Consider the following 72089-nt stretch of genomic DNA (forward strand, 5'->3'; position numbering starts at 1 on the left):
GTGGAGAAATAGGAACACTTTTACACTGTTGGTGGGACTGTAAACTAGTTCAACCCTTGTGGAGGTCACTGTGGCGATTCCTCAGGGATCTAGAACTAGAAATTCCATTTGACCCAGCCATCCCATTACTGGGTATATACCCAAAGGACTATAAATCATGCTGCTATAAAGACACATGCACACGTATGTTTATTGCGGCATTATACACAATAGCAAAGACTTGGAACCAACCCAAATGTCCAACAATGATAGACTGGATTAAGAAAATGTGGCACATATACACCATGGAATACTAGGCAGCCATAAAAACTGATGAGTTCATATCCTTTGTAGGGACATGGATGAAATTGGAAATCATCGTTCTCAGTAAACTATCGCAAGAACAAAAAACCAAACACCACATATTCTCACTCATAGGTGGGAATTGAACAATGAGAACACATGGACACAGGAAGGGGAACATCACACTTCGGGGACTGTTGTGGGGTGGGGGGAGGGGGGAGGGACAGCATTGGGAGATATACCTAATGCTAGATGACGAGTTGGTGGGTGCAGCGCACCAGCATGGCACATGTATACATATGTAGCTTACCTGCACGTTGCGCACATGTACCATAGAGCCTGAAGTAAAATAATAATAATAATAGTAATAATAATAATAATAATGATAAAAAGAATAAAAATTAAAAAAAAAACAGAAAGGAATAAATTCCTCGACACATACACTCTCCCATGACTAAACCAGGAAGAAGTTGAATCTCCGAATAGACTAATAACAGGAGCTGAAATTGCGGCCATAATCAATAGCTTACCAACCAAAAAGAGTCCAGGATCAGATGGGTTCACAGCCGAATTCTACCAGAGGTACAAGGAGGAACTGGAACCATTACTTCAGAAACTATTCCAATCAATAGAAAAAGAGGGAATCCTTCCTAACTCATTTTATGAGGCCAGCATCATGCTGATAGCAAATCTGGGCAGAGACACAACCAATAAAGACAATTTTAGAGCAATATCCTTGATGAATATTGATGCAAAAATCCTCAATAAATTACTGGCAAACCGAATCCAGCAGCACATCAAACAGCTTATCCACCATGATCAAGTGGGCTTCATCCCTGGGATGCAAGGCTGGTTCAATATACGCAAAGCAATAAATGTAATCCAGCATATAAACAGAACCAAAGTCAAAAACCACATGATTATCTCAATACATGAAGAAAAGGCCTTTGACAAAATTCAACAACCCTTCATGCTAAAAACTCTCAATAAATTAGGTATTGATGGGTCGTATCTCAAAATAATAAGAGCTATTTATGACAAACCCACAGCCAATATCATACTGAATGGGCAAAAACTGGAAGCATTCACTTTGAAAACTGGCACAAGACAGGGATGCCCAATCTCACCACTTCTATTCAACATAGTGTTGGAAGTTCTGGCCAGGGCAATTAGGCAAGAGAAGGGAATCAAGGGTATTCAATTAGGAAAAAAGGAAGTCAAATTGTCCCTGTTTGCAGATGACGTGATAGTATATCTAGAAAACCCCATTGTCTCAGCCCAAAATCTCCTTAAGCTGATAAGCAACTTCAGCAAAGTCTCAGGATACAAAATCAATGTACAAAAATCACAAGCATTCTTATACATCCATAACAGACAAACAGAGAGCCAAATCATGAGTGAACTCCCATTCACAATTGCTTCAAAGAGAATAAAATACCTAGGAATCCAACTTACAAGGGATGTGAAGGACCTCTTCAAGGAGAAAACTACAAACCACTGCTCAAGGAAATAAAAGAGGATACAAACAAATGGAAGAACATTCCATGCTCATGGGTAGGAAGAATCAATATCATGAAAATGGCCATCCTTCCCAAGGTAATTTACAGATTCAATGCCATCCCCATCAAGTTACCAATGACTTTCTTCACAGAATTGGAAAAAACTACTTTAAAGTTCATATGGAACCAAAAAAGAGCCCGCATCAACAAGTCAATCCTAAGCCAAAAGAACAAAGCTGGAGGCATCACGCTACCTGACTTCAAACTATACTACAAGGCTACAGTAACCAAAACAGCATGGTACTGGTACCAAAACAGAGATATAGATCAATGGAACAGAACAGAGCCGTCAGAAATAATGCCGCATATCTACAACTATCTGATCTTTGACAAACCTGACCAAAACAAGAAATGGAGAAAGGATTCCCTATTTAATAAATGGTGCTGGGAAAACTGGCTAGCCACATGTAGAAAGCTGTAACTGGATCCCTTCCTTACACCTCATACAAAAATCAACTCGAGATGGATTAAAGACTTAAACGTTAGACCTAAAACCATAAAAACCCTAGAAGAAAACCTAGGCAATACCATTCAGGACATAGGCATGGGCAAGGGCTTCATGTCTAAAACACCAAAAGCAATGGCAACAAAAGCCAAAATTGACAAATGGGATCTAATTAAACTAAAGAGCTTCTGCACAGCTAAGGAAACTACCATCAGAGTGAACAGGCAACCTACAAAATGGGAGAAAATTTTCGCAACCTACTCAGCTGACAAAGGGCTAATATACAGAATCTACAATGAACCCCAACAAATTTACAAGAAAACACCAAACAACCCCATCAAAAAGTGGGCGAAGGACATGAACAGACACTCCTCAAAAGAAGACATTTATGCAGCCAAAAAACACGTGAAAAAATGCTCACCATCACTGGCCATCAGAGAAATGCAAATCAAAACCACAATGAGATACCATCTCACACCAGTTAGAATGGCAATCATTAAAAAGTCAGGAAACAACAGGTGCTGGAGAGGATGTGGAGAAATAGGAACAGTTTTACACTGTTGGTGGGACTGTAAACTAGTTCAACCCTTGTGGAGGTCACTGTGGCGATTCCTCAGGGATCTAGAACTAGAAATTCCATTTGACCCAGCCATCCCATTACTGGGTATATACCCAAAGGACTATAAATCATGCTGCTATAAAGACACATGCACACGTATGTTTATTGCGGCATTATACACAATAGCAAAGACTTGGAACCAACCCAAATGTCCAACAATGATAGACTGGATTAAGAAAATGTGGCACATATACACCATGGAATACTAGGCAGCCATAAAAACTGATGAGTTCATATCCTTTGTAGGGACATGGATGAAATGGGAAATCATCGTTCTCAGTAAACTATCGCAAGAACAAAAAACCAAACACCACATATTCTCACTCATAGGTGGGAATTGAACAATGAGAACACATGGACACAGGAAGGGGAACATCACACTTCGGGGACTGTTGTGGGGTGGGGGGAGGGGGGAGGGACAGCATTGGGAGATATACCTAATGCTAGATGACGAGTTGGTGGGTGCAGCGCACCAGCATGGCACATGTATACATATGTAGCTTACCTGCACGTTGCGCCCATGTACCATAGAGCCTGAAGTAAAATAATAATAATAATAGTAATAATAATAATAATAATGATAAAAAGAATAAAAATTAAAAAAAAAACAGAAAGGAATAAATTCCTCGACACATACACTCTCCCATGACTAAACCAGGAAGAAGTTGAATCTCCGAATAGACTAATAACAGGAGCTGAAATTGCGGCCATAATCAATAGCTTACCAACCAAAAAGAGTCCAGGATCAGATGGGTTCACAGCCGAATTCTACCAGAGGTACAAGGAGGAACTGGAACCATTACTTCAGAAACTATTCCAATCAATAGAAAAAGAGGGAATCCTTCCTAACTCATTTTATGAGGCCAGCATCATGCTGATAGCAAATCTGGGCAGAGACACAACCAATAAAGAGAATTTTAGAGCAATATCCTTGATGAATATTGATGCAAAAATCCTCAATAAATTACTGGCAAACCGAATCCAGCAGCACATCAAACAGCTTATCCACCATGATCAAGTGGGCTTCATCCCTGGGATGCAAGGCTGGTTCAATATACGCAAAGCAATAAATGTAATCCAGCATATAAACAGAACCAAAGTCAAAAACCACATGATTATCTCAATACATGAAGAAAAGGCCTTTGACAAAATTCAACAACCCTTCATGCTAAAAACTCTCAATAAATTAGGTATTGATGGGTCGTATCTCAAAATAATAAGAGCTATTTATGACAAACCCACAGCCAATATCATACTGAATGGGCAAAAACTGGAAGCATTCACTTTGAAAACTGGCACAAGACAGGGATGCCCAATCTCACCACTTCTATTCAACATAGTGTTGGAAGTTCTGGCCAGGGCAATTAGGCAAGAGAAGGGAATCAAGGGTATTCAATTAGGAAAAAAGGAAGTCAAATTGTCCCTGTTTGCAGATGACGTGATAGTATATCTAGAAAACCCCACTGTCTCAGCCCAAAATCTCCTTAAGCTGATAAGCAACTTCAGCAAAGTCTCAGGATACAAAATCAATGTACAAAAATCACAAGCATTCTTATACATCCATAACAGACAAACAGAGAGCCAAATCATGAGTGAACTCCCATTCACAATTGCTTCAAAGAGAATAAAATACCTAGGAATCCAACTTACAAGGGATGTGAAGGACCTCTTCAAGGAGAAAACTACAAACCACTGCTCAAGGAAATAAAAGAGGATACAAACAAATGGAAGAACATTCCATGCTCATGGGTAGGAAGAATCAATATCATGAAAATGGCCATCCTTCCCAAGGTAATTTACAGATTCAATGCCATCCCCATCAAGTTACCAATGACTTTCTTCACAGAATTGGAAAAAACTACTTTAAAGTTCATATGGAACCAAAAAAGAGCCCGCATCACCAAGTCAATCCTAAGCCAAAAGAACAAAGCTGGAGGCATCACGCTACCTGACTTCAAACTATACTACAAGGCTACAGTAACCAAAACAGCATGGTACTGGTACCAAAACAGAGATATAGATCAATGGAACAGAACAGAGCCGTCAGAAATAATGCCGCATATCTACAACTATCTGATCTTTGACAAACCTGACCAAAACAAGAAATGGAGAAAGGATTCCCTATTTAATAAATGGTGCTGGGAAAACTGGCTAGCCACATGTAGAAAGCTGTAACTGGATCCCTTCCTTACACCTCATACAAAAATCAACTCGAGATGGATTAAAGACTTAAACGTTAGACCTAAAACCATAAAAACCCTAGAAGAAAACCTAGGCAATACCATTCAGGACATAGGCATGGGCAAGGGCTTCATGTCTAAAACACCAAAAGCAATGGCAACAAAAGCCAAAATTGACAAATGGGATCTAATTAAACTAAAGAGCTTCTGCACAGCAAAGGAAACTACCATCAGAGTGAACAGGCAACCTACAAAATGGGAGAAAATTTTCGCAACCTACTCAGCTGACAAAGGGCTAATATACAGAATCTACAATGAACCCCAACAAATTTACAAGAAAACACCAAACAACCCCATCAAAAAGTGGGCGAAGGACATGAACAGACACTCCTCAAAAGAAGACATTTATGCAGCCAAAAAACACGTGAAAAAATGCTCACCATCACTGGCCATCAGAGAAATGCAAATCAAAACCACAATGAGATACCATCTCACACCAGTTAGAATGGCAATCATTAAAAAGTCAGGAAACAACAGGTGCTGGAGAGGATGTGGAGAAATAGGAACACTTTTACACTGTTGGTGGGACTGTAAACTAGTTCAACCCTTGTGGAGGTCACTGTGGCGATTCCTCAGGGATCTAGAACTAGAAATTCCATTTGACCCAGCCATCCCATTACTGGGTATATACCCAAAGGACTATAAATCATGCTGCTATAAAGACACATGCACACGTATGTTTATTGCGGCATTATACACAATAGCAAAGACTTGGAACCAACCCAAATGTCCAACAATGATAGACTGGATTAAGAAAATGTGGCACATATACACCATGGAATACTAGGCAGCCATAAAAACTGATGAGTTCATATCCTTTGTAGGGACATGGATGAAATGGGAAATCATCGTTCTCAGTAAACTATCGCAAGAACAAAAAACCAAACACCACATATTCTCACTCATAGGTGGGAATTGAACAATGAGAACACATGGACACAGGAAGGGGAACATCACACTTCGGGGACTGTTGTGGGGTGGGGGGAGGGGGGAGGGACAGCATTGGGAGATATACCTAATGCTAGATGACGAGTTGGTGGGTGCAGCGCACCAGCATGGCACATGTATACATATGTAGCTTACCTGCACGTTGCGCCCATGTACCATAGAGCCTGAAGTAAAATAATAATAATAATAGTAATAATAATAATAATAATGATAAAAAGAATAAAAATTAAAAAAAAAACAGAAAGGAATAAATTCCTCGACACATACACTCTCCCATGACTAAACCAGGAAGAAGTTGAATCTCCGAATAGACTAATAACAGGAGCTGAAATTGCGGCCATAATCAATAGCTTACCAACCAAAAAGAGTCCAGGATCAGATGGGTTCACAGCCGAATTCTACCAGAGGTACAAGGAGGAACTGGAACCATTACTTCAGAAACTATTCCAATCAATAGAAAAAGAGGGAATCCTTCCTAACTCATTTTATGAGGCCAGCATCATGCTGATAGCAAATCTGGGCAGAGACACAACCAATAAAGAGAATTTTAGAGCAATATCCTTGATGAATATTGATGCAAAAATCCTCAATAAATTACTGGCAAACCGAATCCAGCAGCACATCAAACAGCTTATCCACCATGATCAAGTGGGCTTCATCCCTGGGATGCAAGGCTGGTTCAATATACGCAAAGCAATAAATGTAATCCAGCATATAAACAGAACCAAAGTCAAAAACCACATGATTATCTCAATACATGAAGAAAAGGCCTTTGACAAAATTCAACAACCCTTCATGCTAAAAACTCTCAATAAATTAGGTATTGATGGGTCGTATCTCAAAATAATAAGAGCTATTTATGACAAACCCACAGCCAATATCATACTGAATGGGCAAAAACTGGAAGCATTCACTTTGAAAACTGGCACAAGACAGGGATGCCCAATCTCACCACTTCTATTCAACATAGTGTTGGAAGTTCTGGCCAGGGCAATTAGGCAAGAGAAGGGAATCAAGGGTATTCAATTAGGAAAAAAGGAAGTCAAATTGTGCCTGTTTGCAGATGACGTGATAGTATATCTAGAAAACCCCATTGTCTCAGCCCAAAATCTCCTTAAGCTGATAAGCAACTTCAGCAAAGTCTCAGGATACAAAATCAATGTACAAAAATCACAAGCATTCTTATACATCCATAACAGACAAACAGAGAGCCAAATCATGAGTGAACTCCCATTCACAATTGCTTCAAAGAGAATAAAATACCTAGGAATCCAACTTACAAGGGATGTGAAGGACCTCTTCAAGGAGAAAACTACAAACCACTGCTCAAGGAAATAAAAGAGGATACAAACAAATGGAAGAACATTCCATGCTCATGGGTAGGAAGAATCAATATCATGAAAATGGCCATCCTTCCCAAGGTAATTTACAGATTCAATGCCATCCCCATCAAGTTACCAATGACTTTCTTCACAGAATTGGAAAAAACTACTTTAAAGTTCATATGGAACCAAAAAAGAGCCCGCATCAACAAGTCAATCCTAAGCCAAAAGAACAAAGCTGGAGGCATCACGCTACCTGACTTCAAACTATACTACAAGGCTACAGTAACCAAAACAGCATGGTACTGGTACCAAAACAGAGATATAGATCAATGGAACAGAACAGAGCCGTCAGAAATAATGCCGCATATCTACAACTATCTGATCTTTGACAAACCTGACCAAAACAAGAAATGGAGAAAGGATTCCCTATTTAATAAATGGTGCTGGGAAAACTGGCTAGCCACATGTAGAAAGCTGTAACTGGATCCCTTCCTTACACCTCATACAAAAATCAACTCGAGATGGATTAAAGACTTAAACGTTAGACCTAAAACCATAAAAACCCTAGAAGAAAACCTAGGCAATACCATTCAGGACATAGGCATGGGCAAGGGCTTCATGTCTAAAACACCAAAAGCAATGGCAACAAAAGCCAAAATTGACAAATGGGATCTAATTAAACTAAAGAGCTTCTGCACAGCTAAGGAAACTACCATCAGAGTGAACAGGCAACCTACAAAATGGGAGAAAATTTTCGCAACCTACTCAGCTGACAAAGGGCTAATATACAGAATCTACAATGAACCCCAACAAATTTACAAGAAAACACCAAACAACCCCATCAAAAAGTGGGCGAAGGACATGAACAGACACTCCTCAAAAGAAGACATTTATGCAGCCAAAAAACACGTGAAAAAATGCTCACCATCACTGGCCATCAGAGAAATGCAAATCAAAACCACAATGAGATACCATCTCACACCAGTTAGAATGGCAATCATTAAAAAGTCAGGAAACAACAGGTGCTGGAGAGGATGTGGAGAAATAGGAACAGTTTTACACTGTTGGTGGGACTGTAAACTAGTTCAACCCTTGTGGAGGTCACTGTGGCGATTCCTCAGGGATCTAGAACTAGAAATTCCATTTGACCCAGCCATCCCATTACTGGGTATATACCCAAAGGACTATAAATCATGCTGCTATAAAGACACATGCACACGTATGTTTATTGCGGCATTATACACAATAGCAAAGACTTGGAACCAACCCAAATGTCCAACAATGATAGACTGGATTAAGAAAATGTGGCACATATACACCATGGAATACTAGGCAGCCATAAAAACTGATGAGTTCATATCCTTTGTAGGGACATGGATGAAATGGGAAATCATCGTTCTCAGTAAACTATCGCAAGAACAAAAAACCAAACACCACATATTCTCACTCATAGGTGGGAATTGAACAATGAGAACACATGGACACAGGAAGGGGAACATCACACTTCGGGGACTGTTGTGGGGTGGGGGGAGGGGGGAGGGACAGCATTGGGAGATATACCTAATGCTAGATGACGAGTTGGTGGGTGCAGCGCACCAGCATGGCACATGTATACATATGTAGCTTACCTGCACGTTGCGCCCATGTACCATAGAGCCTGAAGTAAAATAATAATAATAATAGTAATAATAATAATAATAATGATAAAAAGAATAAAAATTAAAAAAAAAACAGAAAGGAATAAATTCCTCGACACATACACTCTCCCATGACTAAACCAGGAAGAAGTTGAATCTCCGAATAGACTAATAACAGGAGCTGAAATTGCGGCCATAATCAATAGCTTACCAACCAAAAAGAGTCCAGGATCAGATGGGTTCACAGCCGAATTCTACCAGAGGTACAAGGAGGAACTGGAACCATTACTTCAGAAACTATTCCAATCAATAGAAAAAGAGGGAATCCTTCCTAACTCATTTTATGAGGCCAGCATCATGCTGATAGCAAATCTGGGCAGAGACACAACCAATAAAGAGAATTTTAGAGCAATATCCTTGATGAATATTGATGCAAAAATCCTCAATAAATTACTGGCAAACCGAATCCAGCAGCACATCAAACAGCTTATCCACCATGATCAAGTGGGCTTCATCCCTGGGATGCAAGGCTGGTTCAATATACGCAAAGCAATAAATGTAATCCAGCATATAAACAGAACCAAAGTCAAAAACCACATGATTATCTCAATACATGAAGAAAAGGCCTTTGACAAAATTCAACAACCCTTCATGCTAAAAACTCTCAATAAATTAGGTATTGATGGGTCGTATCTCAAAATAATAAGAGCTATTTATGACAAACCCACAGCCAATATCATACTGAATGGGCAAAAACTGGAAGCATTCACTTTGAAAACTGGCACAAGACAGGGATGCCCAATCTCACCACTTCTATTCAACATAGTGTTGGAAGTTCTGGCCAGGGCAATTAGGCAAGAGAAGGGAATCAAGGGTATTCAATTAGGAAAAAAGGAAGTCAAATTGTCCCTGTTTGCAGATGACGTGATAGTATATCTAGAAAACCCCACTGTCTCAGCCCAAAATCTCCTTAAGCTGATAAGCAACTTCAGCAAAGTCTCAGGATACAAAATCAATGTACAAAAATCACAAGCATTCTTATACATCCATAACAGACAAACAGAGAGCCAAATCATGAGTGAACTCCCATTCACAATTGCTTCAAAGAGAATAAAATACCTAGGAATCCAACTTACAAGGGATGTGAAGGACCTCTTCAAGGAGAAAACTACAAACCACTGCTCAAGGAAATAAAAGAGGATACAAACAAATGGAAGAACATTCCATGCTCATGGGTAGGAAGAATCAATATCATGAAAATGGCCATCCTTCCCAAGGTAATTTACAGATTCAATGCCATCCCCATCAAGTTACCAATGACTTTCTTCACAGAATTGGAAAAAACTACTTTAAAGTTCATATGGAACCAAAAAAGAGCCCGCATCACCAAGTCAATCCTAAGCCAAAAGAACAAAGCTGGAGGCATCACGCTACCTGACTTCAAACTATACTACAAGGCTACAGTAACCAAAACAGCATGGTACTGGTACCAAAACAGAGATATAGATCAATGGAACAGAACAGAGCCGTCAGAAATAATGCCGCATATCTACAACTATCTGATCTTTGACAAACCTGACCAAAACAAGAAATGGAGAAAGGATTCCCTATTTAATAAATGGTGCTGGGAAAACTGGCTAGCCACATGTAGAAAGCTGTAACTGGATCCCTTCCTTACACCTCATACAAAAATCAACTCGAGATGGATTAAAGACTTAAACGTTAGACCTAAAACCATAAAAACCCTAGAAGAAAACCTAGGCAATACCATTCAGGACATAGGCATGGGCAAGGGCTTCATGTCTAAAACACCAAAAGCAATGGCAACAAAAGCCAAAATTGACAAATGGGATCTAATTAAACTAAAGAGCTTCTGCACAGCAAAGGAAACTACCATCAGAGTGAACAGGCAACCTACAAAATGGGAGAAAATTTTCGCAACCTACTCAGCTGACAAAGGGCTAATATACAGAATCTACAATGAACCCCAACAAATTTACAAGAAAACACCAAACAACCCCATCAAAAAGTGGGCGAAGGACATGAACAGACACTCCTCAAAAGAAGACATTTATGCAGCCAAAAAACACGTGAAAAAATGCTCACCATCACTGGCCATCAGAGAAATGCAAATCAAAACCACAATGAGATACCATCTCACACCAGTTAGAATGGCAATCATTAAAAAGTCAGGAAACAACAGGTGCTGGAGAGGATGTGGAGAAATAGGAACACTTTTACACTGTTGGTGGGACTGTAAACTAGTTCAACCCTTGTGGAGGTCACTGTGGCGATTCCTCAGGGATCTAGAACTAGAAATTCCATTTGACCCAGCCATCCCATTACTGGGTATATACCCAAAGGACTATAAATCATGCTGCTATAAAGACACATGCACACGTATGTTTATTGCGGCATTATACACAATAGCAAAGACTTGGAACCAACCCAAATGTCCAACAATGATAGACTGGATTAAGAAAATGTGGCACATATACACCATGGAATACTAGGCAGCCATAAAAACTGATGAGTTCATATCCTTTGTAGGGACATGGATGAAATGGGAAATCATCGTTCTCAGTAAACTATCGCAAGAACAAAAAACCAAACACCACATATTCTCACTCATAGGTGGGAATTGAACAATGAGAACACATGGACACAGGAAGGGGAACATCACACTTCGGGGACTGTTGTGGGGTGGGGGGAGGGGGGAGGGACAGCATTGGGAGATATACCTAATGCTAGATGACGAGTTGGTGGGTGCAGCGCACCAGCATGGCACATGTATACATATGTAGCTTACCTGCACGTTGCGCCCATGTACCATAGAGCCTGAAGTAAAATAATAATAATAATAGTAATAATAATAATAATAATGATAAAAAGAATAAAAATTAAAAAAAAAACAGAAAGGAATAAATTCCTCGACACATACACTCTCCCATGACTAAACCAGGAAGAAGTTGAATCTCCGAATAGACTAATAACAGGAGCTGAAATTGCGGCCATAATCAATAGCTTACCAACCAAAAAGAGTCCAGGATCAGATGGGTTCACAGCCGAATTCTACCAGAGGTACAAGGAGGAACTGGAACCATTACTTCAGAAACTATTCCAATCAATAGAAAAAGAGGGAATCCTTCCTAACTCATTTTATGAGGCCAGCATCATGCTGATAGCAAATCTGGGCAGAGACACAACCAATAAAGAGAATTTTAGAGCAATATCCTTGATGAATATTGATGCAAAAATCCTCAATAAATTACTGGCAAACCGAATCCAGCAGCACATCAAACAGCTTATCCACCATGATCAAGTGGGCTTCATCCCTGGGATGCAAGGCTGGTTCAATATACGCAAAGCAATAAATGTAATCCAGCATATAAACAGAACCAAAGTCAAAAACCACATGATTATCTCAATACATGAAGAAAAGGCCTTTGACAAAATTCAACAACCCTTCATGCTAAAAACTCTCAATAAATTAGGTATTGATGGGTCGTATCTCAAAATAATAAGAGCTATTTATGACAAACCCACAGCCAATATCATACTGAATGGGCAAAAACTGGAAGCATTCACTTTGAAAACTGGCACAAGACAGGGATGCCCAATCTCACCACTTCTATTCAACATAGTGTTGGAAGTTCTGGCCAGGGCAATTAGGCAAGAGAAGGGAATCAAGGGTATTCAATTAGGAAAAAAGGAAGTCAAATTGTGCCTGTTTGCAGATGACGTGATAGTATATCTAGAAAACCCCATTGTCTCAGCCCAAAATCTCCTTAAGCTGATAAGCAACTTCAGCAAAGTCTCAGGATACAAAATCAATGTACAAAAATCACAAGCATTCTTATACATCCATAACAGACAAACAGAGAGCCAAATCATGAGTGAACTCCCATTCACAATTGCTTCAAAGAGAATAAAATACCTAGGAATCCAACTTACAAGGGATGTGAAGGACCTCTTCAAGGAGAAAACTACAAACCACTGCTCAAGGAAATAAAAGAGGATACAAACAAATGGAAGAACATTCCATGCTCATGGGTAGGAAGAATCAATATCATGAAAATGGCCATCCTTCCCAAGGTAATTTACAGATTCAATGCCATCCCCATCAAGTTACAAATGACCTTCTTCACAGAATTGGAAAAAACTACTTTAAAGTTCATATGGAACCAAAAAAGAGCCCGCATCACCAAGTCAATCCTAAGCCAAAAGAACAAAGCTGGAGGCATCACGCTACCTGACTTCAAACTATACTACAAGGCTACAGTACCCAAAACAGCATGGTACTGGTACCAAAACAGAGATATAGATCAATGGAACAGAACAGAGCCGTCAGAAATAATGCCACATATCTACAACTATCTGATCTTTGACAAACCTGACAAAAACAAGAAATGGAGAAAGGATTCCCTATTTAATAAATGGTGCGGGGAAAACTGGCTAGCCACATGTAGAAAGCTGAAACTGGATCCCTTCCTTACACCTTATACAAAAATCAACTCAAGATGGATTAAAGACTTAAACGTTAGACCTAAAACCATAAAAACCCTAGAAGGAAACCTAGGCAATACCATTCAGGACATAGGCATGGGCAAGGACTTCAGGTCTAAAACACCAAAAGCAATGGCAACAAAAGCCAAAATTGACAAATGGGATCTAATTAAACTAAAGAGCTTCTGCACAGCAAAGGAAACTACCATCAGAGTCAACAGGCAACCTACAAAATGGGAGAAAATTTTTGCAACCTACTCATCTGACAAAGGGCTAATATCCAGAATCTACAATGAACACCAACAAATTTACAAGAAAACACCAAACAACCCCATCAAAAAGTGGGCGAAGGACACGAACAGACACTCCTCAAAAGAAGACATTTATGCAGCCAAAAAACACGTGAAAAAATGCTCACCATCACTGGCCATCAGAGAGATGCAAATCAAAACCACAATGAGATACCATCTCACACCAGTTAGAATGGCAATCATTAAAAAGTCAGGAAGCAACAGGTGCTGGAGAGGATGTGGAGAAATAGGAACACTTTTACACTGTTGGTGGGACTGTAAACTACTTCAACCCTTGTGGAGGTCACTGTGGCGATTCCTCAGGGATCTAGAACTAGAAATTCCATTTGACCCAGCCATCCCATTACTGGGTATATACCCAAAGGACTATAAATCATGCTGCTATAAAGACACATGCACACGTATGTTTATTGCAGCATTATACACAATAGCAAACACTTGGAACCAACCCAAATCTCCAAGAATGATGGACTGGATTAAGAAAATGTGGCACATAAACACCATGGAATACTAGGCAGCCATAAAAAATGATGAGTTCATATCATTTGTAGGGACATGGATGAAATTGGAAATCATCGTTCTCAGTAAACTATCGCAAGAACAAAAAACCAAACACCACATATTCTCACTCATAGGTGGGAATTGTACAATGAGAACACATGGACACAGGAATGGGAACATCACACTTCGGGGACTGTTGTGGGGTGGGGGGAGGGGGGTGGGACAGCATTGGGAGATATACCTAGTGCTAGATGACGAGTTGGTGGGTGCAGCGCACCAGCATGGCACATGTATACATATGTAGCTTACCTGCACGTTGCGCACATGTACCATAGAGCCTGAAGTAAAATAATAATAATAATAGTAATAATAATAATAATAATGATAAAAAGAATAAAAATTAAAAAAAACAGAAAGGAATAAAGTCCTCGACACATACACTCTCCCATGACTAAACCAGGAAGAAGTTGAATCTCTGAATAGACTAATAACAGGAGCTGAAATTGCGGCCATAATCAATAGCTTACCAACCAAAAAGAGTCCAGGATCAGATGGGTTCACAGCCGTATTCTACCAGAGGTACAAGGAGGAACTGGAACCATTACTTCAGAAACTATTCCAATCAATAGAAAAAGAGGGAATCCTTCCTAACTCATTTTATGAGGCCAGAATCATGCTGATAGCAAATCTGGGCAGAGACACAACCAATAAAGAGAATTTTTGAGCAATATCCTTGATGAATATTGATGCAAAAATCCTCAATAAATTACTGGCAAACCGAATCCAGCAGCACATCAAACAGCTTATCCACCATGATCAAGTGGGCTTCATCCCTGGGATGCAAGGCTGGTTCAATATACGCAAATCAATAAATGTAATCCAGCATATAAACAGAACCAAAGTCAAAAACCGCATGATTATCTCAATACATGAAGAAAAGGCCTTTGACAAAATTCAACAACCCTTCATGCTAAAAACTCTCAATAAATTAGGTATTGATGGGTCGTATCTCAAAATAATAAGAGCTATTTATGACAAACTCACAGCCAATATCATACTGAATGGGCAAAAACTGGAAGCATTCACTTTGAAAACTGGCACAAGACAGGGATGCCCTCTCTCACCACTTCTATTCAACATAGTGTTGGAAGTTCTGGCCAGGGCAATTAGGCAAGAGAAGGGAATCAAGGGTATTCAATTAGGAAAAAAGGAAGTCAAATTGTCCCTGTTTGCAGATGACGTGATAGTATATCTAGAAAACCCCATTGTCTCAGCCCAAAATCTCCTTAAGCTGATAAGCAACTTCAGCAAAGTCTCAGGATACAACATCAATGTACAAAAATCACAAGCATTCTTATACATCAATAACAGACAGAGAGCCAAATCATGAGTGAACTCCCATTCACAATTGCTTCAAAGAGAATAAAATACCTAGGAATCCAACTTACAAGGGATGTGAAGGACCTCTTCAAGGAGAAAACTACAAACCACTGCTCAAGGAAATAAAAGAGGATACAAACAAATGGAAGAACATTCCATGCTCATGGGTAGGAAGAATCAATATCATGTAAATGGCCATCCTTCCCAAGGTAATTTACAGATTCAATGCCATCCCCATCAAGTTACCAATGACTTTCTTCACAGAATTGGAAAAAACTACTTTAAAGTTCATATAGAACCAAAAAAGAGCCCGCATCACCAAGTCAATCCTAAGCCAAAAGAACAAAGCTGGAGGCATCACGCTACCTGACTTCAAACTATACTACAAGGCTACAGTAACCAAAACAGCATGGTACTGGTACCAAAACAGAGATATAGATCAATGGAACAGAACAGAGCCGTCAGAAATAATGCCACATATCTACAACTATGTGATCTTTGACAAACCTGACCAAAACAAGAAATGGAGAAAGGATTCCCTATTTAATAAATGGTGCTGGGAAAACTGGCTAGCCACATGTAGAAAGCTGAAACTGCATCCCTTCCTTACACCTCATACAAAAATCAACTCATGATGGATTAAAGACTTAAACGTTAGACCTAAAACCATAAAAACCCTAGAAGAAAACCTAGGCAATACCATTCAGGACATAGGCATGGGCAAGGACTTCATGTCTAAAACACCAAAAGCAATGGCAACAAAAGCAAAAATTGACAAATGGGATCTAATGAAACAAAGAGCTTCTGCACAGCAAAGGAAACTACCATCAGAGTGAACAGGCAACCTACAAAATGGGAGAAAATTGTCGCAACCTACTCATCTGACAAAGGGCTAATATCCAGAATCTACAATGAACTCCAACAAATTTACAAGAAAACACCAAACAACCCCATCAAAAAGTGGGCGAAGGAGATGAACAGACACTCCTCAAAAGAAGACATTTATGCAGCCAAAAAACACGTGAAAAAATGCTCACCATCACTGGCCATCAGAGAAATGCAAATCAAAACCACAATGAGATACCATCTCACACCAGTTAGTATGGCAATCATTAAAAAGTCAGGAAACAACAGGTGCTGGAGAGGATGTGGAGAAATAGGAACACTTTTACACTGTTGGTGGGACTGTAAACTAGTTCAACCCTTGTGGAGGTCACTGTGGTGATTCCTCAGGGATCTAGAACTAGAAATTCCATTTGACCCAGCCATCCCATTACTGGGTATATACCCAAAGGACTATAAATCATGCTGCTATAAAGACACATGCACACGTATGTTTATTGTGGCATTATACACAATAGCAAAGACTTGGAACCAACCCAAATGTCCAACAATGATAGACTGGATTAAGAAAATGTGGCACATATACACCATGGAATACTAGGCAGCCATAAAAACTGATGAGTTCATATCCTTTGTAGGGACATGGATGAAATTGGAAATCATCGTTCTCAGTAAACTATCGCAAGAACAAAAAACCAAACACCACATATTCTCACTCATAGGTGGGAATTGAACAATGAGAACACATGGACACAGGAAGGGGAACATCACACTTCGGGGACTGTTGTGGGGTGGGGGGAGGGGGGAGGGACAGCATTGGGAGATATACCTAATGCTAGATGACAGGTTGGTGGGTGCAGCGCACCAGCATGGCACATGTATACATATGTAGCTTACCTGCACGTTGCGCCCATGTACCATAGAGCCTGAAGTAAAATAATAATAATAATAGTAATAATAATAATAATAATGATAAAAAGAATAAAAATTAAAAAAAAAAACAGAAAGGAATAAATTCCTCGACACATACACTCTCCCATGACTAAACCAGGAAGAAGTTGAATCTCCGAATAGACTAATAACAGGAGCTGAAATTGCGGCCATAATCAATAGCTTACCAACCAAAAAGAGTCCAGGATCAGATGGGTTCAAAGCCGAATTCTACCAGAGGTACAAGGAGGAACTGGAACCATTACTTCAGAAACTATTCCAATCAATAGAAAAAGAGGGAATCCTTCCTAACTCATTTTATGAGGCCAGCATCATGCTGATAGCAAATCTGGGCAGAGACACAACCAATAAAGAGAATTTTAGAGCAATATCCTTGATGAATATTGATGCAAAAATCCTCAATAAATTACTGGCAAACCGAATCCAGCAGCACATCAAACAGCTTATCCACCATGATCAAGTGGGCTTCATCCCTGGGATGCAAGGCTGTTTCAATATACGCAAAGCAATAAATGTAATCCAGCATATAAACAGAACCAAAGTCAAAAACCACATGATTATCTCAATACATGAAGAAAAGACCTTTGACAAAATTCAACAACCCTTCATGCTAAAAACTCTCAATAAATTAGGTATTGATGGGTCGTATCTCAAAATAATAAGAGCTATTTATGACAAACCCACAGCCAATATCATACTGAATGGGCAAAAACTGGAAGCATTCACTTTGAAAACTGGCACAAGACAGGGATGCCCTCTCTCACCACTTCTATTCCACATAGTGTTGGAAGTTCTGGCCAGGGCAATTAGGCAAGAGAAGGGAATCAAGGGTATTCAATTAGGAAAAAAGGAAGTCAAATTGTCCCTGTTTGCAGATGACGTGATAGTATATCTAGAAAACCCCATTGTCTCAGCCCAAAATCTCCTTAAGCTGATAAGCAACTTCAGCAAAGTCTCAGGATACAAAATCAATGTACAAAAATCACAAGCATTCATATACATCCATAACAGACAAACAGAGAGCCAAATCATGAGTGAACTCCCATTCACAATTGCTTCAAAGAGAATAAAATACCTAGGAATCCAACTTACAAGGGATGTGAAGGACCTCTTCAAGGAGAAAACTACAAACCACTGCTCAAGGAAATAAAAGAGGATACAAACAAATGGAAGAACATTCCATGCTCATGGGTAGGAAGAATCAATATCATGAAAATGGCCATCCTTCCCAAGGTAATTTACAGATTCAATGCCATTCCCATCAAGTTACCAATGACTTTCTTCACAGAATTGGAAAAAACTACTTTAAAGTTCATATGGAACCAAACAAGAGCCCGCATCACCAAGTCAATCCTAAGCCAAAAGTACAAAGCTGGAGGCATCACGCTACCTGTCTTCAAACTATACTACAAGGCTACAGTAACCAAAACAGCATGGTACTGGTACCAAAACGGAGATATAGATCAATGGAACAGAACAGAGCCGTCAGAAATAATGCCACATATCTACAACTATCTGATCTTTGACAAACCTGACCAAAACAAGAAATGGAGAAAGGATTTCCTATTTAATAAATGGTGCTGGGAAAACTGGCTAGCCACATGAAGAAAGCTGTAACTGGATCCCTTCCTTACACCTCATACAAAAATCAACTCAAGATGGATTAAAGACTTAAACGTTAGTCCTAAAACCATAAAAACCCTAGAAGAAAACCTAGGCAATACCATTCAGGACATAGGCATGGGCAAGGACTTCATGTCTAAAACACCAAAAGCAATGGCAACAAAAGCCAAAATTGACAAATGGGATCTAATTAAACTAAAGAGCTTCTGCACAGCTAAGGAAACTACCATCAGAGTGAACAGGCAACCTACAAAATGGGAGAAAATTGTCGCAACCTACTCATCTGACAAATGGCTAATATCCAGAATCTACAATGAACTCCAACAAATTTACAAGAAAACACCAAACAACCCCATCAAAAAGTGGGCGAAGGACATGAACAGACACTCCTCAAAAGAAGACATTTATGCAGCCAAAAAACACGTGAAAAAATGCTCACCATCACTGGCCATCAGAGAAATGCAAATCAAAACCACAATGAGATACCATCTCACACCAGTTAGAATGGCAATCATTAAAAAGTCAGGAAACAACAGGTGCTGGAGAGAATGTGGAGAAATAGGAACACTTTTACACTGTTGGTGGGACTGTAAACTAGTTCAACCCTTGTGGAGGTCACTGTGGCGATTCCTCAGGGATCTAGAACTAGAAATTCCATTTGACCCAGCCATCCCATTACTGGGTATATACCCAAAGGACTATAAATCATGCTGCTATAAAGACACATGCACACGTATGTTTATTGTGGCATTATACACAATAGCAAAGACTTGGAACCAACCCAAATGTCCAACAATGATAGACTGGATTAAGAAAATGTGGCACATATACACCATGGAATACTAGGCAGCCATAAAAAATGATGAGTTCATATCCTTTGTAGGGACATGGATGAAATTGGAAATCATCGTTCTCAGTAAACTATCGCAAGAACAAAAAACCAAACACCACATATTCTCACTCATAGGTGGGAATTGAACACTGAGAACACATGGACACAGGAAGGGGAACATCACACTTCGGGGACTGTTGTGGGGTGGGGGGAGGGGGGAGGGACAGCATTGGGAGATATACCTAATGCTAGATGACGAGTTGGTGGGTGCAGCGCACCAGCATGGCACATGTATACATATGTAGCTTACCTGCACGTTGCGCACATGTACCATAGAGCCTGAAGTAAAATAATAATAATAATAGTAATAATAATAATAATAATGATAAAAAGAATAAAAATTAAAAAAAAAACAGAAAGGAATAAATTCCTCGACACATACACTCTCCCATGACTAAACCAGGAAGAAGTTGAATCTCCGAATAGACTAATAACAGGAGCTGAAATTGCGGCCATAATCAATAGCTTACCAACCAAAAAGAGTCCAGGATCAGATGGGTTCACAGCCGAATTCTACCAGAGGTAGAAGGAGGAACTGGAACCATTACTTCAGAAACTATTCCAATCAATAGAAAAAGAGGGAATCCTTCCTAACTCATTTTATGAGGCCAGCATCATGCTGATACCAAATCTGGGCAGAGACACAACCAATAAAGAGAATTTTAGAGCAATATCCTTGATGAATATTGATGCAAAAATCCTCAATAAATTACTGGCAAACCGAATCCAGCAGCACATCAAACAGCTTATCCACCATGATCAAGTGGGCTTCATCCCTGGGATGCAAGGCTGTTTCAATATACGCAAAGCAATAAATGTAATCCAGCATATAAACAGAACCAAAGTCAAAAACCACATGATTATCTCAATACATGAAGAAAAGACCTTTGACAAAATTCAACAACCCTTCATGCTAAAAACTCTCAATAAATTAGGTATTGATGGGTCGTATCTCAAAATAATAAGAGCTATTTATGACAAACCCACAGCCAATATCATACTGAATGGGCAAAAACTGGAAGCATTCACTTTGAAAACTGGCACAAGACAGGGATGCCCTCTCTCACCACTTCTATTCAACATAGTGTTGGAAGTTCTGGCCAGGGCAATTAGGCAAGAGAAGGGAATCAAGGGTATTCAATTAGGAAAAAAGGAAGTCAAATTGTCCCTGTTTGCAGATGACGTGATAGTATATCTAGAAAACCCCATTGTCTCAGCCCAAAATCTCCTTAAGCTGATAAGCAACTTCAGCAAAGTCTCAGGATACAAAATCAATGTACAAAAATCACAAGCATTCATATACATCCATAACAGACAAACAGAGAGCCAAATCATGAGTGAACTCCCATTCACAATTGCTTCAAAGAGAATAAAATACCTAGGAATCCAACTTACAAGGGATGTGAAGGACCTCTTCAAGGAGAAAACTACAAACCACTGCTCAAGGAAATAAAAGAGGATACAAACAAATGGAAGAACATTCCATGCTCATGGGTAGGAAGAATCAATATCATGAAAATGGCCATCCTTCCCAAGGTAATTTACAGATTCAATGCCATCCCCATCAAGTTACCAATGACTTTCTTCACAGAATTGGAAAAAACTACTTTAAAGTTCATATGGAACCAAAAAAGAGCCCGCATCACCAAGTCAATCCTAAGCCAAAAGAACAAAGCTGGAGGCATCACGCTACCTGACTTCAAACTATACTACAAGGCTACAGTAACCAAAACAGCATGGTACTGGTACCAAAACAGAGATATAGATCAATGGAACAGAACAGAGCCGTCAGAAATAATGCCACATATCTACAACTATCTGATCTTTGACAAAGCTGACCAAAACAAGAAATGGAGAAAGGATTTCCTATTTAATAAATGGTGCTGGGAAAACTGGCTAGCCACATGTAGAAAGCTGTAACTGGATCCCTTCCTTACACCTCATACAAAAATCAACTCGAGATGGATTAAAGACTTAAACGTTAGACCTAAAACCATAAAAACCCTAGAAGAAAACCTAGGCAATACCATTCAGGACATAGGCATGGGCAAGGGCTTCATGTCTAAAACACCAAAAGCAATGGCAACAAAAGCCAAAATTGACAAATGGGATCTAATTAAACTAAAGAGCTTCTGCACAGCAAAGGAAACTACCATCAGAGTGAACAGGCAACCTACAAAATGGGAGAAAATTTTCGCAACCTACTCAGCTGACAAAGGGCTAATATCCAGAATCTACAATGAACTCCAACAAATTTACAAGAAAACACCAAACAACCCCATCAAAAAGTGGGCGAAGGACATGAACAGACACTCCTCAAAAGAAGACATTTATGCAGCCAAAAAACACGTGAAAAAATGATCACCATCACTGGCCATCAGAGAAATGCAAATCAAAACCACAATGAGATACCATCTCACACCAGTTAGAATGGCAATCATTAAAAAGTCAGGAAACAACAGGTGCTGGAGAGGATGTGGAGAAATAGGAACACTTTTACACTGTTGGTGGGACTGTAAACTAGTTCAACCCTTGTGGAGGTCACTGTGGCGATTCCTCAGGGATCTAGAACTAGAAATTCCATTTGACCCAGCCATCCCATTACTGGGTATATACCCAAAGGACTATAAATCATGCTGCTATAAAGACACATGCACACGTATGTTTATTGCGGCATTATACACAATAGCAAAGACTTGGAACCAACCCAAATGTCCAACAATGATAGACTGGATTAAGAAAATGTGGCACATATACACCATGGAATACTAGGCAGCCATAAAAACTGATGAGTTCATATCCTTTGTAGGGACATGGATGAAATTGGAAATCATCGTTCTCAGTAAACTATCGCAAGAACAAAAAACCAAACACCACATATTCTCACTCATAGGTGGGAATTGAACAATGAGAACACATGGACACAGGAAGGGGAACATCACACTTCGGGGACTGTTGTGGGGTGGGGGGAGGGGGGAGGGACAGCATTGGGAGATATACCTAATGCTAGATGACGAGTTGGTGGGTGCAGCGCACCAGCATGGCACATGTATACATATGTAGCTTACCTGCACGTTGCGCCCATGTACCATAGAGCCTGAAGTAAAATAATAATAATAATAGTAATAATAATAATAATAATGATAAAAAGAATAAAAATTAAAAAAAAAACAGAAAGGAATAAATTCCTCGACACATACACTCTCCCATGACTAAACCAGGAAGAAGTTGAATCTCCGAATAGACTAATAACAGGAGCTGAAATTGCGGCCATACTCAATAGCTTACCAACCAAAAAGAGTCCAAGATCAGATGGGTTCACAGCCGAATTCTACCAGAGGTACAAGGAGGAACTGGAACCATTACTTCAGAAACTATTCCAATCAATAGAAAAAGAGGGAATCCTTCCTAACTCATTTCATGAGGCCAGCATCATGCTGATAGCAAATCTGGGCAGAGACACAACCAATAAAGAGAATTTTAGAGCAATATCCTTGATGAATATTGATGCAAAAATCCTCAATAAATTACTGGCAAACCGAATCCAGCAGCACATCAAACAGCTTATCCACCATGATCAAGTGGGCTTCATCCCTGGGATGCAAGGCTGGTTCAATATACGCAAAGCAATAAATGTAATCCAGCATATAAACAGAACCAAAGTCAAAAACCACATGATTATCTCAATACATGAAGAAAAGGCCTTTGACAAAATTCAACAACCCTTCATGCTAAAAACTCTCAATAAATTAGGTATTGATGGGTCGTATCTCAAAATAATAAGAGCTATTTATGACAAACCCACAGCCAATATCATACTGAATGGGCAAAAACTGGAAGCATTCACTTTGAAAACTGGCACAAGACAGGGATGCCCAATCTCACCACTTCTATTCAACATAGTGTTGGAAGTTCTGGCCAGGGCAATTAGGCAAGAGAAGGGAATCAAGGGTATTCAATTAGGAAAAAAGGAAGTCAAATTGTCCCTGTTTGCAGATGACGTGATAGTATATCTAGAAAACCCCATTGTCTCAGCCCAAAATCTCCTTAAGCTGATAAGCAACTTCAGCAAAGTCTCAGGATACAAAATCAATGTACAAAAATCACAAGCATTCTTATACATCCATAACAGACAAACAGAGAGCCAAATCATGAGTGAACTCCCATTCACAATTGCTTCAAAGAGAATAAAATACCTAGGGATCCAACTTACAAGGGATGTGAAGGACCTCTTCAAGGAGAAAACTACAAACCACTGCTCAAGGAAATAAAAGAGGATACAAACAAATGGAAGAACATTCCATGCTCATGGGTAGGAAGAATCAATATCATGAAAATGGCCATCCTTCCCAAGGTAATTTACAGATTCAATGCCATCCCCATCAAGTTACCAATGACTTTCTTCACAGAATTGGAAAAAACTACTTTAAAGTTCATATGGAACCAAAAAAGAGCCCGCATCACCAAGTCAATCCTAAGCCAAAAGAACAAAGCTGGAGGCATCACGCTACCTGACTTCAAACTATACTACAAGGCTACAGTAACCAAAACAGCATGGTACTGGTACCAAAACAGAGACATAGATCAATGGAACAGAACAGAGCCGTCAGAAATAACGCCACCTATCTACAACTATCTGATCTTTGACAAACCTGACCAAAACAAGAAATGGAGAAAGGATTCCCTATTTAATAAATGGTGCTGGGAAAACTGGCTAGCCACATGTAGAAAGCTGTAACTGGATCCCTTCCTTACACCTCATACAAAAATCAACTCGAGATGGATTAAAGACTTAAACGTTAGACCTAAGACCATAAAAACCCTAGAAGAAAACCTAGGCAATACCATTCAGGACATAGGCATGGGCAAGGGCTTCATGTCTAAAACACCAAAAGCAATGGCAACAAAAGCCAAAATTGACAAATGGGATCTAATTAAACTAAAGAGCTTCTGCACAGCAAAGGAAACTACCGTCAGAGTGAACAGGCAACCTACAAAATGGGAGAAAATTTTCGCAACCTACTCAGCTGACAAAGGGCTAATATCCAGAATCTACAATGAACTCCAACAAATTTACAAGAAAACACCAAACAACCCCATCAAAAAGTGGGCGAAGGACATGAACAGACACTCCTCAAAAGAAGACATTTATGCAGCCAAAAAACACGTGAAAAAATGCTCACCATCACTGGCCATCAGAGAAATGCAAATCAAAACCACAATGAGATACCATCTCACACCAGTTAGAATGGCAATCATTAAAAAGTCAGGAAACAACAGGTGCTGGAGAGGATGTGGAGAAATAGGAACACTTTTACACTGTTGGTGGGACTGTAAACTAGTTCAACCCTTGTGGAGGTCACTGTGGCGATTCCTCAGGGATCTAGAACTAGAAATTCCATTTGACCCAGCCATCCCATTACTGGGTATATACCCAAAGGACTATAAATCATGCTGCTATAAAGACACATGCACACGTATGTTTATTGCGGCATTATACACAATAGCAAAGACTTGGAACCAACCCAAATGTCCAACAATGATAGACTGGATTAAGAAAATGTGGCACATATACACCATGGAATACTAGGCAGCCATAAAAACTGATGAGTTCATATCCTTTGTAGGGACATGGATGAAATTGGAAATCATCGTTCTCAGTAAACTCTCGCAAGAACAAAAAACCAAACACCACATATTCTCACTCATAGGTGGGAATTGAACAATGAGAACACATGGACACAGGAAGGGGAACATCACACTTCGGGGACTGTTGTGGGGTGGGGGGAGGGGGGAGGGACAGCATTGGGAGATATACCTAATGCTAGATGACGAGTTGGTGGGTGCAGCGCACCAGCATGGCACATGTATACATATGTAGCTTACCTGCACGTTGCGCCCATGTACCATAGAGCCTGAAGTAAAATAATAATAATAATAGTAATAATAATAATAATAATGATAAAAAGAATAAAAATTAAAAAAAAAACAGAAAGGAATAAATTCCTCGACACATACACTCTCCCATGACTAAACCAGGAAGAAGTTGAATCTCCGAATAGACTAATAACAGGAGCTGAAATTGCGGCCATAATCAATAGCTTACCAACCAAAAAGAGTCCAGGATCAGATGGGTTCACAGCCGAATTCTACCAGAGGTACAAGGAGGAACTGGAACCATTACTTCAGAAACTATTCCAATCAATAGAAAAAGAGGGAATCCTTCCTAACTCATTTTATGAGGCCAGCATCATGCTGATAGCAAATCTGGGCAGAGACACAACCAATAAAGAGAATTTTAGAGCAATATCCTTGATGAATATTGATGCAAAAATCCTCAATAAATTACTGGCAAACCGAATCCAGCAGCACATCAAACAGCTTATCCACCATGATCAAGTGGGCTTCATCCCTGGGATGCAAGGCTGGTTCAATATACGCAAAGCAATAAATGTAATCCAGCATATAAACAGAACCAAAGTCAAAAACCACATGATTATCTCAATACATGAAGAAAAGGCCTTTGACAAAATTCAACAACCCTTCATGCTAAAAACTCTCAATAAATTAGGTATTGATGGGTCGTATCTCAAAATAATAAGAGCTATTTATGACAAACCCACAGCCAATATCATACTGAATGGGCAAAAACTGGAAGCATTCACTTTGAAAACTGGCACAAGACAGGGATGCCCTCTCTCACCACTTCTATTCAACATAGTGTTGGAAGTTCTGGCCAGGGCAATTAGGCAAGAGAAGGGAATCAAGGGTATTCAATTAGGAAAAAAGGAAGTCAAATTGTCCCTGTTTGCAGATGACGTGATAGTATATCTAGAAAACCCCATTGTCTCAGCCCAAAATCTCCTTAAGCTGATAAGCAACTTCAGCAAAGTCTCAGGATACAAAATCAATGTACAAAAATCACAAGCATTCTTATACATCCATAACAGACAAACAGAGAGCCAAATCATGAGTGAACTCCCATTCACAATTGCTTCAAAGAGAATAAAATACCTAGGAATCCAACTTACAAGGGATGTGAAGGACCTCTTCAAGGAGAAAACTACAAACCACTGCTCAAGGAAATAAAAGAGGATACAAACAAATGGAAGAACATTCCATGCTCATGGGTAGGAAGAATCAATATCATGAAAATGGCCATCCTTCCCAAGGTAATTTACAGATTCAATGCCATCCCCATCAAGTTACCAATGACTTTCTTCACAGAATTGGAAAAAACTACTTTAAAGTTCATATGGAACCAAAAAAGAGCCCGCATCACCAAGTCAATCCTAAGCCAAAAGAACAAAGCTGGAGGCATCACGCTACCTGACTTCAAACTATACTACAAGGCTACAGTAACCAAAACAGCATGGTACTGGTACCAAAACAGAGATATAGACCAATGGAACAGAACAGAGCCGTCAGAAATAATGCCGCATATCTACAACTATCTGATCTTTGACAAACCTGACCAAAACAAGAAATGGAGAAAGGATTCCCTATTTAATAAATGGTGCTGGGAAAACTGGCTAGCCACATGTAGAAAGCTGTAACTGGATCCCTTCCTTACACCTCATACAAAAATCAACTCGAGATGGATTAAAGACTTAAACGTTAGACCTAAAACCATAAAAACCCTAGAAGAAAACCTAGGCAATACCATTCAGGACATAGGCATGGGCAAGGACTTCATGTCTAAAACACCAAAAGCAATGGCAACAAAAGCCAAAATTGACAAATGGGATCTAATTAAACTAAAGAGCTTCTGCACAGCAAAGGAAACTACCATCAGAGTGAACAGGCAACCTACAAAATGGGAGAAAATTTTCACAACCTACTCAGCTGACAAAGGGCTAATATCCAGAATCTACAATGAACTCCAACGAATTTACAAGAAAACACCAAACAACCCCATCAAAAAGTGGGCGAAGGACATGAACAGACACTCCTCAAAAGAAGACATTTATGCAGCCAAAAAACACGTGAAAAAATGCTCACCATCACTGGCCATCAGAGAAATGCAAATCAAAACCACAATGAGATACCATCTCACACCAGTTAGAATGGCAATCATTAAAAAGTCAGGAAACAACAGGTGCTGGAGAGGATGTGGAGAAATAGGAACACTTTTACACTGTTGGTGGGACTGTAAACTAGTTCAACCCTTGTGGAGGTCACTGTGGCGATTCCTCAGGGATCTAGAACTAGAAATTCCATTTGACCCAGCCATCCCATTACTGGGTATATACCCAAAGGACTATAAATCATGCTGCTATAAAGACACATGCACACGTATGTTTATTGCGGCATTATACACAATAGCAAAGACTTGGAACCAACCCAAATGTCCAACAATGATAGACTGGATTAAGAAAATGTGGCACATATACACCATGGAATACTAGGCAGCCATAAAAACTGATGAGTTCATATCCTTTGTAGGGACATGGATGAAATGGGAAATCATCGTTCTCGGTAAACTCTCGCAAGAACAAAAAACCAAACACCACATATTCTCACTCATAGGTGGGAATTGAACAATGAGAACACATGGACACAGGAAGGGGAACATCACACTTCGGGGACTGTTGTGGGGTGGGGGGAGGGGGGAGGGACAGCATTGGGAGATATACCTAATGCTAGATGACGAGTTGGTGGGTGCAGCGCACCAGCATGGCACATGTATACATATGTAGCTTACCTGCACGTTGCGCCCATGTACCATAGAGCCTGAAGTAAAATAATAATAATAATAGTAATAATAATAATAATAATGATAAAAAGAATAAAAATTAAAAAAAAAACAGAAAGGAATAAATTCCTCGACACATACACTCTCCCATGACTAAACCAGGAAGAAGTTGAATCTCCGAATAGACTAATAACAGGAGCTGAAATTGCGGCCATAATCAATAGCTTACCAACCAAAAAGAGTCCAGGATCAGATGGGTTCACAGCCGAATTCTACCAGAGGTACAAGGAGGAACTGGAACCATTACTTCAGAAACTATTCCAATCAATAGAAAAAGAGGGAATCCTTCCTAACTCATTTTATGAGGCCAGCATCATGCTGATAGCAAATCTGGGCAGAGACACAACCAATAAAGAGAATTTTAGAGCAATATCCTTGATGAATATTGATGCAAAAATCCTCAATAAATTACTGGCAAACCGAATCCAGCAGCACATCAAACAGCTTATCCACCATGATCAAGTGGGCTTCATCCCTGGGATGCAAGGCTGGTTCAATATACGCAAAGCAATAAATGTAATCCAGCATATAAACAGAACCAAAGTCAAAAACCACATGATTATCTCAATACATGAAGAAAAGGCCTTTGACAAAATTCAACAACCCTTCATGCTAAAAACTCTCAATAAATTAGGTATTGATGGGTCGTATCTCAAAATAATAAGAGCTATTTATGACAAACCCACAGCCAATATCATACTGAATGGGCAAAAACTGGAAGCATTCACTTTGAAAACTGGCACAAGACAGGGATGCCCAATCTCACCACTTCTATTCAACATAGTGTTGGAAGTTCTGGCCAGGGCAATTAGGCAAGAGAAGGGAATCAAGGGTATTCAATTAGGAAAAAAGGAAGTCAAATTGTCCCTGTTTGCAGATGACGTGATAGTATATCTAGAAAACCCCATTGTCTCAGCCCAAAATCTCCTTAAGCTGATAAGCAACTTCAGCAAAGTCTCAGGATACAAAATCAATGTACAAAAATCACAAGCATTCTTATACATCCATAACAGACAAACAGAGAGCCAAATCATGAGTGAACTCCCATTCACAATTGCTTCAAAGAGAATAAAATACCTAGGAATCCAACTTACAAGGGATGTGAAGGACCTCTTCAAGGAGAAAACTACAAACCACTGCTCAAGGAAATAAAAGAGGATACAAACAAATGGAAGAACATTCCATGCTCATGGGTAGGAAGAATCAATATCATGAAAATGGCCATCCTTCCCAAGGTAATTTACAGATTCAATGCCATCCCCATCAAGTTACCAATGACTTTCTTCACAGAATTGGAAAAAACTACTTTAAAGTTCATATGGAACCAAAAAAGAGCCCGCATCACCAAGTCAATCCTAAGCCAAAAGAACAAAGCTGGAGGCATCACGCTACCTGACTTCAAACTATACTACAAGGCTACAGTAACCAAAACAGCATGGTACTGGTACCAAAACAGAGATATAGATCAATGGAACAGAACAGAGCCGTCAGAAATAATGCCGCATATCTACAACTATCTGATCTTTGACAAACCTGACCAAAACAAGAAATGGAGAAAGGATTCCCTATTTAATAAATGGTGCTGGGAAAACTGGCTAGCCACATGTAGAAAGCTGTAACTGGATCCCTTCCTTACACCTCATACAAAAATCAACTCGAGATGGATTAAAGACTTAAACGTTAGACCTAAAACCATAAAAACCCTAGAAGAAAACCTAGGCAATACCATTCAGGACATAGGCATGGGCAAGGGCTTCATGTCTAAAACACCAAAAGCAATGGCAACAAAAGCCAAAATTGACAAATGGGATCTAATTAAACTAAAGAGCTTCTGCACAGCAAAGGAAACTACCATCAGAGTGAACAGGCAACCTACAAAATGGGAGAAAATTTTCGCAACCTACTCAGCTGACAAAGGGCTAATATACAGAATCTACAATGAACCCCAACAAATTTACAAGAAAACACCAAACAACCCCATCAAAAAGTGGGCGAAGGACATGAACAGACACTCCTCAAAAGAAGACATTTATGCAGCCAAAAAACACGTGAAAAAATGCTCACCATCACTGGCCATCAGAGAAATGCAAATCAAAACCACAATGAGATACCATCTCACACCAGTTAGAATGGCAATCATTAAAAAGTCAGGAAACAACAGGTGCTGGAGAGGATGTGGAGAAATAGGAACACTTTTACACTGTTGGTGGGACTGTAAACTAGTTCAACCCTTGTGGAGGTCACTGTGGCGATTCCTCAGGGATCTAGAACTAGAAATTCCATTTGACCCAGCCATCCCATTACTGGGTATATACCCAAAGGACTATAAATCATGCTGCTATAAAGACACATGCACACGTATGTTTATTGCGGCATTATACACAATAGCAAAGACTTGGAACCAACCCAAATGTCCAACAATGATAGACTGGATTAAGAAAATGTGGCACATATACACCATGGAATACTAGGCAGCCATAAAAACTGATGAGTTCATATCCTTTGTAGGGACATGGATGAAATGGGAAATCATCGTTCTCAGTAAACTATCGCAAGAACAAAAAACCAAACACCACATATTCTCACTCATAGGTGGGAATTGAACAATGAGAACACATGGACACAGGAAGGGGAACATCACACTTCGGGGACTGTTGTGGGGTGGGGGGAGGGGGGAGGGACAGCATTGGGAGATATACCTAATGCTAGATGACGAGTTGGTGGGTGCAGCGCACCAGCATGGCACATGTATACATATGTAGCTTACCTGCAAGTTGCGCCCATGTACCATAGAGCCTGAAGTAAAATAATAATAATAATAGTAATAATAATAATAATAATGATAAAAAGAATAAAAATTAAAAAAAAAACAGAAGGGAATAAATTCCTCGACACATACACTCTCCCATGACTAAACCAGGAAGAAGTTGAATCTCCGAATAGACTAATAACAGGAGCTGAAATTGCGGCCATAATCAATAGCTTACCAACCAAAAAGAGTCCAGGATCAGATGGGTTCACAGCCGAATTCTACCAGAGGTACAAGGAGGAACTGGAACCATTACTTCAGAAACTATTCCAATCAATAGAAAAAGAGGGAATCCTTCCTAACTCATTTTATGAGGCCAGCATCATGCTGATAGCAAATCTGGGCAGAGACACAACCAATAAAGAGAATTTTAGAGCAATATCCTTGATGAATATTGATGCAAAAATCCTCAATAAATTACTGGCAAACCGAATCCAGCAGCACATCAAACAGCTTATCCACCATGATCAAGTGGGCTTCATCCCTGGGATGCAAGGCTGGTTCAATATACGCAAAGCAATAAATGTAATCCAGCATATAAACAGAACCAAAGTCAAAAACCACATGATTATCTCAATACATGAAGAAAAGACCTTTGACAAAATTCAACAACCCTTCATGCTAAAAACTCTCAATAAATTAGGTATTGATGGGTCGTATCTCAAAATAATAAGAGCTATTTATGACAAACCCACAGCCAATATCATACTGAATGGGCAAAAACTGGAAGCATTCACTTTGAAAACTGGCACAAGACAGGGATGCCCTCTCTCACCACTTCTATTCAACATAGTGTTGGAAGTTCTGGCCAGGGCAATTAGGCAAGAGAAGGGAATCAAGGGTATTCAATTAGGAAAAAAGGAAGTCAAATTGTCCCTGTTTGCAGATGACGTGATAGTATATCTAGAAAACCCCATTGTCTCAGTCCAAAATCTCCTTAAGCTGATAAGCAACTTCAGCAAAGTCTCAGGATACAAAATCAATGTACAAAAATCACAAGCATTCTTATACATCCATAACAGACAAACAGAGAGCCAAATCATGAGTGAACTCCCATTCACAATTGCTTCAAAGAGAATAAAATACCTAGGAATCCAACTTACAAGGGATGTGAAGGACCTCTTCAAGGAGAAAACTACAAACCACTGCTCAAGGAAATAAAAGAGGATACAAACAAATGGAAGAACATTCCATGCTCATGGGTAGGAAGAATCAATATCATGAAAATGGCCATCCTTCCCAAGGTAATTTACAGATTCAATGCCATCCCCATCAAGTTACCAATGACTTTCTTCACAGAATTGGAAAAAACTACTTTAAAGTTCATATGGAACCAAAAAAGAGCCCGCATCACCAAGTCAATCCTAAGCCAAAAGAACAAAGCTGGAGGCATCACGCTACCTGACTTCAAACTATACTACAAGGCTACAGTAACCAAAACAGCATGGTACTGGTACCAAAACAGAGATATAGATCAATGGAACAGAACAGAGCCGTCAGAAATAATGCCGCATATCTACAACTATCTGATCTTTGACAAACCTGACCAAAACAAGAAATGGAGAAAGGATTCCCTATTTAATAAATGGTGCTGGGAAAACTGGCTAGCCACATGTAGAAAGCTGTAACTGGATCCCTTCCTTACACCTCATACAAAAATCAACTCGAGATGGATTAAAGACTTAAACGTTAGACCTAAAACCATAAAAACCCTAGAAGAAAACCTAGGCAATACCATTCAGGACATAGGCATGGGCAAGGGCTTCATGTCTAAAACACCAAAAGCAATGGCAACAAAAGCCAAAATTGACAAATGGGATCTAATTAAACTAAAGAGCTTCTGCACAGCAAAGGAAACTACCATCAGAGTGAACAGGCAACCTACAAAATGGGAGAAAATTTTCGCAACCTACTCAGCTGACAAAGGGCTAATATACAGAATCTACAATGAACCCCAACAAATTTACAAGAAAACACCAAACAACCCCATCAAAAAGTGGGCGAAGGACATGAACAGACACTCCTCAAAAGAAGACATTTATGCAGCCAAAAAACACGTGAAAAAATGCTCACCATCACTGGCCATCAGAGAAATGCAAATCAAAACCACAATGAGATACCATCTCACACCAGTTAGAATGGCAATCATTAAAAAGTCAGGAAACAACAGGTGCTGGAGAGGATGTGGAGAAATAGGAACACTTTTACACTGTTGGTGGGACTGTAAACTAGTTCAACCCTTGTGGAGGTCACTGTGGCGATTCCTCAGGGATCTAGAACTAGAAATTCCATTTGACCCAGCCATCCCATTACTGGGTATATACCCAAAGGACTATAAATCATGCTGCTATAAAGACACATGCACACGTATGTTTATTGCGGCATTATACACAATAGCAAAGACTTGGAACCAACCCAAATGTCCAACAATGATAGACTGGATTAAGAAAATGTGGCACATATACACCATGGAATACTAGGCAGCCATAAAAACTGATGAGTTCATATCCTTTGTAGGGACATGGATGAAATGGGAAATCATCGTTCTCAGTAAACTATCGCAAGAACAAAAAACCAAACACCACATATTCTCACTCATAGGTGGGAATTGAACAATGAGAACACATGGACACAGGAAGGGGAACATCACACTTCGGGGACTGTTGTGGGGTGGGGGGAGGGGGGAGGGACAGCATTGGGAGATATACCTAATGCTAGATGACGAGTTGGTGGGTGCAGCGCACCAGCATGGCACATGTATACATATGTAGCTTACCTGCACGTTGCGCACGTCTGCCATAGACCCTAAAGTATAATGATAATAATAAAAATAATAATAATGATAAAAAGAAAAAAATTAAAAAAAAAGAAAGGGATAAATTCCTCAACACATTCACTCTCCCATGACTAAACCAGGAAGAAGTTGAATTTCTGAATAGACTAATAACAGGAGCTGAAATTGTGGCAATAATCAATAGCTTACCAACCAAAAAGAGTCCAGGATCAGATGGGTTCACAGCCGAATTCTACCAGAGGTACAAGGAGGAACTGGAACCATTACTTCAGAAACTATTCCAATCTATAGAAAAAGAGGGAATCCTTCCTAACTCATTTTATGAGGCCAGCATCATGCTGATACCAAAGCTGGGCAGAGACACAACCAAAAAAGAGAATTTTAGACCAATATCCTTGATGAATATTGATGCAAAAATCCTCAATAAATTACTGGCAAACCGAATCCAGCAGCACATCAAAAGCTTATCCACCATGATCAAGTGGGCTTCATCCCTGGGATGCAAGGCTGGTTCAATATATGCAAATCAATAAATGTAATCCAGCATATAAACAGAACCAAAGTCAAAAACCACATGATTATCTCAATACATGAAGAAAAGGCCTTTGACAAAATTCAACAACCCTTCATGCTAAAAACTCTCAATAAATTAGGTATTGATGGGTCGTATCTCAAAATAATAAGAGCTATTTATGACAAACCCACAGCCAATATCATACTGAATGGGCAAAAACTGGAAGCATTCACTTTGAAAACTGGCACAATACAGGGATGACCTCTCTCACCACTTCTATTCAACATAGTGTTGGAAGTTCTGGCCAGGGCAATTAGGCAAGAGAAGGAAATCAAGGGTATTCAATCAGGAAAAAAGGAAGTCACATTGTCCCTGTTTGCAGATGACGTGATAGTATATCTAGAAAACCCGATTGTCTCAGCCCAAAATCTCCTTAAGCTGATAAGCAACTTCAGCAAAGTCTCAGGATACAAAATCAATGTACAAAAATCACAAGCATTCTTATACATCAATAACAGACAAACAGAAAGCCAAATCATGAGTGAACTCCCATTCACAATTGCTTCAAAGAGAATAAAATACCTAGGAATCCAACTTACAATGGATGTGAAGGACCTCTTCAAGGAGAAAACTACAAACGACTGCTCAAGGAAATAAAAGAGGATGCAAACAAATGGAAGAACATTCCATGCTCATGGGTAGGAAGAATCAATATCATGAAAATGGCCATCCTTCCCAAGGTAATTTACAGATTCAATGCCATCCCCATCAAGTTACCAATGACTTTCTTCACAGAATTGGAAAAAACTACTTTAAAGTTCATATGGAACCAAAAAAGAGCCCGCATCACCAAGTCAATCCTAAGCCAAAAGAACAAAGCTGGAGGCATCACGCTACCTGACTTCAAACTATAGTACAAGGCTACAGTAACAAAAACAGCATGGTACTGGTACCAAACCAGAGATATAGATCAATGGAACAGAACAGAGCCGTCAGAAATAATGCCACCTATCTACAACTATCTGATCTTTGACAAACCTGACAAAAACAAGAAATGGAGAAAGGATTCCTTATTTAATAAATGGTGCTGGGAAAACTGGCTAGCCACATGTAGAAAGCTGTAACTGGATCCCTTCCTTACACCTCATACAAAAATCAACTCGAGATGGATTAAAGACTTAAACGTTAGACCTAAAACCATAAAAACCCTAGAAGAAAACCTAGGCAATACCATTCAGGACATAGGCATGGGCAAGGGCTTCATGTCTAAAACACCAAAAGCAATGGCAACAAAAGCCAAAATTGACAAATGGGATCTAATTAAACTAAAGAGCTTCTGCACAGCAAAGGAAACTACCATCAGAGTGAACAGGCAACCTACAAAATGGGAGAAAATTTTCGCAACCTACTCAGCTAACAAAGGGCTAATATCCAGAATCTACAATGAACTCCAACAAATTTACAAGAAAACACCAAACAACCCCATCAAAAAGTGGGCGAAGGACATGAACAGACACTCATCAAAAGAAGACATTTATGCAGCCAAAAAACACGTGAAAAAATGCTCACCATCACTGGCCATCAGAGAAATGCAAATCAAAACCACAATGAGATACCATCTCACACCAGTTAGAATGGCAATCATTAAAAAGTCAGGAAACAACAGGTGCTGGAGAGGATGTGGAGAAATAGGAACACTTTTACACTGATGGTGGGACTGTAAACTAGTTCAACCCTTGTGGAGGTCACTGTGGCGATTCCTCAGGGATCTAGAACTAGAAATTCCATTTGACCCAGCCATCCCATTACTGGGTATATACCCAAAGGACTATAAATCATGCTGCTATAAAGACACATGCACACGTATGTTTATTGTGGCATTATACACAATAGCAAAGACTTGGAACCAACCCAAATGTCCAACAATGATAGACTGGATTAAGAAAATGTGGCACATATACACCATGGAATACTAGGCAGCCATAAAAACTGATGAGTTCATATCCTTTGTAGGGACATGGATGAAATTGGAAATCATCGTTCTCAGTAAACTCTCGCAAGAACAAAAAACCAAACACCACATATTCTCACTCATAGGTGGGAATTGAACAATGAGAACACATGGACACAGGAAGGGGCACATCACACTTCGGGGACTGTTGTGGGGTGGGGGGAGGGGGGAGGGACAGCATTGGGAGATATACCTAATGCTAGATGACGAGTTGGTGGGTGCAGCGCACCAGCATGGCACATGTATACATATGTAGCTTACCTGCACGTTGCGCCCATGTACCATAGAGCCTGAAGTAAAATAATAATAATAATAGTAATAATAATAATAATAATGATAAAAAGAATAAAAATTAAAAAAAAACAGAAAGGAATAAATTCCTCGACACATACACTCTCCCATGACTAAACCAGGAAGAAGTTGAATCTCCGAATAGACTAATAACAGGAGCTGAAATTGCGGCCATAATCAATAGCTTACCAACCAAAAAGAGTGCAGGATCAGATGGGTTCACAGCCGAATTCTACCAGAGGTACAAGGAGGAACTGGAACCATTACTTCAGAAACTATTCCAATCAATAGAAAAAGAGGGAATCCTTCCTAACTCATTTTATGAGGCCAGCATCATGCTGATACCAAATCCGGGCAGAGACACAACCAATAAAGAGAATTTTAGAGCAATATCGTTGATGAATATTGATGCAAAAATCCTCAGTAAATTACTGGCAAACCGAATCCAGCAGCACATCAAACAGCTTATCCACCATGATCAAGTGGGCTTCATCCCTGGGATGCAAGGCTGGTTCAATATACGCAAATCAATAAATGTAATCCAGCATATAAACAGAACCAAAGTCAAAAACCACATGATTATCTCAATACATGAAGAAAAGGCCTTTGACAAAATTCAACAACCCTTCATGCTAAAAACTCTCAATAAATTAGGTATTGATGGGTCGTACCTCGAAATAATAAGAGCTATTTATGACAAACCCACAGCCAATATCATACTGAATGGGCAAAAACTGGAAGCATTCACTTTGAAAACTGGCACAAGACAGGGATGCCCTCTCTCACCACTTCTATTCAACAAAGTGTTGGAAGTTCTGGCCAGGGCAATTAGGCAAGAGAAGGGAATCAAGGGTATTCAATTAGGAAAAAAGGAAGTCAAATTGTCCCTGTTTGCAGATGACGTGATAGTATATCTAGAAAACCCCATTGTCTCAGCCCAAAATCTCCTTAAGCTGATAAGCAACTTCAGCAACGTCTCAGGATACAAAATCAATGTACAAAAATCACAAGCATTCTTATACATCCATGACAGACAAACAGAGAGCCAAATCATGAGTGAACTCCCATTCACAATTGCTTCAAAGAGAATAAAATACCTAGGAATCCAACTTACAAGGGATGTGAAGGACCTCTTCAAGGAGAAAACTACAAACCACTGCTCAAGGAAATAAAAGAGGATACAAACAAATGGAAGAACATTCCATGCTCATGGGTAGGAAGAATCAATATCATGAAAATGGCCATCCTTCCCAAGGTAATTTACAGATTCAATGCCATCCCCATCAAGTTACCAATGACTTTCTTCACAGAATTGGAAAAAACTACTTTAAAGTTCATATGGAACCAAAAAAGAGCCCGCATCACCAAGTCAATCCTAAGCCAAAAGAACAAAGCTGGAGGCATCACGCTACCTGACTTCAAACTATACTACAAGGCTACAGTAACCAAAACAGCATGGTACTGGTACCAAAACAGAGATATAGACCAATGGAACAGAACAGAGCCGTCAGAAATAATGCCACATATCTACAACTATCTGATCTTTGACAAACCTGACCAAAACAAGAAATGGAGAAAGGATTCCCTATTTAATAAATGGTGCTGGGAAAACTGGCTAGCCACATGTAGAAAGCTGTAACTGGATCCCTTCCTTACACCTCATACAAAAATCAACTCAAGATGGATTAAAGACTTAAACGTTAGACCTAAAACCATAAAAACCCTAGAAGAAAACCTAGGCAATACCATTCAGGACATAGGCATGGGCAAGGACTTCATGTCTAAAACACCAAAAGCAATGGCAACAAAAGCCAAAATTGACAAATGGGATCTAATTAAACTAAAGAGCTTCTGCACAGCAAAGGAAACTACCATCAGAGTGAACAGGCAACCTACAAAATGGGAGAAAATTTTCGCAACCTACTCATCTGACAAAGGGCTAATATCCAGAATCTACAATGAACTCCAACAAATTTACAAGAAAACACCAAACAACCCTATCAAAAAGTGGGCGAAGGACATGAACAGACACTCCTCAAAAGAAGACATTTATGCAGCCAAAAAACACGTGAAAAAATGCTCACCATCACTGGCCATCAGAGAAATGCAAATCAAAACCACAATGAGATACCATCTCACACCAGTTAGAATGGCAATCATTAAAAAGTCAGGAAACAACAGGTGCTGGAGAGGATTTGGAGAAATAGGAACACTTTTACACTGTTGGTGGGACTGTAAACTAGTTCAACCCTTGTGGAGGTCACTGTGGCGATTCCTCAGGGATCTAGAACTAGAAATTCCATTTGACCCAGCCATCCCATTACTGGGTATATACCCAAAGGACTATAAATCATGCTGCTATAAAGACACATGCACACGTATGTTTATTGCGGCATTATACACAATAGCAAAGACTTGGAACCAACCCAAATGTCCAACAATGATAGACTGGATTAAGAAAATGTGGCACATATACACCATGGAATACTAGGCAGCCATAAAAACTGATGAGTTCATATCCTTTGTAGGGACATGGATGAAATGGGAAATCATCGTTCTCAGTAAACTATCGCAAGAACAAAAAACCAAACACCACATATTCTCACTCATAGGTGGGAATTGAACAATGAGAACACATGGACACAGGAAGGGGAACATCACACTTCGGGGACTGTTGTGGGGTGGGGGGAGGGGGGAGGGACAGCATTGGGAGATATACCTAATGCTAGATGACGAGTTGGTGGGTGCAGCGCACCAGCATGGCACATGTATACATATGTAGCTTACCTGCAAGTTGCGCCCATGTACCATAGAGCCTGAAGTAAAATAATAATAATAATAGTAATAATAATAATAATAATGACAAAAAGAATAAAAATTAAAAAAAAAACAGAAAGGAATAAATTCCTCGACACATACACTCTCCCATGACTAAACCAGGAAGAAGTTGAATCTCCGAATAGACTAATAACAGGAGCTGAAATTGCGGCCATAATCAATAGCTTACCAACCAAAAAGAGTCCAGGATCAGATGGGTTCACAGCCGAATTCTACCAGAGGTACAAGGAGGAACTGGAACCATTACTTCAGAAACTATTCCAATCAATAGAAAAAGAGGGAATCCTTCCTAACTCATTTTATGAGGCCAGCATCATGCTGATAGCAAATCTGGGCAGAGACACAACCAATAAAGAGAATTTTAGAGCAATATCCTTGATGAATATTGATGCAAAAATCCTCAATAAATTACTGGCAAACCGAATCCAGCAGCACATCAAACAGCTTATCCACCATGATCAAGTGGGCTTCATCCGTGGGATGCAAGGCTGGTTCAATATACGCAAAGCAATAAATGTAATCCAGCATATAAACAGAACCAAAGTCAAAAACCACATGATTATCTCAATACATGAAGAAAAGGCCTTTGACAAAATTCAACAACCTTTCATGCTAAAAACTCTCAATAAATTAGGTATTGATGGGTCGTATCTCAAAATAATAAGAGCTATTTATGACAAACCCACAACCAATATCATACTGAATGGGCAAAACCTGGAAGCATTCACTTAGAAAACTGGCACAAGACAGGGATGCCCTCTCTCACCACTTCTATTCAACATAGTGTTGGAAGTTCTGGCCAGGGCAATTAGGCAAGAGAAGGGAATCAAGGGTATTCAATTAGGAAAAAAGGAAGTCAAATTGTCCCTGTTTGCAGATGACGTGATAGTATATCTAGAAAACCCCATTGTCTCAGCCCAAAATCTCCTTAAGCTGATAAGCAACTTCAGCAACGTCTCAGGATACAAAATCAATGTACAAAAATCACAAGCATTCTTATACATCCATAACAGACAAACAGAGAGCCAAATCATGAGTGAACTCCCATTCACAATTGCTTCAAAGAGAATAAAATACCTAGGAATCCAACTTACAAGGGATGTGAAGGACCTCTTCAAGGAGAAAACTACAAACCACTGCTCAAGGAAATAAAAGAGGATACAAACAAATGGAAGAACATTCCATGCTCATGGGTAGGAAGAATCAATATCATGAAAATAGCCATCCTTCCCAAGGTAATTTACAGATTCAATGCCATCCCCATCAAGTTACCAATGACTTTCTTCACAGAATTGGAAAAAACTACTTTAAAGTTCATATGGAACCAAAAAAGAGCCCGCATCACCAAGTCAATCCTAAGCCAAAAGAACAAAGCTGGAGGCATCACGCTACCTGACTTCAAACTATACTACAAGGCTACAGTAACCAAAACAGCATGGTACTGGTACCAAAACAGAGATATAGACCAATGGAACAGAACAGAGCCGTCAGAAATAATGCCACATATCTACAACTATCTGATCTTTGACAAACCTGACCAAAACAAGAAATGGAGAAAGGATTCCCTATTTAATAAATGGTGCTGGGAAAACTGGCTAGCCACATGTAGAAAGCTGTAACTGGATCCCTTCCTTACACCTCATACAAAAATCAACTCAAGATGGATTAAAGACTTAAACGTTAGACCAAAAACCATAAAAACCCTAGAAGAAAACCTAGGCAATACCATTCAGGACATAGGCATGGGCAAGGACTTCATGTCTAAAACACCAAAAGCAATGGCAACAAAAGCCAAAATTGACAAATGGGATCTAATTAAACTAAAGAGCTTCTGCACAGCAAAGGAAACTACCATCAGAGTGAACAGGCAACCTACAAAATGGGAGAAAATTTTCGCAACCTACTCATCTGACAAAGGGCTAATATCCAGAATCTACAATGAACTCCAACAAATTTACAAGAAAACACCAAACAACCCCATCAAAAAGTGGGCGAAGGACATGAACAGACACTCCTCAAAAGAAGACATTTATGCAGCCAAAAAACACGTGAAAAAATGCTCACCATCACTGGCCATCAGAGAAATGCAAATCAAAACCACAATGAGATACCATCTCACACCAGTTAGAATGGCAATCATTAAAAAGTCAGGAAACAACCGGTGCTGGAGAGGATGTGGAGAAATAGGAACACTTTTACACTGTTGGTGGGACTGTAAACTAGTTCAACCCTTGTGGAGGTCACTGTGGCGATTCCTCAGGGATCTAGAACTAGAAATTCCATTTGACCCAGCCATCCCATTACTGGGTATATACCCAAAGGACTATAAATCATGCTGCTATAAAGACACATGCACACGTATGTTTATTGCGGCATTATACACAATAGCAAAGACTTGGAACCAACCCAAATGTCCAACAATGATAGACTGGATTAAGAAAATGTGGCACATATACACCATGGAATACTAGGCAGCCATAAAAACTGATGAGTTCATATCCTTTGTAGGGACATGGATGAAATGGGAAATCATCGTTCTCAGTAAACTATCGCAAGAACAAAAAACCAAACACCACATCTTCTCACTCATAGGTGGGAATTGAACAATGAGAACACATGGACACAGGAAGGGGAACATCACACTTCGGGGACTGTTGTGGGGTGGGGGGAGGGGGGAGGGACAGCATTGGGAGATATACCTAATGCTAGATGACGAGTTGGTGGGTGCAGCGCACCAGCATGGCACATGTATACATATGTAGCTTACCTGCAAGTTGCGCCCATGTACCATAGAGCCTGAAGTAAAATAATAATAATAATAGTAATAATAATAATAATAATGACAAAAAGAATAAAAATTAAAAAAAAAACAGAAAGGAATAAATTCCTCGACACATACACTCTCCCATGACTAAACCAGGAAGAAGTTGAATCTCCGAATAGACTAATAACAGGAGCTGAAATTGCGGCCATAATCAATAGCTTACCAACCAAAAAGAGTCCAGGATCAGATGGGTTCACAGCCGAATTCTACCAGAGGTACAAGGAGGAACTGGAACCATTACTTCAGAAACTATTCCAATCAATAGAAAAAGAGGGAATCCTTCCTAACTCATTTTATGAGGCCAGCATCATGCTGATAGCAAATCTGGGCAGAGACACAACCAATAAAGAGAATTTTAGAGCAATATCCTTGATGAATATTGATGCAAAAATCCTCAATAAATTACTGGCAAACCGAATCCAGCAGCACATCAAACAGCTTATCCACCATGATCAAGTGGGCTTCATCCGTGGGATGCAAGGCTGGTTCAATATACGCAAAGCAATAAATGTAATCCAGCATATAAACAGAACCAAAGTCAAAAACCACATGATTATCTCAATACATGAAGAAAAGGCCTTTGACAAAATTCAACAACCTTTCATGCTAAAAACTCTCAATAAATTAGGTATTGATGGGTCGTATCTCAAAATAATAAGAGCTATTTATGACAAACCCACAGCCAATATCATACTGAATGGGCAAAACCTGGAAGCATTCACTTAGAAAACTGGCACAAGACAGGGATGCCCTCTCTCACCACTTCTATTCAACATAGTGTTGGAAGTTCTGGCCAGGGCAATTAGGCAAGAGAAGGGAATCAAGGGTATTCAAATAGGAAAAAAGGAAGTCAAATTGTCCCTGTTTGCAGATGACGTGATAGTATATCTAGAAAACCCCATTGTCTCAGCCCAAAATCTCCTTAAGCTGATAAGCAACTTCAGCAAAGTCTCAGGATACAAAATCAATGTACAAAAATCACAAGCATTCTTATACATCCATAACAGACAAACAGAGAGCCAAATCATGAGTGAACTCCCATTCACAATTGCTTCAAAGAGAATAAAATACCTAGGAATCCAACTTACAAGGGATGTGAAGGACCTCTTCAAGGAGAAAACTACAAACCACTGCTCAAGGAAATAAAAGAGGATACAAACAAATGGAAGAACATTCCATGCTCATGGGTAGGAAGAATCAATATCATGAAAATGGCCATCCTTCCCAAGGTAATTTACAGATTCAATGCCATCCCCATCAAGTTACCAATGACTTTCTTCACAGAATTGGAAAAAACTACTTTAAAGTTCATATGGAACCAAAAAAGAGCCCGCATCACCAAGTCAATCCTAAGCCAAAAGAACAAAGCTGGAGGCATCACGCTACCTGACTTCAAACTATACTACAAGGCTACAGTAACCAAAACAGCATGGTACTGGTACCAAAACAGAGATATAGACCAATGGAACAGAACAGAGCCGTCAGAAATAATGCCACATATCTACAACTATCTGATCTTTGACAAACCTGACCAAAACAAGAAATGGAGAAAGGATTCCCTATTTAATAAATGGTGCTGGGAAAACTGGCTAGCCACATGTAGAAAGCTGTAACTGGATCCCTTCCTTACACCTCATACAAAAATCAACTCAAGATGGATTAAAGACTTAAACGTTAGACCTAAAACCATAAAAACCCTAGAAGAAAACCTAGGCAATACCATTCAGGACATAGGCATGGGCAAGGACTTCATGTCTAAAACACCAAAAGCAATGGCAACAAAAGCCAAAATTGACAAATGGGATCTAATTAAACTAAAGAGCTTCTGCACAGCAAAGGAAACTACCATCAGAGTGAACAGGCAACCTACAAAATGGGAGAAAATTTTCGCAACCTACTCATCTGACAAAGGGCTAATATCCAGAATCTACAATGAACTCCAACAAATTTACAAGAAAACACCAAACAACCCCATCAAAAAGTGGGCGAAGGACATGAACAGACACTCCTCAAAAGAAGACATTTATGCAGCCAAAAAACACGTGAAAAAATGCTCACCATCACTGGCCATCAGAGAAATGCAAATCAAAACCACAATGAGATACCATCTCACACCAGTTAGAATGGCAATCATTAAAAAGTCAGGAAACAACAGGTGCTGGAGAGGATGTGGAGAAATAGGAACACTTTTACACTGTTGGTGGGACTGTAAACTAGTTCAACCCTTGTGGAGGTCACTGTGGCGATTCCTCAGGGATCTAGAACTAGAAATTCCATTTGACCCAGCCATCCCATTACTGGGTATATACCCAAAGGACTATAAATCATGCTGCTATAAAGACACATGCACACGTATGTTTATTGCGGCATTATACACAATAGCAAAGACTTGGAACCAACCCAAATGTCCAACAATGATAGACTGGATTAAGAAAATGTGGCACATATACACCATGGAATACTAGGCAGCCATAAAAACTGATGAGTTCATATCCTTTGTAGGGACATGGATGAAATTGGAAATCATCGTTCTCAGTAAACTCTCGCAAGAACAAAAAACCAAACACCACATATTCTCACTCATAGGTGGGAATTGAACAATGAGAACACATGGACACAGGAAGGGGAACATCACACTTCGGGGACTGTTGTGGGGTGGGGGGAGGGGGGAGGGACAGCATTGGGAGATATACCTAATGCTAGATGACGAGTTGGTGGGTGCAGCGCACCAGCATGGCACATGTATACATATGTAGCTTACCTGCAAGTTGAGCCCATGTACCATAGAGCCTGAAGTAAAATAATAATAATAATAGTAATAATAATAATAATAATGACAAAAAGAATAAAAATTAAAAAAAATACAGAAAGGAATAAATTCCTCGACACATACACTCTCCCATGACTAAACCAGGAAGAAGTTGAATCTCCGAATAGACTAATAACAGGAGCTGAAATTGCGGCCATAATCAATAGCTTACCAACCAAAAAGAGTCCAGGATCAGATGGGTTCACAGCCGAATTCTACCAGAGGTACAAGGAGGAACTGGAACCATTACTTCAGAAACTATTCCAATCAATAGAAAAAGAGGGAATCCTTCCTAACTCATTTTATGAGGCCAGCATCATGCTGATAGCAAATCTGGGCAGAGACACAACCAATAAAGAGAATTTTAGAGCAATATCCTTGATGAATATTGATGCAAAAATCCTCAATAAATTACTGGCAAACCGAATCCAGCAGCACATCAAACAGCTTATCCACCATGATCAAGTGGGCTTCATCCGTGGGATGCAAGGCTGGTTCAATATACGCAAAGCAATAAATGTAATCCAGCATATAAACAGAACCAAAGTCAAAAACCACATGATTATCTCAATACATGAAGAAAAGGCCTTTGACAAAATTCAACAACCTTTCATGCTAAAAACTCTCAATAAATTAGGTATTGATGGGTCGTATCTCAAAATAATAAGAGCTATTTATGACAAACCCACAGCCAATATCATACTGAATGGGCAAAACCTGGAAGCATTCACTTAGAAAACTGGCACAAGACAGGGATGCCCTCTCTCACCACTTCTATTCAACATAGTGTTGGAAGTTCTGGCCAGGGCAATTAGGCAAGAGAAGGGAATCAAGGGTATTCAATTAGGAAAAAAGGAAGTCAAATTGTCCCTGTTTGCAGATGACGTGATAGTATATCTAGAAAACCCCATTGTCTCAGCCCAAAATCTCCTTAAGCTGATAAGCAACTTCAGCAAAGTCTCAGGATACAAAATCAATGTACAAAAATCACAAGCATTCTTATACATCCATAACAGACAAACAGAGAGCCAAATCATGAGTGAACTCCCATTCACAATTGCTTCAAAGAGAATAAAATACCTAGGAATCCAACTTACAAGGGATGTGAAGGACCTCTTCAAGGAGAAAACTACAAACCACTGCTCAAGGAAATAAAAGAGGATACAAACAAATGGAAGAACATTCCATGCTCATGGGTAGGAAGAATCAATATCATGAAAATGGCCATCCTTCCCAAGGTAATTTACAGATTCAATGCCATCCCCATCAAGTTACCAATGACTTTCTTCACAGAATTGGAAAAAACTACTTTAAAGTTCATATGGAACCAAAAAAGAGCCCGCATCACCAAGTCAATCCTAAGCCAAAAGAACAAAGCTGGAGGCATCACGCTACCTGACTTCAAACTATACTACAAGGCTACAGTAACCAAAACAGCATGGTACTGGTACCAAAACAGAGATATAGACCAATGGAACAGAACAGAGCCGTCAGAAATAATGCCACATATCTACAACTATCTGATCTTTGACAAACCTGACCAAAACAAGAAATGGAGAAAGGATTCCCTATTTAATAAATGGTGCTGGGAAAACTGGCTAGCCACATGTAGAAAGCTGTAACTGGATCCCTTCCTTACACCTCATACAAAAATCAACTCAAGATGGATTAAAGACTTAAACGTTAGACCTAAAACCATAAAAACCCTAGAAGAAAACCTAGGCAATACCATTCAGGACATAGGCATGGGCAAGGACTTCACGTCTAAAACACCAAAAGCAATGGCAACAAAAGCCAAAATTGACAAATGGGATCTAATTAAACTAAAGAGCTTCTGCACAGCAAAGGAAACTACCATCAGAGTGAACAGGCAACCTACAAAATGGGAGAAAATTTTCGCAACCTACTCATCTGACAAAGGGCTAATATCCAGAATCTACAATGAACTCCAACAAATTTACAAGAAAACACCAAACAACCCCATCAAAAAGTGGGCGAAGGACATGAACAGACACTCCTCAAAAGAAGACATTTATGCAGCCAAAAAACACGTGAAAAAATGCTCACCATCACTGGCCATCAGAGAAATGCAAATCAAAACCACAATGAGATACCATCTCACACCAGTTAGAATGGCAATCATTAAAAAGTCAGGAAACAACAGGTGCTGGAGAGGATGTGGAGAAATAGGAACACTTTTACACTGTTGGTGGGACTGTAAACTAGTTCAACCCTTGTGGAGGTCACTGTGGCGATTCCTCAGGGATCTAGAACTAGAAATTCCATTTGACCCAGCCATCCCATTACTGGGTATATACCCAAAGGACTATAAATCATGCTGCTATAAAGACACATGCACACGTATGTTTATTGCGGCATTATACACAATAGCAAAGACTTGGAACCAACCCAAATGTCCAACAATGATAGACTGGATTAAGAAAATGTGGCACATATACACCATGGAATACTAGGCAGCCATAAAAACTGATGAGTTCATATCCTTTGTAGGGACATGGATGAAATTGGAAATCATCGTTCTCAGTAAACTCTCGCAAGAACAAAAAACCAAACACCATATATTCTCACTCATAGGTGGGAATTGAACAATGAGAACACATGGACACAGGAAGGGGAACATCACACTTCGGGGACTGTTGTGGGGTGGGGGGAGGGGGGGGAGAGCTTTGGGAGATATACCTAATGCTAGATGACGAGTTGGTGAGTGCAGCGCACCAGCATGGCACATGTATACATATGTAGCTTACCTGCACGTTGCGCCCATGTACCATAGAGCCTGAAGTAAAATAATAATAATAATAGTAATAATAATAATAATAATGATAAAAAGAATAAAAATTAAAAAAAAAACAGAAAGGAATAAATTCCTCGACACATACACTCTCCCATGACTAAACCAGGAAGAAGTTGAATCTCCGAATAGACTAATAACAGGAGCTGAAATTGCGGCCATAATCAATAGCTTACCAACCAAAAAGAGTCTAGGATCAGATGGGTTCACAGCCGAATTCTACCAGAGGTACAAGGAGGAACTGGAACCATTACTTCAGAAACTTTTCCAATCAATAGAAAAAGAGGGAATCCTTCCTAACTCATTTTATGAGGCCAGCATCATGCTGATAGCAAATCTGGGCAGAGACACAACCAATAAAGAGAATTTTAGAGCAATATCCTTGATGAATATTGATGCAAAAATCCTCAATAAATTACTGGCAAACCGAATCCAGCAGCACATCAAACAGCTTATCCACCATGATCAAGTGGGCTTCATCCCTGGGATGCAAGGCTGGTTCAATATACGCAAAGCAATAAATGTAATCCAGCATATAAGGAGAACCAAAGTCAAAAACCACATGATTATCTCAATACATGAAGAAAAGGCCTTTGACAAAATTCAACAACCCTTCATGCTAAAAACTCTCAATAAATTAGGTATTGATGGGTCGTATCTCAAAATAATAAGAGCTATTTATGACAAACCCACAGCCAATATCATACTGAATGGGCAAAAACTGGAAGCATTCACTTTGAAAACTGGCACAAGACAGGGATGCCCTCTCTCACCACTTCTATTCAACATAGTGTTGGAAGTTCTGGCCAGGGCAATTAGGCAAGAGAAGGGAATCAAGGGTATTCAATTAGGAAAAAAGGAAGTCAAATTGTCCCTGTTTGCAGATGACGTGATAGTATATCTAGAAAACCCCATTGTCTCAGCCCAAAATCTCCTTAAGCTGATAAGCAACTTCAGCAAAGTCTCAGGATACAAAATCAATGTACAAAAATCACAAGCATTCTTATACATCCATAACAGACAAACAGAGAGCCAAATCATGAGTGAACTCCCATTCACAATTGCTTCAAAGAGAATAAAATACCTAGGAATCCAACTTACAAGGGATGTGAAGGACCTCTTCAAGGAGAAAACTACAAACCACTGCTCAAGGAAATAAAAGAGGATACAAACAAATGGAAGAACATTCCATGCTCATGGGTAGGAAGAATCAATATCATGAAAATGGCCATCCTTCCCAAGGTAATTTACAGATTCAATGCCATCCCCATCAAGTTACCAATGACTTTCTTCACAGAATTGGAAAAAACTACTTTAAAGTTCATATGGAACCAAAAAAGAGCCCGCATCACCAAGTCAATCCTAAGCCAAAAGAACAAAGCTGGAGGCATCACGCTACCTGACTTCAAACTATACTACAAGGCTACAGTAACCAAAACAGCATGGTACTGGTACCAAAACAGAGATATAGATCAATGGAACAGAACAGAGCCGTCAGAAATAATGCCGCATATCTACAACTATCTGATCTTTGACAAACCTGACCAAAACAAGAAATGGCGAAAGGATTCCCTATTTAATAAATGGTGCTGGGAAAACTGGCTAGCCACATGTAGAAAGCTGAAACTGGATCCCTTCCTTACACCTCATACAAAAATCAACTCAAGATGGATTAAAGACTTAAACGTTAGACCTAAAACCATAAAAACCCTAGAAGAAAACCTAGGCAATACCATTCAGGACATAGGCATGGGCAAGGACTTCATGTCTGAAACACCAAAAGCAATGGCAACAAAAGCCAAAATTGACAAATGGGATCTAATTAAACTAAAGAGCTTCTGCACAGCAAAGGAAACTACCATCAGAGTGAACAGGCAACCTACAAAATGGGAGAAAATTTTCGCAACCTACTCATCTGACAAAGGGATAATATCCAGAATCTACAATGAACTCCAACAAATTTACAAGAAAACACCAAACAACCCCATCAAAAAGTGGGCGAAGGACATGAACAGACACTCCTCAAAAGAAGACATTTATGCAGCCAAAAAACACGTGAAAAAATGCTCACCATCACTGGCCATCAGAGAAATGCAAATCAAAACCACAATGAGATACCATCTCACACCAGTTAGAATGGCAATCATTAAAAAGTCAGGAAACAACAGGTGCTGGAGAGGATGTGGAGAAATAGGAACACTTTTACACTGTTGGTGGGACTGTAAACTAGTTCAACCCTTGGGAGGTCACTGTGGCGATTCCTCAGGGATCTAGAACTAGAAATTCCATTTGACCCAGCCATCCCATTACTGGGTATATACCCAAAGGACTATAAATCATGCTGCTATAAAGACACATGCACACGTATGTTTATTGCGGCATTATACACAATAGCAAAGACTTGGAACCAACCCAAATGTCCAACAATGATAGACTGGATTAAGAAAATGTGGCACATATACACCATGGAATACTAGGCAGCCATAAAAAATGATGAGTTCATATCCTTTGTAGGGACATGGATGAAATTGGAAATCATCGTTCTCAGTAAACTATCGCAAGAACAAAAAACCAAACACCACATATTCTCACTCATAGGTGGGAATTGAACAATGAGAACACATGGACACAGGAATGGGAACATCACACTTCGGGGACTGTTGTGGGGTGGGGGGAGGGGGGAGGGACAGCATTGGGAGATATACCTAATGCTAGATGACGAGTTGGTGGGTGCAGCGCACCAGCATGGCACATGTATACATATGTAGCTTACCTGCACGTTGCGCACATGTACCATAGAGCCTGAAGTAAAATAATAATAATAATAGTAATAATAATAATAATGATAAAAAGAATAAAAATTAAAAAAAAACAGAAAGGAATAAATTCCTCGACACATTCACTCTCCCATAACTAAACCAGGAAGAAGTTGAATCTCTGAATAGACTAATAACAGGAGATGAAATTGCGGCCATAATCAATAGCTTACCAACCAAAAAGAGTCCAGGATCAGATGGGTTCACAGCCGAATTCTACCAGAGGTACAACGAGGAACTGGAACCATTACTTCAGAAACTATTCCAATCAATAGAAAAAGAGGGAATCCTTCCTAACTCATTTTATGAGGCCAGCATCATGCTGATACCAAATCTGGGCAGAGACACAACCAATAAAGAGAATTTTAGAGCAATATCCTTGATGAATATTGATGCAAAAATCCTCAATAAATTACTGGCAAACCGAATCCAGCAGCACATCAAACAGCTTATCCACCATGATCAAGTGGGCTTCATCCCTGGGATGCAAGGCTGGTTCAATATACGCAAATCAATAAATGTAATCCAGCATATAAACAGAACCAAAGTCAAAAACCACATGATTATCTCAATACATGAAGAAAAGGCCTTTGACAAAATTCAACAACCCTTCATGCTAAAAACTCTCAATAAATTAGGTATTGATGGGTCGTATCTCAAAATAATAAGAGCTATTTATGACAAACCCACAGCCAATATCATACTGAATGGGCAAAAACTGGAAGCATTCACTTTGAAAACTGGCACAAGACAGGGATGCCCTCTCTCACCACTTCTATTCAACATAGTGTTGGAAGTTCTGGCCAGGGCAATTAGGCAAGAGAAGGGAATCAAGGTTATTCAATTAGGAAAAAAGGAAGTCAAATTGTCCCTGTTTGCAGATGACGTGATAGTATATCTAGAAAACCCCATTGTCTCAGCCCAAAATCTCCTTAAGCTGATAAGCAACTTCAGCAAAGTCTCAGGATACAAAATCAATGTACAAAAATCACAAGCATTCTTATACATCAATAACAGACAAACAGAGAGCCAAATCATGAGAGAACTCCCATTCACAATTGCTTCAAAGAGAATAAAATACCTAGGAATCCAACTTACAATGGATGTGAAGGACCTCTTCAAGGAGAAAACTACAAACCACTGCTCAAGGAAATAAAAGAGGATACAAACAAATGGAAGAACATTCCATGCTCATGGGTAGGAAGAATCAATATCATGAAAATGGCCATCCTTCCCAAGGTAATTTACAGATTCAATGCCATCCCCATCAAGTTACCAATGACTTTCTTCACAGAATTGGAAAAATCTACTTTAAAGTTCATATGGAACCAAAAAAGAGCCCGCATCACCAAGTCAATCCTAAGCCAAAAGAACAAAGCTGGAGGCATCACGCTACCTGACTTCAAACTATACTACAAAGCTACAGTAACCAAAACAGCATGGTACTGGTACCAAAACAGAGATATAGATCAATGGAACAGAACAGAGCCGTCAGAAATGATGCCACATATCTACAACTATCTGATCTTTGACAAACCTGACCAAAACAAGAAATGGAGAAAGGATTCCCTATTTAATAAATGGTGCTGGGAAAACTGGCTAGCCACATGTAGAAAGCTGAAACTGGATCCCTTCCTTACACCTTATACAAAAATCAACTCAAGATGGATTAAAGACTTAAACGTTAGACCTAAAACCATAAAAACCCTAGAAGAAAACCTAGGCAATACTATTAAGGACATAGGCATGGGCAAGGACTTCATGTCTAAAACACCAAAAGCAATGGCAACAAAAGCCAAAATTGACAAATGGGATCTAATTAAACTAAAGAGCTTCTGCACAGCAAAGGAAACTACCATCAGAGTGAACAGGCAACCTACAAAATGGGAGAAAATTTTCGCAAACTACTCATCTGACAAAGGGCTAATATCCAGAATCTACAATGAACTCCAACAAATTTACAAGAAAACACCAAACAACCCCATCAAAAAGTGGGCGAAGGACATGAACAGACACTCCTCAAAAGAAGACATTTATGCAGCCAAAAAACACGTGAATAAATGCTCACCATCACTGGCCATCAGAGAAATGGAAATCAAAACCACAATGAGATACCATCTCACACCAGTTAGAATGGCAATCATTAAAAAGTCAGGAAACAACAGGTGCTGGAGAGGATGTGGAGAAATAGGAACACTTTTACACTGTTGGTGGGACTGTAAACTAGTTCAACCCTTGTGGAGGTCACTGTGGCGATTCCTCAGGGATCTAGAACTAGAAATTCCATTTGACCCAGCCATCCCATTACTGGGTATATACCCAAAGGACTATAAATCATGCTGCTATAAAGACACATGCACACGTATGTTTATTGCAGCATTATACACAATAGCAAAGACTTGGAACCAACCCAAAACTCCAAGAATGATAGACTGGATTAAGAAAATGTGGCACATAAACACCATGGAATACTAGGCAGCCATAAAAAATGATGAGTTCATATCCTTTGTAGGGACATGGATGAAATTGGAAATCATCGTTCTCAGTAAACTATCGCAAGAACAAAAAACCAAACACCACATATTCTCACTCATAGGTGGGAATTGTACAATGAGAACACATGGACACAGGAATGGGAACATCACACTTCGGGGACTGTTGTGGGGTGGGGGGAGGGGGGTGGGACAGCATTGGGAGATATACCTAGTGCTAGATGACGAGTTGGTGGGTGCAGCGCACCAGCATGGCACATGTATACATATGTAGCTTACCTGCACGTTGCGCACATGTACCATAGAGCCCGAAGTAAAATAATAATAATAATAGTAATAATAATAATAATAATGATAAAAAGAATAAAAATTAAAAAAAAACAGAAAGGAATAAAGTCCTCGACACATACACTCTCCCATGACTAAACCAGGAAGAAGTTGAATCTCTGAATAGACTAATAACAGGAGCTGAAATTGCGGCCATAATCAATAGCTTACCAACCAAAAAGAGTCCAGGATCAGATGGGTTCACAGCCGTATTCTACCAGAGGTACAAGGAGGAACTGGAACCATTACTTCAGAAACTATTCCAATCAATAGAAAAAGAGGGAATCCATCCTAACTCATTTTATGAGGCCAGAATCATGCTGATAGCAAATCTGGGCAGAGACACAACCAATAAAGAGAATTTTTGAGCAATATCCTTGATGAATATTGATGCAAAAATCCTCAATAAATTACTGGCAAACCGAATCCAGCAGCACATCAAACAGCTTATCCACCATGATCAAGTGGGCTTCATCCCTGGGATGCAAGGCTGGTTCAATATACGCAAATCAATAAATGTAATCCAGCATATAAACAGAACCAAAGTCAAAAACCGCATGATTATCTCAATACACGAAGAAAAGGCCTTTGACAAAATTCAACAACCCTTCATGCTAAAAACTCTCAATAAATTAGGTATTGATGGGTCGTATCTCAAAATAATAAGAGCTATTTATGACAAACTCACAGCCAATATCATACTGAATGGGCAAAAACTGGAAGCATTCACTTTGAAAACTGGCACAAGACAGGGATGCCCTCTCTCACCACTTCTATTCAACATAGTGTTGGAAGTTCTGGCCAGGGCAATTAGGCAAGAGAAGGGAATCAAGGGTATTCAATTAGGAAAAAAGGAAGTCAAATTGTCCCTGTTTGCAGATGACGTGATAGTATATCTAGAAAACCCCATTGTCTCAGCCCAAAATCTCCTTAAGCTGATAAGCAACTTCAGCAAAGTCTCAGGATACAACATCAATGTACAAAAATCACAAGCATTCTTATACATCCATAACAGACAAACAGAGAGCCAAATCATGAGTGAACTCCCATTCACAATTGCTTCAAAGAGAATAAAATACCTAGGAATCCAACTTACAAGGGATGTGAAGGACCTCTTCAAGGAGAAAACTACAAACCACTGCTCAAGGAAATAAAAGAGGATACAAACAAATGGAAGAACATTCCATGCTCATGGGTAGGAAGAATCAATATCATGTAAATGGCCATCCTTCCCAAGGTAATTTACAGATTCAATGCCATCCCCATCAAGTTACCAATGACTTTCTTCACAGAATTGGAAAAAACTACTTTAAAGTTCATATGGAACCAAAAAAGAGCCCGCATCACCAAGTCAATCCTAAGCCAAAAGAACAAAGCTGGAGGCATCACGCTACCTGACTTCAAACTATACTACAAGGCTACAGTAACCAAAACAGCATGGTACTGGTACCAAAACAGAGATATAGATCAAAGGAACAGAACAGAGCCGTCAGAAATAATGCCACATATCTACAACCATCTGATCTTTGACAAACCTGACCAAAACAAGAAATGGAGAAAGCATTTCCTATTTAATAAATGGTGCTGGGAAAACTGGCTAGCCAAATGAAGAAAGCTGAAACTGCATCCCTTCCTTACACCTCATACAAAAATCAACTCAAGATGGATTAAAGACTTAAACGTTAGACCTAAAACCATAAAAACCCTAGAAGAAAACCTAGGCAATACCATTCAGGACATAGGCATGGGCAAGGACTTCACGTCTAAAACACCAAAAGCAATGGCAACAAAAGCCAAAATTGACAAATGGGATCTAATTAAACTAAAGAGCTTCTGCACAGCAAAGGAAACTACCATCAGAGTGAACAGGCAACCTACAAAATGGGAGAAAATTTTCGCAACCTACTCATCTGACAAAGGGCTAATATCCAGAATCTACAATGAACTCCAACAAATTTACAAGAAAACACCAAACAACCCCATCAAAAAGTGGGCGAAGGACATGAACAGACACTCCTCAAAAGAAGACATTTATGCAGCCAAAAAACACGTGAAAAAATGCTCACCATCACTGGCCATCAGAGAAATGCAAATCAAAACCACAATGAGATACCATCTCACACCAGTTAGAATGGCAATCATTAAAAAGTCAGGAAACAACAGGTGCTGGAGAGGATGTGGAGAAATAGGAACACTTTTACACTGTTGGTGGGACTGTAAACTAGTTCAACCCTTGTGGAGGTCACTGTGGCGATTCCTCAGGGATCTAGAACTAGAAATTCCATTTGACCCAGCCATCCCATTACTGGGTATATACCCAAAGGACTATAAATCATGCTGCTATAAAGACACATGCACACGTATGTTTATTGCGGCATTATACACAATAGCAAAGACTTGGAACCAACCCAAATGTCCAACAATGATAGACTGGATTAAGAAAATGTGGCACATATACACCATGGAATACTAGGCAGCCATAAAAACTGATGAGTTCATATCCTTTGTAGGGACATGGATGAAATTGGAAATCATCGTTCTCAGTAAACTCTCGCAAGAACAAAAAACCAAACACCATATATTCTCACTCATAGGTGGGAATTGAACAATGAGAACACATGGACACAGGAAGGGGAACATCACACTTCGGGGACTGTTGTGGGGTGGGGGGAGGGGGGGGAGAGCTTTGGGAGATATACCTAATGCTAGATGACGAGTTGGTGAGTGCAGCGCACCAGCATGGCACATGTATACATATGTAGCTTACCTGCACGTTGCGCCCATGTACCATAGAGCCTGAAGTAAAATAATAATAATAATAGTAATAATAATAATAATAATGATAAAAAGAATAAAAATTAAAAAAAAAACAGAAAGGAATAAATTCCTCGACACATACACTCTCCCATGACTAAACCAGGAAGAAGTTGAATCTCCGAATAGACTAATAACAGGAGCTGAAATTGCGGCCATAATCAATAGCTTACCAACCAAAAAGAGTCTAGGATCAGATGGGTTCACAGCCGAATTCTACCAGAGGTACAAGGAGGAACTGGAACCATTACTTCAGAAACTTTTCCAATCAATAGAAAAAGAGGGAATCCTTCCTAACTCATTTTATGAGGCCAGCATCATGCTGATAGCAAATCTGGGCAGAGACACAACCAATAAAGAGAATTTTAGAGCAATATCCTTGATGAATATTGATGCAAAAATCCTCAATAAATTACTGGCAAACCGAATCCAGCAGCACATCAAACAGCTTATCCACCATGATCAAGTGGGCTTCATCCCTGGGATGCAAGGCTGGTTCAATATACGCAAAGCAATAAATGTAATCCAGCATATAAGGAGAACCAAAGTCAAAAACCACATGATTATCTCAATACATGAAGAAAAGGCCTTTGACAAAATTCAACAACCCTTCATGCTAAAAACTCTCAATAAATTAGGTATTGATGGGTCGTATCTCAAAATAATAAGAGCTATTTATGACAAACCCACAGCCAATATCATACTGAATGGGCAAAAACTGGAAGCATTCACTTTGAAAACTGGCACAAGACAGGGATGCCCTCTCTCACCACTTCTATTCAACATAGTGTTGGAAGTTCTGGCCAGGGCAATTAGGCAAGAGAAGGGAATCAAGGGTATTCAATTAGGAAAAAAGGAAGTCAAATTGTCCCTGTTTGCAGATGACGTGATAGTATATCTAGAAAACCCCATTGTCTCAGCCCAAAATCTCCTTAAGCTGATAAGCAACTTCAGCAAAGTCTCAGGATACAAAATCAATGTACAAAAATCACAAGCATTCTTATACATCCATAACAGACAAACAGAGAGCCAAATCATGAGTGAACTCCCATTCACAATTGCTTCAAAGAGAATAAAATACCTAGGAATCCAACTTACAAGGGATGTGAAGGACCTCTTCAAGGAGAAAACTACAAACCACTGCTCAAGGAAATAAAAGAGGATACAAACAAATGGAAGAACATTCCATGCTCATGGGTAGGAAGAATCAATATCATGAAAATGGCCATCCTTCCCAAGGTAATTTACAGATTCAATGCCATCCCCATCAAGTTACCAATGACTTTCTTCACAGAATTGGAAAAAACTACTTTAAAGTTCATATGGAACCAAAAAAGAGCCCGCATCACCAAGTCAATCCTAAGCCAAAAGAACAAAGCTGGAGGCATCACGCTACCTGACTTCAAACTATACTACAAGGCTACAGTAACCAAAACAGCATGGTACTGGTACCAAAACAGAGATATAGATCAATGGAACAGAACAGAGCCGTCAGAAATAATGCCGCATATCTACAACTATCTGATCTTTGACAAACCTGACCAAAACAAGAAATGGCGAAAGGATTCCCTATTTAATAAATGGTGCTGGGAAAACTGGCTAGCCACATGTAGAAAGCTGAAACTGGATCCCTTCCTTACACCTCATACAAAAATCAACTCAAGATGGATTAAAGACTTAAACGTTAGACCTAAAACCATAAAAACCCTAGAAGAAAACCTAGGCAATACCATTCAGGACATAGGCATGGGCAAGGACTTCATGTCTGAAACACCAAAAGCAATGGCAACAAAAGCCAAAATTGACAAATGGGATCTAATTAAACTAAAGAGCTTCTGCACAGCAAAGGAAACTACCATCAGAGTGAACAGGCAACCTACAAAATGGGAGAAAATTTTCGCAACCTACTCATCTGACAAAGGGATAATATCCAGAATCTACAATGAACTCCAACAAATTTACAAGAAAACACCAAACAACCCCATCAAAAAGTGGGCGAAGGACATGAACAGACACTCCTCAAAAGAAGACATTTATGCAGCCAAAAAACACGTGAAAAAATGCTCACCATCACTGGCCATCAGAGAAATGCAAATCAAAACCACAATGAGATACCATCTCACACCAGTTAGAATGGCAATCATTAAAAAGTCAGGAAACAACAGGTGCTGGAGAGGATGTGGAGAAATAGGAACACTTTTACACTGTTGGTGGGACTGTAAACTAGTTCAACCCTTGGGAGGTCACTGTGGCGATTCCTCAGGGATCTAGAACTAGAAATTCCATTTGACCCAGCCATCCCATTACTGGGTATATACCCAAAGGACTATAAATCATGCTGCTATAAAGACACATGCACACGTATGTTTATTGCGGCATTATACACAATAGCAAAGACTTGGAACCAACCCAAATGTCCAACAATGATAGACTGGATTAAGAAAATGTGGCACATATACACCATGGAATACTAGGCAGCCATAAAAAATGATGAGTTCATATCCTTTGTAGGGACATGGATGAAATTGGAAATCATCGTTCTCAGTAAACTATCGCAAGAACAAAAAACCAAACACCACATATTCTCACTCATAGGTGGGAATTGAACAATGAGAACACATGGACACAGGAATGGGAACATCACACTTCGGGGACTGTTGTGGGGTGGGGGGAGGGGGGAGGGACAGCATTGGGAGATATACCTAATGCTAGATGACGAGTTGGTGGGTGCAGCGCACCAGCATGGCACATGTATACATATGTAGCTTACCTGCACGTTGCGCACATGTACCATAGAGCCTGAAGTAAAATAATAATAATAATAGTAATAATAATAATAATGATAAAAAGAATAAAAATTAAAAAAAAACAGAAAGGAATAAATTCCTCGACACATTCACTCTCCCATAACTAAACCAGGAAGAAGTTGAATCTCTGAATAGACTAATAACAGGAGATGAAATTGCGGCCATAATCAATAGCTTACCAACCAAAAAGAGTCCAGGATCAGATGGGTTCACAGCCGAATTCTACCAGAGGTACAACGAGGAACTGGAACCATTACTTCAGAAACTATTCCAATCAATAGAAAAAGAGGGAATCCTTCCTAACTCATTTTATGAGGCCAGCATCATGCTGATACCAAATCTGGGCAGAGACACAACCAATAAAGAGAATTTTAGAGCAATATCCTTGATGAATATTGATGCAAAAATCCTCAATAAATTACTGGCAAACCGAATCCAGCAGCACATCAAACAGCTTATCCACCATGATCAAGTGGGCTTCATCCCTGGGATGCAAGGCTGGTTCAATATACGCAAATCAATAAATGTAATCCAGCATATAAACAGAACCAAAGTCAAAAACCACATGATTATCTCAATACATGAAGAAAAGGCCTTTGACAAAATTCAACAACCCTTCATGCTAAAAACTCTCAATAAATTAGGTATTGATGGGTCGTATCTCAAAATAATAAGAGCTATTTATGACAAACCCACAGCCAATATCATACTGAATGGGCAAAAACTGGAAGCATTCACTTTGAAAACTGGCACAAGACAGGGATGCCCTCTCTCACCACTTCTATTCAACATAGTGTTGGAAGTTCTGGCCAGGGCAATTAGGCAAGAGAAGGGAATCAAGGTTATTCAATTAGGAAAAAAGGAAGTCAAATTGTCCCTGTTTGCAGATGACGTGATAGTATATCTAGAAAACCCCATTGTCTCAGCCCAAAATCTCCTTAAGCTGATAAGCAACTTCAGCAAAGTCTCAGGATACAAAATCAATGTACAAAAATCACAAGCATTCTTATACATCAATAACAGACAAACAGAGAGCCAAATCATGAGAGAACTCCCATTCACAATTGCTTCAAAGAGAATAAAATACCTAGGAATCCAACTTACAATGGATGTGAAGGACCTCTTCAAGGAGAAAACTACAAACCACTGCTCAAGGAAATAAAAGAGGATACAAACAAATGGAAGAACATTCCATGCTCATGGGTAGGAAGAATCAATATCATGAAAATGGCCATCCTTCCCAAGGTAATTTACAGATTCAATGCCATCCCCATCAAGTTACCAATGACTTTCTTCACAGAATTGGAAAAATCTACTTTAAAGTTCATATGGAACCAAAAAAGAGCCCGCATCACCAAGTCAATCCTAAGCCAAAAGAACAAAGCTGGAGGCATCACGCTACCTGACTTCAAACTATACTACAAAGCTACAGTAACCAAAACAGCATGGTACTGGTACCAAAACAGAGATATAGATCAATGGAACAGAACAGAGCCGTCAGAAATGATGCCACATATCTACAACTATCTGATCTTTGACAAACCTGACCAAAACAAGAAATGGAGAAAGGATTCCCTATTTAATAAATGGTGCTGGGAAAACTGGCTAGCCACATGTAGAAAGCTGAAACTGGATCCCTTCCTTACACCTTATACAAAAATCAACTCAAGATGGATTAAAGACTTAAACGTTAGACCTAAAACCATAAAAACCCTAGAAGAAAACCTAGGCAATACTATTAAGGACATAGGCATGGGCAAGGACTTCATGTCTAAAACACCAAAAGCAATGGCAACAAAAGCCAAAATTGACAAATGGGATCTAATTAAACTAAAGAGCTTCTGCACAGCAAAGGAAACTACCATCAGAGTGAACAGGCAACCTACAAAATGGGAGAAAATTTTCGCAAACTACTCATCTGACAAAGGGCTAATATCCAGAATCTACAATGAACTCCAACAAATTTACAAGAAAACACCAAACAACCCCATCAAAAAGTGGGCGAAGGACATGAACAGACACTCCTCAAAAGAAGACATTTATGCAGCCAAAAAACACGTGAATAAATGCTCACCATCACTGGCCATCAGAGAAATGGAAATCAAAACCACAATGAGATACCATCTCACACCAGTTAGAATGGCAATCATTAAAAAGTCAGGAAACAACAGGTGCTGGAGAGGATGTGGAGAAATAGGAACACTTTTACACTGTTGGTGGGACTGTAAACTAGTTCAACCCTTGTGGAGGTCACTGTGGCGATTCCTCAGGGATCTAGAACTAGAAATTCCATTTGACCCAGCCATCCCATTACTGGGTATATACCCAAAGGACTATAAATCATGCTGCTATAAAGACACATGCACACGTATGTTTATTGCAGCATTATACACAATAGCAAAGACTTGGAACCAACCCAAAACTCCAAGAATGATAGACTGGATTAAGAAAATGTGGCACATAAACACCATGGAATACTAGGCAGCCATAAAAAATGATGAGTTCATATCCTTTGTAGGGACATGGATGAAATTGGAAATCATCGTTCTCAGTAAACTATCGCAAGAACAAAAAACCAAACACCACATATTCTCACTCATAGGTGGGAATTGTACAATGAGAACACATGGACACAGGAATGGGAACATCACACTTCGGGGACTGTTGTGGGGTGGGGGGAGGGGGGTGGGACAGCATTGGGAGATATACCTAGTGCTAGATGACGAGTTGGTGGGTGCAGCGCACCAGCATGGTACATGTATACATATGTAGCTTACCTGCACGTTGCGCACATGTACCATAGAGCCCGAAGTAAAATAATAATAATAATAGTAATAATAATAATAATAATGATAAAAAGAATAAAAATTAAAAAAAAACAGAAAGGAATAAAGTCCTCGACACATACACTCTCCCATGACTAAACCAGGAAGAAGTTGAATCTCTGAATAGACTAATAACAGGAGCTGAAATTGCGGCCATAATCAATAGCTTACCAACCAAAAAGAGTCCAGGATCAGATGGGTTCACAGCCGTATTCTACCAGAGGTACAAGGAGGAACTGGAACCATTACTTCAGAAACTATTCCAATCAATAGAAAAAGAGGGAATCCATCCTAACTCATTTTATGAGGCCAGAATCATGCTGATAGCAAATCTGGGCAGAGACACAACCAATAAAGAGAATTTTTGAGCAATATCCTTGATGAATATTGATGCAAAAATCCTCAATAAATTACTGGCAAACCGAATCCAGCAGCACATCAAACAGCTTATCCACCATGATCAAGTGGGCTTCATCCCTGGGATGCAAGGCTGGTTCAATATACGCAAATCAATAAATGTAATCCAGCATATAAACAGAACCAAAGTCAAAAACCGCATGATTATCTCAATACACGAAGAAAAGGCCTTTGACAAAATTCAACAACCCTTCATGCTAAAAACTCTCAATAAATTAGGTATTGATGGGTCGTATCTCAAAATAATAAGAGCTATTTATGACAAACTCACAGCCAATATCATACTGAATGGGCAAAAACTGGAAGCATTCACTTTGAAAACTGGCACAAGACAGGGATGCCCTCTCTCACCACTTCTATTCAACATAGTGTTGGAAGTTCTGGCCAGGGCAATTAGGCAAGAGAAGGGAATCAAGGGTATTCAATTAGGAAAAAAGGAAGTCAAATTGTCCCTGTTTGCAGATGACGTGATAGTATATCTAGAAAACCCCATTGTCTCAGCCCAAAATCTCTTTAAGCTGATAAGCAACTTCAGCAAAGTCTCAGGATACAACATCAATGTACAAAAATCACAAGCATTCTTATACATCCATAACAGACAAACAGAGAGCCAAATCATGAGTGAACTCCCATTCACAATTGCTTCAAAGAGAATAAAATACCTAGGAATCCAACTTACAAGGGATGTGAAGGACCTCTTCAAGGAGAAAACTACAAACCACTGCTCAAGGAAATAAAAGAGGATACAAACAAATGGAAGAACATTCCATGCTCATGGGTAGGAAGAATCAATATCATGTAAATGGCCATCCTTCCCAAGGTAATTTACAGATTCAATGCCATCCCCATCAAGTTACCAATGACTTTCTTCACAGAATTGGAAAAAACTACTTTAAAGTTCATATGGAACCAAAAAAGAGCCCGCATCACCAAGTCAATCCTAAGCCAAAAGAACAAAGCTGGAGGCATCACGCTACCTGACTTCAAACTATACTACAAGGCTACAGTAACCAAAACAGCATGGTACTGGTACCAAAACAGAGATATAGATCAAAGGAACAGAACAGAGCCGTCAGAAATAATGCCACATATCTACAACCATCTGATCTTTGACAAACCTGACCAAAACAAGAAATGGAGAAAGCATTTCCTATTTAATAAATGGTGCTGGGAAAACTGGCTAGCCAAATGAAGAAAGCTGAAACTGCATCCCTTCCTTACACCTCATACAAAAATCAACTCAAGATGGATTAAAGACTTAAACGTTAGACCTAAAACCATAAAAACCCTAGAAGAAAACCTAGGCAATACCATTCAGGACATAGGCATGGGCAAGGACTTCATGTCTAAAACACCAAAAGCAATGGCAACAAAAGCCAAAATTGACAAATGGGATCTAATGAAACAAAGAGCTTCTGCACAGCAAAGGAAACTACCATCAGAGTGAACAGGCAACCTACAAAATGGGAGAAAATTGTCGCAACCTACTCATCTGACAAAGGGCTAATATCCAGAATCTACAATGAACTCCAACAAATTTACAAGAAAACACCAAACAACCCCATCAAAAAGTGGGCGAAGGACATGAACAGACACTCCTCAAAAGAAGACATTTATGCAGCCAAAAAACACGTGAAAAAATGCTCACCATCACTGGCCATCAGAGAAATGCAAATCAAAACCACAATGAGATACCATCTCACACCAGTTAGAATGGCAATCATTAAAAAGTCAGGAAACAACAGGTGATGGAGAGGATGTGGAGAAATAGGAACACTTTTACACTGTTGGTGGGACTGTAAACTAGTTCAACCCTTGTGGAGGTCACTGTGGCGATTCCTCAGGGATCTAGAACTAGAAATTCCATTTGACCCAGCCATCCCATTACTGGGTATATACCCAAAGGACTATAAATCATGCTGCTATAAAGACACATGCACACGTATGTTTATTGTGGCATTATACACAATAGCAAAGACTTGGAACCAACCCAAATGTCCAACAATGATAGACTGGATTAAGAAAATGTGGCACATATACACCATGGAATACTAGGCAGCCATAAAAAATGATGAGTTCATATCCTTTGTAGGGACATGGATAAAATTGGAAATCATCGTTCTCAGTAAACTATCGCAAGAACAAAAAACCAAACACCACATATTCTCACTCATAGGTGGGAATTGAACAATGAGAACACATGGACACAGGAAGGGGAACATCACACTTCGGGGACTGTTGTGGGGTGGGTGGAGGGGGGAGGGACAGCATTGGGAGATATACCTAATGCTAGATGACGAGTTGGTGGGTGCAGCGCACCAGCATGGCACATGTATACATATGTAGCTTACCTGCACGTTGCGCACATGTACCATAGAGCCTGAAGTAAAATAATAATAATAATAGTAATAATAATAATAATAATGATAAAAAGAATAAAAATTAAAAAAAAAACAGAAAGGAATAAATTCCTCGACACATACACTCTCCCATGACTAAACCAGGAAGAAGTTGAATCTCCGAATAGACTAATAACAGGAGCTGAAATTGCGGCCATAATCAATAGCTTACCAACCAAAAAGGGTCCAGGATCAGATGGGTTCACAGCCGAATTCTACCAGAGGTAGAAGGAGGAACTGGAACCATTACTTCAGAAACTATTCCAATCAATAGAAAAAGAGGGAATCCTTCCTAACTCATTTTATGAGGCCAGCATCATGCTGATAGCAAATCTGGGCAGAGACACAACCAATAAAGAGAATTTTAGAGCAATATCCTTGATGAATATTGATGCAAAAATCCTCAATAAATTACTGGCAAACCGAATCCAGCAGCACATCAAACAGCTTATCCACCATGATCAAGTGGGCTTCATCCCTGGGATGCAAGGCTGGTTCAATATACGCAAAGCAATAAATGTAATCCAGCATATAAACAGAACCAAAGTCAAAAACCACATGATTATCTCAATACATGAAGAAAAGGCCTTTGACAAAATTCAACAACCCTTCATGCTAAAAACTCTCAATAAATTAGGTATTGATGGGTCGTATCTCAAAATAATAAGAGCTATTTATGACAAACCCACAGCCAATAGCATACTGAATGGGCAAAAACTGGAAGCATTCACTTTGAAAACTGGCACAAGACAGGGATGCCCTCTCTCACCACTTCTATTCAACATAGTGTTGGAAGTTCTGGCCAGGGCAATTAGGCAAGGGAAGGGAATCAAGGGTATTCAATTAGGAAAAAAGGAAGTCAAATTGTCCCTGTTTGCAGATGACGTGATAGTATATCTAGAAAACCCCATTGTCTCAGCCCAAAATCTCCTTAAGCTGATAAGCAACTTCAGCAAGGTCACAGGATACAAAATCAATGTACAAAAATCACAAGCATTCTTATACATCCATAACAGACAAACAGAGAGCCAAATCATGAGTGAACTCCCATTCACAATTGCTTCAAAGAGAATAAAATACCTAGGAATCCAACTTACAAGGGATGTGAAGGACCTCTTCAAGGAGAAAACTACAAACCACTGCTCAAGGAAATAAAAGAGGATACAAACAAATGGAAGAACATTCCATGCTCATGGGTAGGAAGAATCAATATCATGAAAATGGCCATCCTTCCCAAGGTAATTTACAGATTCAATGCCATCCCCATCAAGTTACCAATGACTTTCTTCACAGAATTGGAAAAAACTACTTTAAAGTTCATATGGAACCAAAAAAGAGCCCGCATCACCAAGTCAATCCTAAGCCAAAAGAACAAAGCTGGAGGCATCACGCTACCTGACTTCAAACTATACTACAAGGCTACAGTAACCAAAACAGCATGGTACTGGTACCAAAACAGAGATATAGATCAATGGAACAGAACAGAGCCGTCAGAAATAATGCCGCATATCTACAACTATCTGATCTTTGACAAACCTGACCAAAACAAGAAATGGAGAAAGGATTCCATATTTAATAAATGGTGCTGGGAAAACTGGCTAGCCACATGTAGAAAGCTGTAACTGGATCCCTTCCTTACACCTCATACAAAAATCAACTCGAGATGGATTAAAGACTTAAACGTTAGACCTAAAACCATAAAAACCCTAGAAGAAAACCTAGGCAATACCATTCAGGACATAGGCATGGGCAAGGACTTCATGTCTAAAACACCAAAAGCAATGGTAACAAAAGCCAAAATTGACAAATGGGATCTAATGAAACAAAGAGCTTCTGCACAGCAAAGGAAACTACCATCAGAGGAACAGGCAACCTACAAAATGGGAGAAAATTGTCGCAACCTACTCATCTGACAAAGGGCTAATATCCAGAATCTACAATGAACTCCAACAAATTTACAAGAAAACACCAAACAACCCCATCAAAAAGTGGGCGAAGGACATGAACAGACACTCCTCAAAAGAAGACATTTATGCAGCCAAAAAACACGTGAAAAAATGCTCACCATCACTGGCCATCAGAGAAATGCAAATCAAAACCACAATGAGATACCATCTCACACCAGTTAGAATGGCAATCATTAAAAAGTCAGGAAACAACAGGTGCTGGAGAGGATGTGGAGAAATAGGAACACTTTTACACTGTTGGTGGGACTGTAAACTAGTTCAACCCTTGTGGAGGTCACTGTGGTGATTCCTCAGGTATCTAGAACTAGAAATTCCATTTGACCCAGCCATCCCATTACTGGGTATATACCCAAAGGACTATAAATCATGCTGCTATAAAGACACATGCACACGTATGTTTATTGTGGCATTATACACAATAGCAAAGACTTGGAACCAACCCAAATGTCCAACAATGATAGACTGGATTAAGAAAATGTGGCACATATACACCATGGAATACTAGGCAGCCATAAAAAATGATGAGTTCATATCCTTTGTAGGGACATGGATGAAATTGGAAATCATCGTTCTCAGTAAACTATCGCAAGAACAAAAAACCAAACACCACATATTCTCACTCATAGGTGGGAATTGAACAATGAGAACACATGGACACAGGAAGGGGAACATCACACTTCGGGGACTGTTGTGGGGTTGGGGGAGGGGGGAGGGACAGCATTGGGAGATATACCTAATGCTAGATGACGAGTTGGTGGGTGCAGCGCACCAGCATGGCACATGTATACATATGTAGCTTACCTGCACGTTGCGCCCATGTACCATAGAGCCTGAAGTAAAATAATAATAATAATAATAATAATAATAATAATAATAATAATAATAATGATAATAAGAATAAAAATTTAAAAAAAAGCAGAAAGGAATAAATTCCTCGACACATACACTCTCCCATGACTAAACCAGGAAGAAGTTGAATCTCTGAATAGACTAATAACAGGACCTGAAATTTCGGCAATAATCAATAGCTTACCAACCAAAAAGAGTCCAGGATCAGATGGGTTCACAGCCGAATTCTACCAGAGGTACAAGGAGGAACTGGAACCATTACTTCAGAAACTATTCCAATCAATAGAAAAAGAGGGAATCCTTCCTAACTCATTTTATGAGGCCAGCATCATGCTGATACCAAATCTGGGCAGAGACACAAGCAATAAAGAGAATTTTAGAGCAATATCCTTGATGAATATTCATGCAAAAATCCTCAATAAATTACTGGCAAACCGAATCCAGCAGCACATCAAACAGCTTATCCACCATGATCAAGTGGGCTTCATCCCTGGGATGCAAGGCTGGTTCAATATACGCAAATCAATAAATGTAATCCAGCATATAAACAGAACCAAAGTCAAAAACCACATGATTATCTCAATACATGAAGAAAAGTCCTTTGACAAAATTCAACAACCCTTCATGCTAAAAACTCTCAATAAATTAGGTATTGATGGGTCGTATCTCAAAATAATAAGAGCTATTTATGACAAACCCACAGCCAATAGCATACTGAATGGGCAAAAACTGGAAGCATTCACTTTGAAAACTGGCACAAGACAGGGATGCCCTCTCTCACCACTTCTATTCAACATAGTGTTGGAAGTTCTGGCCAGGGCAATTAGGCAAGGGAAGGGAATCAAGGGTATTCAATTAGGAAAAAAGGAAGTCAAATTGTCCCTGTTTGCAGATGACGTGATAGTATATCTAGAAAACCCCATTGTCTCAGCCCAAAATCTCCTTAGGCTGATAAGCAACTTCAGCAAGGTCTCAGGATACAAAATCAATGTACAAAAATCACAAGCATTCTTATACATCCATAACAGACAAACAGAGAGCCAAATCATGAGTGAACTCCCATTCACAATTGCTTCAAAGAGAATAAAATACCTAGGAATCCAACTTACAAGGGATGTGAAGGACCTCTTCAAGGAGAAAACTACAAACCACTGCTCAAGGAAATAAAAGAGGATACAAACAAATGGAAGAACATTCCATGCTCATGGGTAGGAAGAATCAATATCATGAAAATGGCCATCCTTCCCAAGGTAATTTACAGATTCAATGCCATCCCCATCAAGTTACCAATGACTTTCTTCACAGAATTGGAAAAAACTACTTTAAAGTTCACATGGAACCAAAAAAGAGCCCGCATCACCAAGTCAATCCTAAGCCAAAAGAACAAAGCTGGAGGCATCACGCTACCTGACTTCAAACTATACTACAAGGCTACAGTAACCAAAACAGCATGGTACTGGTACCAAAACAGAGATATAGATCAATGGAACAGAACAGAGCCGTCAGAAATAATGCCGCATATCTACAACTATCTGATCTTTGACAAACCTGACCAAAACAAGAAATGGAGAAAGGATTCCCTATTTAATAAATGGTGCTGGGAAAACTGGCTAGCCACATGTAGAAAGCTGTAACTGGATCCCTTCCTTACACCTCATACAAAAATCAACTCGAGATTGATTAAAGACTTAAACGTTAGACCTAAAACCATAAAAACCCTAGAAGAAAACCTAGGCAATACCATTCAGGACATAGGCATGGGCAAGGGCTTCATGTCTAAAACACCAAAAGCAATGGCAACAAAAGCCAAAATTGACAAATGGGATCTAGTTAAACTAAAGAGCTTCTGCACAGCAAAGGAAACTACCATCAGAGTGAACAGGCAACCTACAAAATGGGAGAAAATTTTCGCAACCTACTCAGCTGACAAAGGGCTAATATCCAGAATCTACAATGAACTCCAACAAATTTAAAAGAAAACACCAAACAACCCCATCAAAAAGTGGGCGAAGGACATGAACAGACACTCCTCAAAAGAAGACATTTATGCAGCCAAAAAACACGTGAAAAAATGCTCACCATCACTGGCCATCAGAGAAATGCAAATCAAAACCACAATGAGATACCATCTCACAGCAGTTAGAATGGCAATCATTAAAAAGTCAGGAAACAACAGGTGCTGGAGAGGATGTGGAGAAATAGGAACACTTTTACACTGTTGGTGGGACTGTAAACTAGTTCAACCCTTGTGGAGGTCACTGTGGCGATTCCTCAGGGATCTAGAACTAGAAATTCCATTTGACCCAGCCATCCCATTACTGGGTATATACCCAAAGGACTATAAATCATGCTGCTATAAAGACAAATGCACACGTATGTTTATTGCGGCATTATACACAATAGCAAAGACTTGGAACCAACCCAAATGTCCAACAATGATAGACTGGATTAAGAAAATGTGGCACATATACACCATGGAATACTAGGCAGCCATAAAAACTGATGAGTTCATATCCTTTGTAGGGACATGGATGAAATTGGAAATCATCGTTCTCAGTAAACTATCGCAAGAACAAAAAACCAAACACCACATATTCTCACTCATAGGTGGGAATTGAACAATGAGAACACATGGACACAGGAAGGGGAACATCACACTTCGGGGACTGTTGTGGGGTGGGGGGAGGGGGGAGGGACAGCATTGGGAGATATACCTAATGCTAGATGACGAGTTGGTGGGTGCAGCGCACCAGCATGGCACATGTATACATATGTAGCTTACCTGCACGTTGCGCCCATGTACCATAGAGCCTGAAGTAAAATAATTATAATAATAGTAATAATAATAATAATAATGATAAAAAGAATAAAAATTAAAAAAAAAACAGAAAGGAATAAATTCCTCGACACATACACTCTCCCATGACTAAACCAGGAAGAAGTTGAATCTCCGAATAGACTAATAACAGGAGCTGAAATTGCGGCCATAATCAATAGCTTACCAACCAAAAAGAGTCCAGGATCAGATGGGTTCACAGCCGTATTCTACCAGAGGTACAAGGAGGAACTGGAACCATTACTTCAGAAACTATTCCAATCAATAGAAAAAGAGGGAATCCTTCCCAACTCATTTTATGAGGCCAGCATCATGCTGATAGCAAATCTGGGCAGAGACACAACCAATAAAGAGAATTTTAGAGCAATATCCTTGATGAATATTGATGCAAAAATCCTCAATAAATTACTGGCAAACCGAATCCAGCAGCACATCAAACAGCTTATCCACCATGATCAAGTGGGCTTCATCCCTGGGATGCAAGGCTGTTTCAATATACGCAAAGCAATAAATGTAATCCAGCATATAAACAGAACCAAAGTCAAAAACCACATGATTATCTCAATACATGAAGAAAAGACCTTTGACAAAATTCAACAACCCTTCATGCTAAAAACTCTCAATAAATTAGGTATTGATGGGTCGTATCTCAAAATAATAAGAGCTATTTATGACAAACCCACAGCCAATATCATACTGAATGGGCAAAAACTGGAAGCATTCACTTTGAAAACTGGCACAAGACAGGGATGCCCTCTCTCACCACTTCTATTCAACATAGTGTTGGAAGTTCTGGCCAGGGCAATTAGGCAAGAGAAGGGAATCAAGGGTATTCAATTAGGAAAAAAGGAAGTCAAATTGTCCCTGTTTGCAGATGACGTGATAGTATATCTAGAAAACCCCATTGTCTCAGCCCAAAATCTCCTTAAGCTGATAAGCAACTTCAGCAAAGTCTCAGGATACAAAATCAATGTACAAAAATCACAAGCATTCATATACATCCATAACAGACAAACAGAGA

This window comes from Pongo abelii, chromosome 22 (assembly GCF_028885655.2).
Source record: "Pongo abelii isolate AG06213 chromosome 22, NHGRI_mPonAbe1-v2.0_pri, whole genome shotgun sequence".
In the NCBI taxonomy this organism is placed as follows: Eukaryota; Metazoa; Chordata; class Mammalia; order Primates; family Hominidae; genus Pongo; species Pongo abelii.